The 60107-nt window shown below is 47.1% G+C and overlaps 5 protein-coding genes across 8 annotated transcripts; 1 reads left to right on the forward strand and 4 right to left on the reverse strand.

The window, feature by feature from the left end:
* Positions 1 to 1113: 1113 nt before the first annotated feature.
* fgf23 (fibroblast growth factor 23) lies at positions 1114 to 2251 on the reverse strand. The gene is made up of 3 exons (XM_049007832.1): positions 1851 to 2251; positions 1658 to 1761; positions 1114 to 1545 (listed from the first exon to the last, which is right to left on the reverse strand). The coding sequence occupies exons 1-3, from the start codon at positions 2059 to 2061 to the stop codon at positions 1114 to 1116; spliced, it is 747 nt and encodes a 248-aa protein (XP_048863789.1). The 5' UTR covers positions 2062 to 2251.
* A 3144-nt stretch (positions 2252 to 5395) lies between these two features.
* Positions 5396 to 11989, reverse strand: LOC125739386 (fibroblast growth factor 6-like). Its single transcript, XM_049009442.1, has 3 exons — positions 11320 to 11989; positions 10708 to 10811; positions 5396 to 7827 (listed from the first exon to the last, which is right to left on the reverse strand). Exons 1-3 carry the CDS (start codon positions 11657 to 11659, stop codon positions 7651 to 7653), a joined length of 621 nt encoding a protein of 206 aa, XP_048865399.1. The 5' UTR covers positions 11660 to 11989; the 3' UTR covers positions 5396 to 7650.
* A 4021-nt stretch (positions 11990 to 16010) lies between these two features.
* Positions 16011 to 35838, reverse strand: LOC125739568 (solute carrier family 45 member 3). 3 transcript variants are annotated; one of them, XM_049009812.1, is made up of 5 exons: positions 35317 to 35838; positions 22635 to 22911; positions 18934 to 19764; positions 16977 to 17242; positions 16011 to 16784 (listed from the first exon to the last, which is right to left on the reverse strand). In XM_049009812.1, exons 2-5 carry the CDS (start codon positions 22780 to 22782, stop codon positions 16362 to 16364), a joined length of 1668 nt encoding a protein of 555 aa, XP_048865769.1. In that variant the 5' UTR covers positions 22783 to 22911; positions 35317 to 35838; the 3' UTR covers positions 16011 to 16361. The 3 variants fall into 3 exon arrangements, with proteins under 3 accessions (XP_048865769.1, XP_048865770.1, XP_048865771.1); XM_049009813.1 differs by lacking the exon at positions 35317 to 35838 and adding an exon at positions 26725 to 26954; XM_049009814.1 differs by lacking the exon at positions 35317 to 35838 and adding an exon at positions 23238 to 24227.
* Positions 35839 to 38437: 2599 nt separating this feature from the next.
* c3h12orf4 (chromosome 3 C12orf4 homolog) lies at positions 38438 to 50715 on the reverse strand. Its single transcript, XM_049008946.1, has 14 exons — positions 50581 to 50715; positions 49893 to 50086; positions 49580 to 49725; positions 48543 to 48724; positions 48301 to 48400; positions 47509 to 47630; positions 47183 to 47277; positions 46889 to 47086; positions 46250 to 46378; positions 45145 to 45216; positions 44850 to 45052; positions 42251 to 42308; positions 41651 to 41718; positions 38438 to 39445 (listed from the first exon to the last, which is right to left on the reverse strand). Exons 2-14 carry the CDS (start codon positions 50068 to 50070, stop codon positions 39353 to 39355), a joined length of 1644 nt encoding a protein of 547 aa, XP_048864903.1. The 5' UTR covers positions 50071 to 50086; positions 50581 to 50715; the 3' UTR covers positions 38438 to 39352.
* A 170-nt stretch (positions 50716 to 50885) lies between these two features.
* On the forward strand, positions 50886 to 54202 carry rad51ap1 (RAD51 associated protein 1). Of its 2 annotated transcripts, none has more exons than XM_049009746.1 (9): positions 50886 to 51180; positions 51555 to 51601; positions 51744 to 51891; positions 52095 to 52186; positions 52312 to 52401; positions 52524 to 52688; positions 52945 to 53130; positions 53256 to 53375; positions 53494 to 54202. In XM_049009746.1, the coding sequence occupies exons 1-9, from the start codon at positions 51164 to 51166 to the stop codon at positions 53616 to 53618; spliced, it is 990 nt and encodes a 329-aa protein (XP_048865703.1). In that variant the 5' UTR covers positions 50886 to 51163; the 3' UTR covers positions 53619 to 54202. The 2 variants fall into 2 exon arrangements, with proteins under 2 accessions (XP_048865703.1, XP_048865704.1); XM_049009747.1 differs by having other exon boundaries at positions 52315 to 52401.
* The last annotated feature ends 5905 nt before the right edge of the window (positions 54203 to 60107 follow it).

The following is a 60107-nucleotide window of genomic DNA, read 5'->3' on the forward strand; positions in this document are numbered from 1 at the left end:
GTGAGGTTTAAAAGGCTGATAGGCGTGCTGGTTTGAAGCTCTAGAATGGTCCGTCCAGCCAACTCAGTATAGCTGGGGGGGGGGGGTGACATCCGAGCATCGCTGAACACCTCTGAGAAACACTTAACAGCTTGTTAAGTCCACGCCCTGCTAAAAGAAATCAAGGCTGGTCTGAGAGCACAAGGAAGCACGATATTATGAAAATGTTCCTAAAGTGTCTTTTTATGACATGGGAAGGCCAAACTCATCGTAAAATAATCAGCAAAGGGGTGACAGCTTCCAGCAGTAGATGCTGATGAGGCTCAGCCATTCATCGGACAAGGCTGGAGGCCCACAACTTGCTGGTAATTTCAGTTCATTTGTACCATTATAAATAATCCACTGAGCCAGAAAATTCATAACCATATAATTTATTAGTGAAAACGTTCATAATCCAAAAAAAAACAATACATATAAAATATTTTTCATTCTATCTGACAATATTAGGAATCAGCATAAATATTATAAATAACTGAATACATTTAAATAAATAAATATTTCTGATATTATCTGGGTCCTCGCTGGTGGTGTCCAGCACCTGCAACACAGCTGTTCTCGTGAATTTCTAACACTGCCTTGTTTCAAAGATTGTTTTTGCATGTCACACGTGGAACAGTTCACCTCACAGATCGCTCCTAGTCCCTGAAAAATCAGATGAAGGGGTTACTCTCTGAAGGAGATAGCACAGCATTACCAGGAAACCTGCTTATCAGCTTGAAATGTTACATATTCTGAGCATGGAAGAAGTGAACTACTGGTCTGTTTAGGCCCAAACACAGCTTATAGATCCTTATACAGCCAAGCAAAGTAATCCATCTGACAAAAAGCTGTCATCCCAGCTACAAGAACACTCACAGCCATATCAGCTGAGGCTAAGAAGACTATTCAAATGTGACTTATGATTAGCCACGGCAGAAATAAAGAAACCAAATGTAAATTAGAGGAACTGTTTTGCAGAGAATCTCCTACTATTATGGCCTTTAAAAAAACTTTAATGAGAGGGTTTTTCAGACCAGCTGGAGAAAACGCAGCCCCCCCTCCACCCCCCCCCCCCACCCCCCCACTACAACTTCCTCAGCCCATATTCCGTGGGCTGTTCAGGTGCTTGGAATGCACCTGCAGCGGGTCGTCGTAGAAACTGGAAATGACCGTCTCCCTGGAAACCGCTCGGCCCAGCTCAGGTAGCTCGACGTCCTGGTCCTGGTCCAGGTCCAGATCTGGGTACTGCATGGAGTCAGAGCCCTCCCAGGGCTGGGGGTGCATACGGAGTGGGTCAGCCAGGTCCACCTGGCGGTTCCTCCTCTCCCTGCGCAGGAGCCTCTCCAGAGGCACCGTGTTCCTCTCAGACAGGAACAGCGAGGAGGTGGGCAGGTTGTGACCTTCCACAAATGGCTGCTTGGCCCCCTCCAGGTTGAGAAGCATGCCATTCCGACAAGAGTAGTAGACGTCCCTGTGGTTCTCCAGAAGCTTGTGGTGGAACAGGCATTCGTCTCTGTTACAGACAGTCTGAAATAAGGACACATTCAGTCATTAAATCCAGCTTTCCCTACGTGTAAAATAACCTAAGTTGGTCACCAAAGCTTTAATGCTTAGAGGAAGCATTTCCATGGACACTTACAGAAGTGAAAGGATTTCCGTCTGCATCCATGCACAAGTACCGGTTGCTCTTCACGCCGAATATCGCTACGCGGTCTCTCGCTTCTGACTTCAGTAAAATGACACCTGTTAGGGAGCGCAGCAAGTACACGGATTAGAAACATCCGGAACATTTCATGCAAGTAACGCAAAAAAAAAGATATGAAATGACTTACTGTAAGAAGTCCTTCTCGTGGTTTTCCTAACTTGGCCGCTCAGACTGATCTCTAGGTAGAAGTTGTTGATGTCCGAGGATGTCTGCAGGTGTACGTATCTTTTTGGGTTTCCCCAGTTGGACCCAAGCAGCGGAGAAGGATTGGGCATGGAGAGGACCAGCGTGAAGCTTGTTAATGCAGCCAGGCACAGCGTGATCAGAGACGGATGCATGGCTATACTGGACGGACAACTGAGGCTGTCAAATCCAGACTTCTCCAAAGGCTGATCCAAGCCTGTCCACGTCGCAGCAGGAGATTATTCTGATGTCCCAAGGGCTTGCGTGCGGCTATTTAAAGCCGCCGGGTGCCACTCCTTGCTCACATCTTTGACAGCGCCCTCGCCCCCAAAACAGATGTGGAGATCCCTGAGGACGCAGAATTAAGGAAATAAGCAAGGAAGGAGTGCATCGGGGTTCCGGCGCTGCCTGTTTACGTTTGAATGTAATTTGGCACAGCGGTTTTTCAGCAAGCAATTTCCGTGCCCCCATTCTCCTCAATCCGCCCAGACAAACCGAGGATATTATGCAAACATACAGGAGCTATACTTAAGGGCGCAGCTGGACGCAGCGTGAGATTGTGTGCATTTTCTGTGCCAACTATAGTGCGGCATTTCCTATAATAAAGCATATAGTAACATGATAGAAGAATTAGCTCCATGTTTAGAAAAAGTTTGAAATGCGGAAGGAAAAGATTTTCTTCCTTTATAGATTATGCAAATAAAAGGTATATCATGTGGATACTTTTATTATATTTTTTGATATTAATATCTTTATTGTCCTTTCGCGTTGTATAAGCCTATCATATACTTAATCACTGGACTGAAAAAATAGGAAATGTGTTCAAATTTGGAAAAATTCTAAAAGCTATAAACTGCAATATACCTTATATATGTAATATATCTAATTGCGCAATACCTTGTATATAAATTACGGTGCGGGTATTTACGAGATTACCGCAAATAGGCTATACAATAGTTGGACTAAACTAATATATCATTCTTTATTTATATAAATTATTGATGTTGTTCTATAGTGACTACTACAGCAAATATTGCCATTTTTAAATATATTTCTTCCACAGCTGAATTATGTCCGTGACCAAAATTGTGGAAAAACTATTTTTAGAGATTGTGGGACTTTATTCAACTGTTGCTCCAGTAACTTATTTAGTCGTCCAGCGTTTGATATTTGTAAAACAATACATTGGACGATTAATTTGAACGAAGGCAATCTCTAATAATCGGCATTGTTTCCACAGTTTTGGCCATTAGTGTATGGGGCGAACAGTCGTTAGATCCGATCACTCGGGGTTGTAGACCAGAATACTTTAGATTTTAAGACGCGCCCGAAGTATTTTAGTCCCGATACCAATCTTCCATTAAGAAAAGAAAGTCAAGCCCCAGATAAACTCCACTTAGCCCCCGATCTTTCCAATAGCTAGAACCCCCCCGGGGCCAAATATCTCCTTAGTCTAACAGATGAGCACTGGTATGCGCGCGACGGTGAATTGGTTTACATCACTTACGCTTCACCGGTAGAGGGAGCCATAGCTTTAATTATGATGGCAGGTGACCACCAGCATATTATTAGAAGACCGGGAAGCATGCATGCCTTCTTTATTTTTGAATTATATTTTATTTTTTCTCTTTCTCAGTTTCAGAATCAGCATAGAATCGCACAGAAAACATTCTGAAGTGACTTTATTATGAGTATATTTTGAATCTTGAATTTTATGAAGTTCCATCGATCTTAATGTCTTTATGGACTTGATTGACTGGGATTTACGTGAGATCATTACTTGTTTTTATAACTTTACATTCAGATTCCTCGTTGTTTGCGTACATAATGCAGGTGATTTGGGTAGTCTGTGAAGTCACTGTATTTCTCCCCATTGGTTGTGTGACATTTCCAGGTTAGTCCAACATGGCTGATTATTTGTGTTTGAGGGAGAAGGAAATGTATTCTGGTGTGCAGATCTGCGTGTATCACTCCAAAACAAACATACACGTGTGAACAACCCATAGAAAACAAACCTTTATTGTTGTTTTACAGTAGACTGCTGTGCATAGCACATACGTACAAAAATAAAAGGAAAACCATTTTTTTCATATCAGAATTCTCGTGCTCGGAGACGTCTGCTGTTTCTTACTAATTTACAATCATCTTAACAAACCCAAACTAAGGCAGAAGGTGAGGTATATGTTGACAGAGAAGGGTGCTGGGGGGTGTTAGGGAGGTCTGCTGCGCTCAGTGCAGGAATTCAGAAGGTGAGAGGGGACACAGAGGCTGCAGGAACCCCCCTCCCGGTCACCGAGGCCCCCCAACCGGCTGCATTTGGACATCTTGCTCTGCGTGCGATGCCGTAACACTCCGTAATCCACACTGACCCCTTTTAATGAGGTCAGTGTCTCAGCTTTTTTGTACATAATTTGGGAACGGGGGTAAGATTCCTCATGAGGTGTTACAGTGACCAGGAGGGGGTACTTGGGGGGGGGGGTCACCCACAGACACACACCATTGTCACTTCACACATTGATTGATTGTTGTATATGGACCGGAAACAACATCAACAACAACGAAAACAAAAATCATAAATAAATACATAAATGATAAAGCTTTATATTAGCTTCCCTTAACATCGACTATATATCACACTTGCATTGTAATTTGTGAAAACAAGAGCATCTGAAAGGAACAATCAAAAATGTCAAGTATGGCGTTACATGGCTGTGAAAATGAGACATCCCTAATCGCTGGGGGGCCTTAGGCACCGTTATGCCTCTTGAGACAGTTGTGCAATGCAAATTAATAATGATCAGCTAACATTCCCCAGCCACCCACCCCACTAGATCAAGCAGGTAAAGAGGAACCTTACTCCATGTTTACTCAGCTGTTGAAATAAATCGACAAGCCAGACTAGACAACCCAGTTGTCACTGTTTTATTTGTCAAGCCATTGCAGTAATATTTACAGATCAGCCTTCACACATGAGTTACAGGTCCCTGGGATTCCTTTTGGTTCAACTTCCAGAGCAGTTTTTAGAATCTCACCAGCTCCTACATCTGTTTCTCCATGTTTTCTTTTAATCGTTCCTTTCACATTCTCCTGAGTCTGTCAGTCACACGGCCACGCCAGGCTCCATGTCACACAAGCCGTGGTCGACGCTGTGCCGTGGCATTCGGGTGGTGAAGCGCTGCCCTGGACCTCCTGACCTAGGGGCCCTAATGTGTGATGGGGGGGTAGGGGGGTAGTCATACTTCCATTCTTCCTGGGGGCACCCCCCACCCCCAATCCCCCGAATTGGACTTCACCTCTCAAACCCGCTTATAAAGGGATGTTGTTGAGTTTGTGGAGAGACCATAATTGCAAACATATCATACTGCAGACTTCTATCAATCTGGAGATGACAGCACAGGATGGGCAGTGACACAGCAACTCCCCGAGGCCCTCACAGGACCTACTGCAGGGTTGAAGCGTCCCCCCCCCCCCACTGCACCAAGCCTGCAGATGCCCCACCCACCCCCTCCCAAATACATTTCGGATGCAGATCAGAGCAGCATGCCAACTGGGGAGGTCCTGGCGTTCCAGCTCTCCTGACCTCTCACCTTCCGCCTAGCGCTTATTTTTAAAGTGGAACCCGGAATCTGCCAACGATTCCGAGATCACAGGGCTTTTACTGTCCATATTTTTTCTCTTTTTCTCATATTAGCTTAAATGCCATTTTCAACTAGTACTGGAGACTGATATGACTATCAGAGACGGGCCAGTTGGCCCATCGAACCAGCGGTCGCCAGACAGACGATCACGATGGGCACAGCAGATGGACCGTAATCCGTGCAACATCTCCTCCCCAAAACTATACACTACTAGTGAATGAAGATAAAAAGATGAGTATGGGTGGGATCCGCAAGCAGTATGACCTCATAAGCTGCCCCCATGGGCCGGGGTTGCCATGGAGGGGGGGCCGTGGGGGGGGGGGGGGTGCCGTGACCCTGACCATGAACTAAAAGTGGACAAACGGGCTTCGAGGCATGGGCGGGCACTGGTGGAATTTCGAGGTCGCTGCTGGTAAGTCTTTTTATTATTTTTTTTATGGCGACAGGTGGAGGGGGTTGGGGCGGGGGGAGAGGGGTTGCTCAGGTATTCGGGAAGTACTTCATCGCAGCCCCCTATACTGGATCCACATTCTTTCAGAGTTACGTAAACAACAGCATCCACAAGCAGCAGCACTCCATACGTCTTTTCCAGATTAAAACAAGCCCTCAGGTCCATAAAACATGGCTGAGGTGAGGGTGCAGTCCATCCTGGAGCCCTGGGGCTATGAGTGACCCCACACAGATGTCCTATCCATGCATGGGCACTGGCCCATTCCCTACTGTCCTACAGCCACGGCACTCTAGGTGCTGGGGTCGCGTCCTGTTTGCGCCAGTCTGCGGCCAGCTGAAGAGAACAAGGCCTCTTCTATGATCTTCAGACCAGGGGCCATCACCAGGACCAGAGCGTGCAACAGAAGAAGCCAGAACAGCAGCGTAAACCTCCGGCTTACCGCCCCAGTTTCATATTATTATTTACACCGGTCCGACTTGACATGCAGACATCTTCTTGGACTGTTTGTTGGGGTGGTTTTGCCGTCGCGTCACCCACATCCGGGGTGAGTGCCTAATTGCAGCCGCTTGAGGGATATCCTGTCCCCCTGGGAAATTCCCCCCCTGCATCCCCCCATAAATCCAAGAACCAGCAGCCATCGACCGTGTGGCACGCCTCAGACGAGCTGCCAAGGCGCGTGGCTGCTGTAGCGGCTTCGACAGCGCTGGGCAATTGGGAGTCCCGCTTGTCAAGTTTCCCTGGTTGAAGCACTTTGGGTTTCTACAGCTCTGGCCACGACCTGTGACTTCCTCTGATCACCATTCAGCTCAGGTTCGATTACTAATTGAGTCTAATTATGGAAAAAAAAATACACAGAACTCATCCCCTGGCCCTCTAGGAATTAGGCTAGAGTCACCTGCAGGAGGCCTGGAGAGTCACATGACTCACATATCGTGATTCCTATTTTGGACCGCCGGCTACATTTTGCGCGTGCAAGTAAAGGGGGCCGTAGGCAGGACGCTAAGGCACCATCTCATCACACGGTAAAGGGGCCCCAGCCCCAAGAACCTTCATTTCCCATGCTAGAAAATGACAATGATGGTGGAAAGGGTGGGGCATAAGTAAAAAGGGGCAGGGCTGAGGAAATGGGCGGGGCTTAGTAAAATGGGGCGGGGCTGGCATAAAGTATTGCATTCTCGCAGGGTCGGGGCCGCGCCAAGTGGAAATTCATGCATCTATTCAGGCGGTGATTATATGAGGTAATAAAAAGGATCTATGTCACCTCAAAAAGCTGAGGATAGTAGTCATACCAGTGACAAGGCAAGGTCTCTGCCTCTTATGGCAAGCACCTATATAAAGTTCAAAGGCCAGTTGAGCCTTTCTGCCTTGTATAATGATTATAAATATATTAAGCAGCAAAGTATGGCATATACGTCAATTCTAATATAAAGGTAACTACCCAAATATACATATATAAAGATTAAATACTACTGTATATAGTGTTGATCTGCAGACAGTGTGTTTTGGTGTGTGTACATTACATGATATACGTAGATGCGCATGTGTGTTTGTGTGAGTGATATTTTATATATGTATATATATATAGATACACACACATATATAAACAAACTGGGAAGATCCCCATGTGCAAATTAGTGAGTTATTGCGACTTTAGCTCATATTCGAGGGAGGAAGTGTGTGACCGTCATGGCCGTTGTGGCCCTGTTCCCTCTCTTGACCCGGCCATGCTTGCTGAGCGCGATGTAGAATCCTTGGTAGACCGAAGACTCGTAGGCGTTGTAGTTGTTTGGCAGCAGGGTCTCCTTGAACTTGCATTCGTCCCGGAAGGCCGTCTGGAAAGGGCCAAGGAGATGGGGTGAGAGGAAAGCCCTGTGTCGCTCCCCCCCCCCCCCACACACACACACAGACACTGCACCCCGATGTTACCCGCTCCCCACAATCAGGCATGCCAGGCAAATTTTCCTAAACCAATTACTAAGTCCAGAAAAATCACACTAGATAAGACATTCTGACATTTTTGCCAGCAAATACACAAACAGTGGAGCTGTGGATCGATACTAAGACGATTTTAGCTGTAATGAAATATCTCTGGTTACCGAATGTCAGTTTTCTTTGCTGGTGGGAAGCAGCATTAGGCAGCAAAGCAGTTAATGATCTGGCTCAGCAGACGAGCCAGCTGCTGTCTCAGGAAGGACTGCACTGCTGCACCTGATGTGTGGCTCTGATTGGCTTTGTAAAAAAAATAAATGTAACCGTTAGGAAAAGTAGGAATGAACTATCCTTTCCAGGAAAGTGAGCTGATTTGGCCAGTAGGTATGAAGCGAGTAAGCAGTGTGGGCTCAGCAGTGTATTGCAAACTGGGCAGTTTGACTGCTGATGTCCTGCGATGTCATGGCTGCCTGACATGTGTCTGTCTGCTTATTAAAAACAGGGGAACAAGGTGCTAAAACACAGCCAATGCCTGTCAGGGCACCCCCCAACCTCACTGCCACACAACAGCCCCCATGCCACTAAGGACATGCAGCAGAACAGTTTCCTTTTTGGCTTGGGGCAATGGCATATTTTCTTATTACTAACAATTTCACTAATCCTGCCTGGGTGATAATTGTCTACCAATTCATTGCTCTCTCAGCAGAGATCAGCAGTGTTTCAATGTAGCATAAACAGGGGAGTCTGTTTCATTATCAGATAAATCAAGTGATCTTTCATTGTAGCATGAATGAGGTGGTCTTGTTTTATAGTATAACTGCCAATCTTTTTCATTATAGTATGATTATTATTATTCATTACAGAATGAACTGCTCTTCATTATATAATGAATGAGGTAGTCTTTCACTGTAGCATTAATGAGGCAGCCTTTTTCATTATATAATGAATGAGGTAGTCTTTCATTGCAGCATTAATGAGGCAGCCTTTTCCATGACAGTATGAATTACTCTTCTTCTTCATATGAATGAGGTATCTTTCATTGTAGCATTAATAGGTCAGTCTTTTTCATTACAATATGAATTACTCTTCTTCGTCATATAATGAATGAGGTATCTTTCATTGTAGCATTAATAGGGCAGTCTTGTTCATTACAATATGAATTACTCTTCTTCGTCATATAATGAATGAGGTATCTTTCATTGTAGCATTAAACGAGGCAGCCTTTTTCATTATAGTATGCATTCTCCATTATAGAATGAATGAGGTGGTTTTTTGTGTAGTATATCAGAGGCAATCTTTTTCAGTCTGGCATGAATGAACCGCTTTATAAAAAAAATAAATCGAATCTATCAATTCTTCTTTCCTAGCAGCAGAATCTGCTTGGCTGCACAGACTGTGACACTTTGGTAACAGTCTCCCTCCAATGCCAGGATACCGGGATGGGCACAGCCTCACATCACACATCATCCTCTAACCCTAACCCTCTGCAGTAGCTCCTCTGCCCAGGCGTTCACTGAGCTGCCTGAAAACCCCATTTTTGGGCACAAGTCTCGCAACCAAACCTCACCCAACGAGCCCCCCACCCCCACCCCCCACACCCCACCCTCCGGCACCCCGCACCTCCCAGATGCTTCCACAATTGCAGAGCTTTCTGGAAATGATACACAGCACCATTAAGGAAATATTATACCCATGATGATAACCATAAAAAAATACACATTCTTTGGATGTGTCTTCTAATTTAGTCTTAAGCACAAGCTAACTGTTTTTATTTATATTTAGGCAAATATTATAGCCTAACAGATTCTTTGAAGTTTATGGGCCATTGTAAACGTCTACAAAAAAGGACGGATAAAACAAATTATGCTCTTTAAAGCTGTCTTTAAATTGCATAGCTATAGATCGATATCAGCTTCATCGTTAATCCCAGAGAAGGCAGTTCTTATGATTATCTGCGGTGCAAAAGCTTCCCAGAAGAACGGGGATCCGTGCATCTTACGCTGAGTGGATAGGGCTACCTTGTGCGGCACGCAGACTTACAGTAAAAGAAGAAACTATTAACATTACGTGGAATACACCTTGCTTCGCCTGCCTCCGTTCTTGCAAACCTTTATATATACAAATCGAGGTGGATTTTTTTGCGTCAAAAGCAGTGACAGTGCGACAAAACGCGAAGTGAACACTCGTTTAAGCTGTCATCTGCAAAATTATACTAGGCTGCTCGTGAAAATACTTTGTCATCCCCCCCAAAGGAGGGTGGGTGTACCTATTTTACGGAAAGCAGCCTTCTCTGAAAGGTGATTTCGCTAAAATGTCCCTTGTTAAAGTTAACACTGACGGAGGCAAAATGCTCGTTTTGATCCCACAACTGTCACAAAAGCGGGACACGAAATGATGCCTTCCACATGCCCATTTGTCATAGTTCCAGCTGATCGTCAACACTATAAGACTGACGATGAATTATTAAGGAAATAAATTATTCATAAAGGAAAGCTCGCCTTATGCATATTGAATATCTGTGACACGCTTTATTTTTTCCTAACACGTAAACAAAACAAGAAAACAATTTTATAGGCCCGATCAAAATTATTAATACGAACAATCCGCTAGATGTGCAATTCATTTGCAACCAATTCGCACACTACACGCACGGACATTTTTGTCAAACATGCCCCCTCAACAAAGATCTACCCGGCGATACACTACCCCCCAAAGCTGATCACTCACTCTCTCCAAACCGCAAGCCGGTAACAGCGAAAGGAATAACAGTTATGCACACCTACCGTGCCGTATAACCTTCCTCTGCTACTCATTGCGACATACAGGTCACTCCTGACTCCATGCAAGCTAACCACTCCTCGCTCTACCGTGGAGATCTCTATTAGACCTAGTTGGAGAAAAATATCAGGCGTTATACTTTGCAAAGGAAACCGGTCAGGTTGACACAATGTACGGTCGCCGGAGGAAACAATAGCAGACACGCACTATGATGTGGGTGTAACCTTGCAGGCTGCAGGTCTGATCGCGTCGCCTTTGTTCTGAATATATTTCAACCAGGAAGATGTGACTAAACACAAGAAAATTTCATATATCTACAGATTCGGACGAGCATGACTGCCCGTTTCTGGGCCGCAAAAAGATCCCGTGTAAAAATAAGTTGGCATCTAAATTCGTCCAAGCATTCATGTCATGTTTGAGCCTGGAAAGATATCTAGCACTGATGGGTACTAGTTTTTTTTAATAGATTTATCTTTAGCAGACATCTGATGCTGACTTAACGGCAGATTAAATATCATGCAAAATAACGAGGATACAGATGCTCTTCAAGTTGTAATTACTTGCGACCACTCATAGTATGTGTCCTCTATTGCATTACATTTCTGGATGCAACTCACTGTACTGATTCTCATTATGTACACCGTTTATCCTGCCGTCTGGAAGGATCTGAAGGTGGAACCCGATGCCCACGTTGCAGTACAGCCTCCGCACTCTCTTGATGCCCAGCAAATAGTCACTCTCCCAATTCAGGTCCGATTTCTCCCCCGAGATCCCCAGAATGGAGCGGGAGAACAGGGTCTCCCATCTTTTCTCCAGTAAAGTTGCATTAGTCCTGCTCGAAATCGGATATGCTGACACAATCCCCAGCAGGAAGCCCAGGAGAACAATCGCAGTCAACGTCCAGTGCGTGCCGGCCTCGCAGGACATACTGATGAGGAGTCTTTGCGCAATGGCCATCCGGTTTACCTACGGGGCACGTGGTCAAAATTAATGGTCCTAAAAATACCACTCTTCTTGTTTTTCTTTCTTCGGCATGGTGGCACAGGCTTATTTTTGGAAGGCAGATCAGGATTTCGGGCATGAAACGAAAGCCCGAGAGCGGAGAAGAAAAAGGAGAGAGCGCGGCAGTGCTTGAGGTGGCGGTGGTGGTGATTATCATGTTGTGCCGCTCCGCGCCTCTCTCGGTGGGCAACGCTGGCCGTGGAGACTACCACTCACCAAAAATCTAAATCACCTTGCCACGCATCCGCATCTTTATATGACATCACTCTGACTTCAAACAAAGTAGGTGGGGGTGGGGGTGGGGGGGGAGAGAAAGTTGCAAGCCCGCAAGAGCTGAAGCGCTGAACTGCAATGCCAACTCTGCTGGGACTTCAATCGAGCGCTGTCATGCCGCATGTGAGACGGGGGAGAAGGGGAGCCTCATTGGATGGCGTTGAGCGATCATGGGATTTGATGGGCACTTTGGCAGAGTCCAAATTGGGCCGGCGGTCATATGTCAGACAGCCCGCTTCCTTATTTAGAAGGAAGGTGTAAAAACGGTGCAGCAGTCACCGGAGAGCAATGGCAATCCTGTCAGCCGCTTCCTGCGCTGATTGTCCCGGAAGTCCACGTTACCGTATGTTAAAATTTCTCGCCATGCAGGATTTGTGACAAAAAAGCAAATCGTATTCCCCATGGAAGTCCCTGAGGCCCCGTTGTGCAGTTTTTTCTCTCTCTCTCTCTCTCTCCTGTGCTGTGGTACAGATTAGAGCCGGTGGGAATAACCGTAGGTCAGTGCATAGCGAGCCCTCCAGGCGCTCCTGCAGGTGCTCGGGGTGTCAGGAACGCCGTACGTACTGCGGCGGCTCCAAAGAGCCGCGTTGTTTTAAGGCAAATACGTGAGAGCTGGATATGTGATGCCTCCGAGGTGTCCGTCCGACAAGTGGCCAGAGTAACTTTGAACCAAGAAATGCAGAATAAAAATATCAAAGCATAAATACTGCACAGTCGTGAAAACTGCAGTAATAATAAGACGGTATCGAGTAGATATCATCCACAAAAAGCATTAAATAGCAGCCGACGGCACAAAATATAGTGTGTGTGCGCACGTAGAAACAAATAAGTATCATATTAATTCGTTTTCATTCTAGTTCAGCACACGATCGTTCTGACATGTTCGTAATGAGCCGTTTTCCTTTGTAAAATCTCCAAATTTATAGAGTTGAGCTGTCATTCTGAATCTGTGAGCAGGTTAGAAGGATGTAATTAGATTGAATTGGTATGACAAACCAAAATCGCATTCAGATGACAGAAAAAACGGATCTTATGTTAAATAGATCGTGGGAAAAAAAAAAGTTATAGCCTATATAAAAATTAGGAGAAGGACTTTAATTAACATAGCGGGTAAGAAGCTTCACATCCAGAATAATGCAGGTGACATTAAACGTCAGTATGGTCGTATTTCTTTGCTTTAACGCGCTACCCAGAAATAAAAACCCCAAATATATTTTAGAGAAACTGTTTGCTCAAATGAAGTTTATTCTCGACGACATATTTCCACCTCACAGCAGTTAAATCCCAAATTTATTAAATTCACATATATATTAACATTTGTCTTAATGTCACGTTTCCGAGAGGCTGTATCCTTCACTCACAGACAGCTTGCAACTTGTATGTTTTATTGGTTGTAATGAATTAAAGGCTATAAAATGGGAAAAAAACAAGTCCAGGTAAATTTCCAGACCACATTTGCTTTATGAAGAAAGTGAAATTCGTTTATGTTCTTCTAAGCCTACAAGGCAAAATGAAATATTAACACTTTTTAATACAGGCCTACTGTATTAAATTCAAAATCCATCTGTCTGCAAGACAGTTCATTTCAAAATAAGTGGCATGAAGCTGTGTGCATCAATAAGTTTATATATAATTGCATTTAAATTCACTTATAGGTGGAAACTTAAAGACCGGAATGATTCACAGAAACAAAATTTGAAAAACACCTTTATCGAGATATTTGAATGGAAAAGGCATAGTTCGAAAACAGAGTAACTTTTAAATCTGTACTTTCATACTACTGATTATCTGCCTTTGAAACACCGAATTACATGAAATGTACATTTTAGTCCAGAAAGTTCCTAAGGAGGAGAAGCCAGCGCAGCCTCGTGCATGACAGCCCATAATTAACAAAGCGGCCGGCCCTGTCACAGCTTCCCAGTCCAGCCTTTGCCTTCCCATAATGGAAAGATACGCTTGATAGATGGGGCCCATTCACAAAGACGCCTTACTCATTAACCAATCCGCTGAACCACGTGCTTGTTCTTTCCATATTTATTTCCATAAAAAATAAATAGATGTAAGCCGAGACCAGTGATGCCATTCGGCGTTATTTTAAAATAATAATCATGGGCTCAAAGAGGCAACATTTTAAAAAGCCACTATATGATATGGAAATTAATGCTTGGAACTATATAGGCTATTAACCGTGTATTACTGCAGAAACGCATAAAAGCCTTTTAAATGTCCCATCCGACCTACTGATTGTAATCAATACTGTTCTGTAGTATATAATTAAGTGATAATTATTGTAATTATGTGGGTTTTTCGGGCAGAAGCCGTTGATAACTTAAGGAAACGAAGAATTTCCAGTTCAATTATAAGTTACGTGACCTACAGACGACGGCGGTATTATTTTTCTTAAGCAGAAAGTGAGGCACACAGCTGTGTGATTGGTTTGCCTCTGGCCCAGCATTGGCTTTGGTACTTATTTGCGTCAATTCGACGTCTAAAGACTCCTCCGGGAGGGAAAGAGAGAATGCTGAATACTCAGGTAATTTATACTGCGTAAAGCAAACGGCAGGGCGTAGCGTAATAACAATGGATTTCTCTCCTAAACCCTCAAGAAAACCAATAAGGCAAAATATTTTTAGTCTCAATATGATTCTATAAGTAATAAATAAATATTTACAAAAATACATTTTTTTCAGGCACTTCCCAAAATATATTTTATAGGGTTAGAAAATAAATGATTATAAACAAAACAATGCAGTCTGACGAAATGCGCGTACAATACATATAATACAGTATTAGTACAGTATTACTTGGAATATAACATTATAAATATTTGCGCACTACAGCTGAGACGCACGACATTTAAGGATTGGACAGACATAAGGACAATTTGAACACAAGGTATCTGCGTCCACTTTAGCTACAGCTGAACAATGCATAAGAGCAAAGCCAGTCTAACATGCCTTGGGTTTTTTCTTTATGAAGATATATTTTATATACGTTTCCTCCTTGCGGTCCAAATATCAGTTTAGTTTATTGAAAGTGCATAGAATCGTTTTGATGAGTCTGATAAGAGCAGGCCAGGGCAAGACAGTAACCCAGCCACAAAGGCCATTTAACTGGCGGAAACAGTCAGGCTGGTTTCTCATCAGACCCAGAATCCCACTGGCCAGGATTCTGACTGCTGTCACATGACAGGGTAGTCACATGACCAGCCAGTCCACACTCCCATTTCTTGACCACTCCTGACCTTTGAAATAAAACATACAAGACAAAAAAAAAAAAAAAAGCTACAACTGAACTTCAGGACAAGACTCATCCCATGACTTGGCTGTTGCCCAGACAACTGCGAGCAGGACATTTCAGTGCTCCATTCTCAGCCATCTGATGGGATTTAACACAGAAGGCAAGAGGCAGCCTTATTCATTATGCTGGGCTTTCAAGCCATTTCCCTGAAACTGATTTATTATTCTGCAAACAACAGCTTTAACTAAATGCTCCACGTTAACACAACTAACAATTAACAACAAAACCAGACCACAAGCGCACAACACCTGTGTAATATTAAGTCTGGTCCTGATAGCCTTACACAGCAGATGTATGATATTGTAACAGGTTAAGTGTGAAGATTTTGATGTCTTTTGTCAGAAACACCACAGACTTACTCATAGCCTCTTCCAAAAAAGGTTGTGTAATAAATTCCCACAGGGATATAATCATTTGTACACGAAATATATACAGCATTATGGCTCTTTACGTTAAACTGTGCTGAAATGAAACGGCCACGTCTGCTTCCTAATTCACCCTAGTGTATAAATACACGTACAAGGTGGGAACCTGAAATGTCACCGGTCACTGTTCTCTGTCCCTCAGGGTGCTGCTGGTTATCAACACCGATCCCTTCGCCATGGCAACCAACCCGAGGTAAACAGCAAGCAGTCTGAGCCAGAAATGGGTTTCCCCGACTCGGCTTTTTTTTCAGGAGCGGCACCCGCAAGGGACGGGGGGGGGGGGGGTCGACTCCCACGAGTGTCAACTGTCGTTAAGCACTGAATTATAGCCTGCCACTGGCAGAATGGATGATAACCATGTTGTTTTGGGGTCTTCCTACAGTTTTTGGGTCTTTAAAGTGGACTATTTCTGGCGTGTGGGGTACACCGGGTAAAGAGGGAGGGGTGGGTTACGTTAAAAACAGCAGGGAGGAGGTGAGTGAGTGTTACAGGGTTGCAACTCAAAGAAACACCCATACAGAACTTTGAAATATAAAAAAAATAAATATCTATGGGAGGACTGAGTCTCCATGGCAACAGTGACAGCATGTGACCCTTATGTTGAAAGAGCAATGGCCAAGTAAAGAGCAGACATACTTCTATTCCCCCTTGGCCTCCTCTCAGTTCCTGAGGTCCTTCTGCTCGAACACGATGTGGCCCACCAGGTAGATGGCGATGGAGCCGAAGATGGCGGACGAGGCCATGTAGGTGGTGACGGACTCCGTCAGCTGGACGATCATGCCCATGAAGAGCGTGGGGAAGACCTGCGAAAGGAGGAAGGTGCTGTCCAGCATGGCGAAGTCCAGACCCACTCCGCGTTTCCCATGATCCTCCGCTGGGGGGGGAGCCGGGGCCGCCGCAGGGCCGTTCAGGGGCCCGGAGTGTCCAGTGGCATCCCCCACGAAGAATGCGGCCCCATTGGCGTTGCAGAGCACGCGGCTCAGCTCTCCATTGGCGCTCTCTGCAGTCAAACACCCCACCTCATGTGAGGCCAGGCTTCCATTTCTTTTACTACATTTCGGTTGTTTTTTTGGCATGAAAACCTGAAAAGGAGGGAAAAAAAACATTTGATCAGTTTTAGAAAACCATGAAATTAAGCACCGCTGACAAGCAGGATGTAATGTCTCAGGTCTGTGGGCCTAAGCTTAACTTTACAGTTACAAAAAGAGCCTGTGGGGGGGCCCTCCTCATGGATCGTGGGGAGGGCAGAGTGCAGGGGACAGATGCAGGCCCACCTCCTCTTCCTTGTGGTAGTGGCAGGTGAGTGTGTAGGGCAGCGTCTGCAGCGTGGCGTAGGCGAAGCCGGTGAGCGCAGACATGGCGGTGACCAGCGCCACGCTCTTGGACAGGCAGACGACCAGGGCGGAGGCCGTGAAGCTCGCCATGCTGCCCAGGTAGACGCGGCGCATTCCGAAGCGGCGCACCAGCCGGCTCATGGCCAGCGAGAAGACGGTGGAGGTGGCGCACTGCAGGAAGAGGCCCAGGCTGCCCATACGGATCCCTGGAGGGGACAAAAAAGGTCACAGAATTCAGAGACAGCAATAATGGCAGATCTATCAATGTCCATGTTGACTTCTGTCTGAAACTCAATAAACGGGACTGAAGTAACCGCACGGCAGGCAGGACAGCGTCTCAAAGCACATATCGGGGGTGTTTAATACATCAGAAAAACTGAACTGCCTTGGAGAGAGAATCTTCCTGGTCGCCAAACCAATATGGGGAATCTGGCTTAGAAGCCAACCCACTGCGGTTCAGTTATTTTACATTTGGCAGGAAAACAGGAAACGTGTTTTCTCAGGGATTGTTCTCTCCCTGAGCCTGAAGTGCTGTAGAGGGTATCAGCATAACACAGACCCCCCCGGGACAGGCCCCCTTCAGCGCCATCGACAGGCGAGACTGACAGGTCCAGACAGCGTCACCAATCCCTCTTCTTGATGCCTGTCTGATGTCTCCCGTGGCCACGTGCCCTATGGGGGGCGGATACCACACTGCTGACCGCGCAATGTCCTGCACTGACATGGCGGGGTTAGGGAATGCAGCACAGGACTAACACAGAAATCTACACTGACACTAAGTCCATGTGCAATTCCGTTGTGCTTGCATGCGGACAATAAAGTTCTTGAATCTTGAATGTGTATGTATGGGGAAATCTCAAATAAACCAGAATTCAAGAAGCCCAAATGAATCCCACACAAATACAGAGTGTAAAGATAATTTAAAACTGACAACGATGTTACGCCTGACAGACACACCACCTCAGTCGTTTAGTGGTGTTTGGCTCAGCAGGTTAGAAAGCCCTGCCTGCGACCGGAAGCTTGCTGGTTCGAGTCCCAGGGTCAGCAGAGTGATGACACTGTTAGCCCTGAGCAAGGCCCTTAACCCCCAATCGCTCTAGGAACTGTCTGCCCCTGTTTCGGAAATGTCACTTCGAATAAAAGCATCTGCTAAACACATGTAAATGCACAAAAACACAGATGGTGTCACTGCCCTCAGAGTGTGTTAGTTACCCGCACAAGTGTGTTAATGCGTGTGTGTGCAGATGATAAAGTGACACTTAAGAGCTTCGTGGAAGGAGCAGAAGTAGGAGCAGAGGAGCTGCCTCTGAACAGGTCTCCCTCCCCAAGCTCCGGTGGGACCTGCATTGTTCCAGAAATTTCCACTGCGACTTCCCCTGGGGGGTGGGCCGGCAGGGCTGCCACGGCATTGCCCACGTTCATACGTGTGTTTCTGGCTGCCGGTTGCACGCCCCCTGACTGTGGGGAACACGAGCATGCAGCTCCATGGGAATCAGCAGAGGGGGAGGGCATCACAGAGATAGGCTAAAATGATAAACACGCCAGCAAGGTAGGAATGTGTGAAAAAGAAATAAAATAACCAAACAAAAAGAGGAATGATTGAGAGTAGAATGACAGCTGCACCTGTCAGTGTGTAAAGATCCTGCCAGGGTTTTTACGGTGAAGAGGGCTGCTGTGCAGAATGTGGCCAGGTGGGGGAGCCACAGACAGGGGGAGGAGAGAGGGGAACGTGTGTGTGGGGGGGGGGGGGGGTCACAGAGAGTGGGTGGAAATGGGAGCACAGGAAGTACAGAAGGCAACGTTAAAAATGAGGCAATCAGGCGCTAGCTAATGGAAGGCAAAGTACGACGTGAGGCAAGTAGGCACTAGCTATGGGTGGAGTGGTGGCGGGAGCGACCTTCATCGTAGCGCTGCCTGGACGCCGTCCCAGGGGCTGCGCTGGGCACACCCTCGTAGAGCCCCTCTCCCACAAAGTCCGTGTAGAAGAGGACGAAGGACATGACGGCCATCCAACTGCAGAGCTGCGCCGCGCACAGTCGGCGCATAACCTGCGGCACGTGGCAGTAGCTGCGGTACAGAGCGGGGGTCACGGACCAGCAGGCATGGAGCAGGCACAGCAGTGGGCGAGGTCCCCGGAGGCGAGCCTGGCAGCGGGGCATCGGGCAGCAGGGGCGTGGGAGTGTAGTGTAACGGACAGCCTCCAGGGGGCGTGGCTCCATGGTCATACTGCACGGTGGCTCCTCCATGGACACCTTCATGGTGATCAGGACGCTGGCCACGAAGATGAGGATGAGCACAGCAAAGAGGCTTTCTTCCTGGCCCCCCAGGTAAGTGGATAGCAGCCCTCCACTCCAGTCCAGGACTGGCAGCAGGTATCCCACGCAGCCCCCCAGGCTGACCATGAAGGAGAACATGGCGAAGGCCTGGCCACACGCCTCCTCCTCACCGTACAGGTCCGAGAGCAGTGCCTCCAGCGGCGTGAAGCACACCTGGCCACAGAAATCCAGCAGGCCCACGCCGAGGATGAGCAGGCCCACCTGCAGGGGGCGCCCTCCACGGCCCAGGCGGGTGGCCAGCACATCGGCATGTGGGATGATAAGGAGAGACAGCAGCACGCCCAGCGAGAGCAGCCAGATGAAGGGGCGACGCCGGCCGTAGCTACTGACACAGCGGTCGCTGGCTGAGCCGATCAGCGGGATGAAGAGGAGGCCCAGCACCGGCCCGATACCTACAGCAGAGCAGGAAAGGGTCGTCAGCTAGAGCGCAGGGTACCGCCGGACTGCAACCGGAGGGGGAAAGACGTCCTGCGTGACGACAAGCTGATTGCAAAATATACCAAGACAGTTTATAATACTCCAAATTTTAAGTCATATTTTTTCCACCAAGAAGAGAATGGAGTTGGGTTTTATTTCATCGCTTGCTCTGTAAAGTGAAGCCGTATGGATTTAGGCTGGTCAGGAAGCAGAGAGGGGGGCAGTGAAGCGTTTTACAAACTAATAACATGTCAGCGTCCAGGCTAATAGGAGAGGCCCCGCGGGAGAGCTTGTCCGCTCAAATCCCTTCTGTGTGGTGCAGGACAGGAGCCCCAAGACCAACAAATGGTTCCCATGGAGCCAGAAATGCTGAGACATGTCCACATGTCATACAAGAGGGTTTGGGTGAAGGAAGGTCTGTTGACAGCAGACTGATTAATTCATTTTATGTATAACCTGCTCCTGTCCTGCCAGCTCACTCTCATTGGGGAATAGCAGTGTGGCCTGACACACACTCAGAGAAGAGATAATTCACACACACACACACACACACACACACACACACACGCATGCACACACGCACACAGCCAGCTGGTCAAACTGTCATCGCAGCCCGCAAGCAGGCCACACACGCAGACCTCAGATCAATTTCCACCACAAAGAACATCTTCAGCATGACCTTGTGACGAAGGGGTTACCATGGGAAACCCCCCCTCCCCCCGACTGCTCCAAGACAGCCTGATGAGACACGACAGAGTGCTGCCCCTCCTCACTGGAATAAACTCCACCTGGAAACATCAACCTTCTGGCTGCAGCCACCAACAGGGGGCGCCACATCTTACTGCACCACTAGAGGCATTTCACGTTTGCATTTACTGGCTGCTTTTGTTTAGTAACTGGTGAGAGGGGAAAATATGCCAGCTGAGATCTATCCAGCGGCCCGGCTGAGGACCAGATGAAGGTCAGGAGTGTTTTAATATGTAAACCCACAGAAGCTGCAGGGAGGGAGGGTTACCTCTGCCGCACACTGCGTTCTCACCCTCTGAACCTCCATCAAAAGTGCCTTGCTGTGACCGGTGTGTGTCCCTGCCCCCCCCCCCCCTCGTTTGGGACTGAAACGTTAAAACGGAATGAGGAAGAGAGCGGAATGGGCCGAGGGTACGGGGGTCTTCCAGCAGTCCCCCTTTAACCTTCAGACGGGCTTTTGGCATGGCGACCGTACCACACACACATCACCTAACTTTTAAGTGAAAAAAATGGCGATTTGTAAAGGGAGAAGCGAGGACCAGGGCCAGAACAAAGAAGATGGCGGTGCCACCGTTGCAGGGTGCTGTGGGGTCGAGCGCAGGCCCCCCAGGGGACCGACCTGGGGCCCCGTGCCAGGCACTTAGGAGGCAGCGTGTCGCTATCCCAGACAGATCCAGGCCACGCTGGAGGGGGCAGCCAGCTAGCCCAAGACGCAAACACCTCCCCTGCCCTGCTCAGCACACGCACCCACGCACATCCGCGGCTAAATGCGAACAGTTCTGAGCAGAAATCTACAGCTGCCAAAGACAATTATTTTGAAATCTTTATGTTGGTACAGAACTATGGTTTCTTCGTCTGTTGAAGTGTATCAGCTATACCACTTCGAAACCATTCTGAAATTATTTACAGTAACAATCCAAAATACCCACATATTTGATGACTCGATCACTAACGTTCCACGTTTGTATAATCAATACCTCATCACCTTATCTAACTAATTAAATTAATTAGTTAAGTGAGCTGGTGGTGGAATTCAACAAGATATCAATAATGTTTCAGAGAGCAGAAAAAATTCTTACTCATCTTTATTGTGCTATTATTTTATTTCATACATTCAAGTCTTAAATTTAGTTTAACATCATTTTTCTGAGCAAATATGCACTTACTTTGCAAATAAATAGCTTTAAACATTTAAACGCTAAAATCTTTCACTACCTAGACCTTTTGCACAGCACTGTACACCCACGGACACACACACCTAATACATGCACACATGCAGACAGACGGACACGAAAGACAAGATGCCGCACGTACACACTCACAAAAACGCATGCAGAAACATTTTCCTTGTTATAAATAATAAATGTGCCCCAACCTGAGGGCGACGGTCTGCATGTAGCCTAGCGGCGGCAGTGAGGGCACCCCGACAGATGGTGAGGGGCCGCTGCTGTATCCATGGACACCTGGCCGCCCTCACACACACCAGTTACTACGCGTAAACAGTCCCCGTTATCACCCCCAAATCTCTGAAATCTCCGAGCTGCTCCAAGGCCCTCAGGCCAAGGCTACATCTGGCCGACATCTCTGAAGCCTCCTTCCAATTAGCACCTGACCATAGCCCAGATAAAGGGACAGGTGAGCGACCTCTGACCCCCGGATCAGGCTGAGTGCCTCCTCAGGCTGCCTTCAGAACAAAGAGCTCTCTGATGCATCTGTAACCTACTTTTTACCTTTACATCTAAAAGAAACCCTTTAAGTACTTTTTAAAAAGCACTGAAAAGGACTTCCGGATTTTTTTCCCTGGTATGGAACTTCTTTAATCTATAAAACAATGTTGACAGGAAAATGACTGATTTAAAAAATTGTTAAAATTAACATAACCGAGTTAATCACAAGGAAAACAATGAAAACTCACTCAGAGTCTGTTTCCCAGCAGGCAACAACAGACATCACGTTACGGTAGAGTTGCATGCAAGTGCTGCAATTTGTTGATTTATATATCTGTCTTATTGAGTTCTTGCTGTGTTTCTAACACATCGTGTAGCTCCTTTACTGCTTACTCTTGTACCTGGACATTCGCCCCACAAACACCACTTACCGAGGACCATGGTCATGTACTGCTCCTCCACCCCCGCCTCCAGCAGGAGGGGGGGCACATACGTGATTCCGGCCGCCACGCAGATCTCCAGCCCGCAGGTGAGCGAGTTAAGTAGGACGAGGCGCCCCTGGGCCCTCCATCCAGGCATCGCTGCCAGCTACGGGCACTTCCTGGGGGGCTGTGGAACCCGGGGCGCTCGGGGCAGGGGAGGGAGAGCAACTGGTGGGTGGTGTCTCAATATCTCCAGGGGTTCCATCCTTCTTGGGGCATACTGGATCTGGATCAGAGATGGAAAGAGAGGACAGGTCACTCGGTCCTACATTAAAAGTCTCAAGAGGATTTGACAAATAACTAGCAAAATATTCAGAGCAGACACTTCAGCCCCCAAAACTAACCTACAATAGAAGGTTTACGCTGGGAAACAAGGAACTCCGGATAGATTAGAAGCTGTTCCCTGTGAAGAATGCCGGCTGACAGAAAGACCAGCCAAAGGGGCAGGAAGACCCAAACCCTAATAAGTATTAATGCTCCTCTCTGATTTTCAGCCCCTCTGAGACACATTGCCCAGGAGTGCAGAGGAGCTTCCAGTCAGAGAGCACCAACCTTATCATCACCATGGCGATTCAGTCCCACACCCTTTCAAGTGTCTTCTCAGAGTGACAGAGTTTCATTTCTGCTTCCAGCTCCTCAAACCCTGTCATTGAGTTCAGCGTACAGATTTACGTGTGTGGAAGGCAGCGGGAAGGGGACGTCATGGCTGACACAAGCCTGTGGTCTCCAGCCGTTCCTCAGGCCTTGGATGGGGAAGCCGCCGCTGATTACTGACACCACCCATCCCAGAGCTGTAACGTCTGACAGACGTTCTTGTAACCTCACACTCTGCAGCTTCCACTCCATCTGTCTATGACATTTCCCAGCCCCGAGACTTTTTCCAACATACAATAACCGTGACTCGAGAATCCGTCAAATCGGAGTAGAAACTGGGTTGGCGAGGTGAAATATTATGTACAGTTCACACCATAAGGTCTAAACCCCCAAACAAGAGACCCTGCTAAGCAATGGCCTCTCTTCACTCCCCATCCCACCTGAGGAACAGGCTCAACATGCAACCTCTATCACCCCGAGCAAATAAGTTCCTTTCACTCCTTGACCAGAGCAGACATCTCCTACGAAGGATGACTTCAGGGTTAGCCGTGCAGTAACTGCTGCACAAAACACCAAACACAGCAACATTCTCTCTCCAAAAGTGTCTGTCGGTCTGTCTATCTCTCTCTCATGCAAAGGCAGCTGCAGAAGCCACACAAACAAACACGTGTTTGAGACTGAACCTGAAACGCAGCACTGATTTTACTCTTAACTTGAGAGTGACCTCAAAACAAAGTGGAATTACGTGGGGGGATCAAAGGTAAAGGGCCTCACTCAAGGACACAACAGTCAAATCACCAAAATCACTATTGGCTACCTTCCGATCACAGACACAGACTCAAACCCACTGAGCCACAAACTGCTCTCAAAAGAAACACCTTCTTGTGTGGTGGGATTCACACCAACGTCATCGAAATGACTGGAACCTACACCCAACACCTCCCAAAAACATTCCATATCAATGGAGAAAAGAGGCAAGACTTGCAACAGCTGGCAAACTTGACACCAGCCTACATAACGTCAACAGAGGCCATAAACAGATCATTTGAAACCTTATTAAGTTTCATATCCCCAAAACAGGTATCAGATCTCACTCAAGGAGGCTTTCAGATGCATCAGCGCAGAATCAATCTGCTTTCAAAAGTCATTAAAACAGAAAAAAATATATTTTTTTATGGTTGTCAGAGTGTACAGGTCTGTCCAGGACCCACCGAAGAACCGACAAGCAGGAACCATGGGGCTGTGAAAAGGTCCCACTGTCCAATCCATCCTTTTTTTGAGCAAAGTTATTTCTTGAAGTGCAAAAATCAGCCTTTGTCCCCTGCCTCTCGCAGCCTGCCATCCTGTGTGTGTGAATACTGTCGCTGGCTGTTGACAGGAGAGCAGGGGGAGTGCCAGACTCGCCCCCACACCTGTGGGAGAGAGGTGAGGAGTAGGTGGAGAGTACTTACAGCTCTATGCCCGCCCAGATCCATCTCCTCAGCATTTAAGCCCAAACTTCAGCTAGTGCCAACGCTAATCCGCCTCTGAGGCCTCCATCATGGGTGAAAACCGTGATGATGTCATCATTGCGAGCGATGTGCGAGAAATGTGCTGGGAAAAACCCCCCAGGAACATAACAGATGCTGCAGACTGGAAGCAGCGGGATGGGGGTGTGGCATTGACTCTCAGAGGGTCTCTGAAAGGCACCCATCAGGGGATCCCCCCAAAGCCCCCGCAGCTTGTCCACTTCCACTCAGACTAACCCCCCCAACCCTTTTCAGCATCCTTGTCCAGTCGACCCCCCCTCCCAGTTTACCCACAATTGCTCTGGTTATATTTCTTTGGGCCCCACTTGGGCCGCCAAGCCCCCCCTCCCCCGTCTTTTTTATCTCTCTTAATCTCCCCCCCCCCTCCTTTCTGTATGCATCTCTTTCTTGCTGCCCCCCCACCCCCCAGGAAACCCCCAACAATTGATCTTCCTGACAAAATGAAAGAGACTTTGGGAAATTGACACCTTTGATTTATGTCACCCAAACCCCAATTTTCTGCAATTCATGGCCCAGGAAAATGTTCCTGTGTCTCTAAGTTTGCTGGGGAGGTTATTGTGAAGGATTTGCCCCGGAGACCAAACATTAAGTTATTCGTCGAATGAAGTCGGCCTAAAGATTAGCCACGGTTGACCGCCGGCACAAGTGCGGCACGGCGCGCACACCTGCGCGACAAACTCCTCGGCTCGCCTGCCTTAACCTGCTCGCTGTCACCTGCTTTCCATTCTGGTCATTCCTATGGATTTTCCAGCCACAACAGCCTCGGGACACGGGAATGGGCATCTGCGAGGGACGGAATGGGGGTGTGAGCTTTTACACCAACCCCTCTTCTCGCCATTATCCCGCCTATTCAGCAAATGCTCCACAAATCTGCCTCAGTGGGCCTGAGGGGTGTCACCACATAAAACAGGCTTTGTGTACATTGTGCCTGGGTAACCCTATACACTGGGACACAAACCTCTTTCACTTACGCCTGTATTAATGTGTGTTTAATACATGTGAGAAACACGGACGTATGCAGAGGACCACGCCGTGTCCGTGTAGGAGAGCGGGCGACATGGGAGGCTGGAATGTCCACGTCCTGGAGTCGCCAAGCAGAAGCCCCAGGATTGCTTCTGGCTCTGGATGAATGGATGCAGCTCAGAAGTTCACCTCCACGTCCTCTTAGGCAACTGTTGGCAAGCAGACGGGAATCCAGCTACGCTGCGCGCAGCGACCATCCGGCGAAGGTAATGCGGAAACCTACACAGCAAGTTTAGCGAAACACCGCGCTTCCTCCAGTGTGACCCCTGACCTGGCCTCTCCCCTCAGATCATGTGACCAACAGATCACGTGACCAGCAGCACAGCTCAGCTCAGATGGTCGGCCATGTTTCACAGGAGCCGGCTGGCTCTCCGCGTATACTGAGAAAGATGATTCAGCGGCGGGACAGGAGTCCAGCTGTCTGTCGGACCTTGCGAGCGTCATTGACACCTTCGAGGAAGCTTTGGTACCTAAGGGTTGTGTGACATCCAAGCGTGTCTGTGTACTGTTGTCAAATAACCTGCAAATTAAGTTCCTCTGAGTCCTTCACAAAACAGCCATTAAACTTACATCAGCAGGCACGACTTAGGCCAAACCAGCCTAAACAAAATGCAATGGGTCACAGACACATTAACGTCCAGAACTGGCACAAAAAACTGTCACTGGAGCAGCAGTGAATCCCTTTGGGGTGAATCTTATTTAAAACGCTGCACAGTCTGCGTTTGTTCAGTTTTATCAGGCAAGAAAACCCCACATAGATATTCGGAGCTCCTGGTGAGTGTCAGGAGAATGTCTACAGGCAGGACGGAGTCACAGCACCGGGCCAACACTGACACTCACTACGAGATTGGCCGCAGCGTGACACCGGACCAGCAGAGCGCAAGGTCACTCACGTGGCTTACCAGAGCAGCGACCTGTGGGCCGTCCTCGTCCCCTCGCTGTGCCGGACACCCCGTGTGCTGGGGACTCCACGTGTGCGAGTGCCTCTCCCAGCTAAACTCCCAGCTCCTCGTCGGCCAGGTCTCCAGCAGCCTGCTCTGGGTCTGGGGACCCACGCTTTTCCTTCTCTATTTTTACCACCCCCGTCCTCTCTCCCGCTCTCCCCTCTCAGTCTCCGCCTCCCTCTCTCCCTCCCTTTTCCCTTTCTGTCTCTCTATCCCTCCCACTCTTTCACTTCCACCCCCCCCCCCAGCTTGTGAAAGGCGCTATACACCTGGGGGTCCACTCTCAGTGAAGGCAAACACTTACTACCCAACAGGCTGCACTGAAACAAAGAGGGAATTCATATCAGCACCACTAAAGAATAGCCCCCCCACAACCCCTCCCAGCTCATCCGGTATCATGTTTAACTGCCTATCAGAAACCCCCCTTACTGCCCCCTCCAAAAATCAAGGCCTTGCCCTCCCACATCAGGTCCTCCCCCTGCCACTCTGCTTGAGAAATCCCAGCTCAGGCCCATTCACACACACACACACACACACACACACACACACACACACACACACACACACACACACACACCGGCACTCATGCACACACTTAAGGAATCCAACTTAACCACACTTGCTTCTAGAAATTAGAACTCAGCTGTCTTCAATAAACTCTATTCATAAATGCGGGCATTATTCTTAAACCCCAAACACCGGACACGCTCCCTGAGACACAGACATGGTCAACGTTGAGCGTTTCACCTGACGCTCATTCTAACATGACACCAGGCAGGATGAACAGCAATAAGAAATCAAGCATCAAACTGTGAAAAATATTCCTGTTCTCTCTTCCAAACAAGTTTATAGGAAAAGTCTGAGAAAGCAGGCGAAAATCACAAGTCAGAATTAGTGTGAAAAATAAATCAATACAGGAAACCTTTTACACTGGGCATTTAACCTGTTGTTTTATATTACATAAAGTTTGTCAGATAATATGGAGAGTCAGTAGGTGGTAAAGCTGTTTACCAGCGCGGGCTGTGCCTATGAATCCAGGCACAGGAAATGCACATGTCCCTGTCCGTGTGTGTTTTGTCCCACTTTTCAAAAACACGTGAGTCATATAAATATTTAAAGTGTCCTTACATCAGGGAAGTTTAAAAGGTTACCATTTATAGGTCTGCATACATCAGGCGTAAGCAAATACCACATCTGTGATTCCGGATCTTCCTCTACTGCCCAAGCTCGTCAAGCAGTGTGATGCACGGCACCAGCATACCCTCAAATTAAACTCGATTGAGAAAATAATGCTTTTAAAATGAAAGGGTCTTAATAAGATGATACATGAGCCTGTCAAAGATTTAGATTTAACTGTTTAGACCCTGGAAATAATCAAGAAAACCCAGCAGACGGCATTCGGCTTGTTTTTAGCAGCTCTCCCATGTTGCTCTCGAAGCACTTAATGCTCGTTTTTCATGGTTTGTTAAAGGTGATGGTGGCCCTGGGAACGAGCAGGTGGGGGTATGGATTTACTCTGTCATCAGAGGTTTCGGTTATTCCGCTAACTCAGCCCCCCCATCCCTCCCCAAACTGTCACGACGAGCGATGGGTCCGCACGATATCTGCGCCAATGTCCACCGGCAATGTTGGCGACAGGTCTTGTGCTAAATCGGTTCGGGAAAATTCTACAGTGTCTTTCTGAGCAGGGTTGGGGCTCGGGGGGGGGTCCCATCGCCATGGATGAGCACCATGAATGAGCGCGGGACTGGGGGTGGCATTAATCACACCCTCGTGCGTTCCCATAGCAAATTAACCTTTAAAAAAATATGTGATCCCAATGCTAAGATGGTCGCAGTCCTTCATTACCCCACATGCTCGTTGGCCGGGTCTTTCTCCTCGCTTCGCGTTCCTAATGGCCGCTCTGTCGCTCATTGTTTATGCTGAATAGGTGGCTCTTTAGCCGAAAGCACTGTGGGCGTCTCTCAAGGAATATTAAGGAATGCTCTCGACCTACAGGAGACAACGCTCCAGGTTCACACGGAGGGATTTTCACAGCAGGGTCCCGGTCACTGAATACGAAGGGGGTACTTTTACTAGAAGGAGCCTAAAACAGGATCCTGGGTTTACTAATTTCCTTGACGACAGAGGGGATGCTCCCTGTGCGACGGGGAATTCTGGGCCCAGACCCGGAGAGGAGATCCCCTGGTGGCCATCTCTGTAAGGCCGGCTCCAAAGCCGAGGTTGTGACTGTCCAGCAAGCCTCCAGAGAAGAAAGAAGCCGGACTCAGTGGCTGGACTCAACATGTTTGTCACCGTGGTTGGAATCCGACGGCAGCCCTGAGGGCAAGCGTCTGCAGTCTCGGATACTCCAAAGAACCATGTGGCAGGCAGGGGGGTGAGATCCCACACACACGTGCACAGAGACACACATACATACACACACACGTCCTCACACGTGTCTGCACATAGACACACACACACACACGTGTCTGCACATAGACACACACACACACGTCCTCACACGTGTCTGCACATAGACACACACACACACGTCCTCACACGTGTCTGCACATAGACACACACAAACACACGCACACACACACACACGCGCAAGGCAACCAAACATTTCACCCTTTTATATAACTGGGCATCTGACTGAACCTTTTAGATCGCATCACAAATAAGTTCACACACAGAAGACATTCAAAAAGATCAGCTTGCTGCTCAAATTAATACAGAAGTGAATCTGACTTACTCCTCCAGTTTGGCTGTTTTTTTAATAAACCTTTTTTTAAAATAAATAAATAAATAAATAAATACGCAGTGAGTACAATAAGGATGTCACAATGAAATTCATAACTTGTTTTCTCTGCCTTCCGAGGAATGATGAATCTGGCCTATATTATTCCCGGAGGCTCAACACTTTCGTCAAGTTACTTTTGTTCCCGGAAATACGAGTATAAGCGATGCTTCATTCGGCTATTTGTTACTTTCTCGGCTGATTTCTCATTTTTTTTAGTCATTATCTGACGCAAGAGAGAGTTTTTTGCTAGGAATCGTGAGCAACTAGGTCAGGGTAGGGAAGCTCTCGTACTTCCACTGAGGACCAGAAGAATCTGCAGGTATTTGGGTCACATTTCCATGGAGCGATTTACACCTGAACTTAGGTCCTGTCCTAGAAGAAACTTCAGCGAAAAAAAAAGTTTTAAATTAAAACTTCAGGACGGGGGGCGGCACGGCGGTGCAGTGGTGCAGTGGTGCAGTGGTGCAGTGGGTAGCGCCGTCGCCTTACACCTCTGGGTTCGAGTCTCTGCCATGACTCCATGTGTGTGAAGTTTGCATGATCCTCCTGGTACTCCAGTTTACCCCCCCCCACCACAGTCCAGAGAAATTCTGAGGCTGATTAGAGTCACCAAATTGCCCGTGTATGTGTGTGTGTGTGTGTGTGTGTGTGTGTGTGCGCCCAGGGAAGAGTTGGTGCTCCATCCTGGGTTGTTCCAGACATTGGTCCCCAAAACCAATCTGTAATATGTGAAACACAAAGTCTCTTTACTAGGTACTGACACGGGGGTGTTAGCTAGGACATGATTAGTAAGACCCTCCCCCACAAGGGTGTGGATTTGGACGGCAAGGACGTGTCCCTACCGATACTGTGGGAATATCATGTGTGTTTAGGATGACTCGAGGCAGACTGATCCCTACCAATGTTGAAACCAAACACACCCCCTGCTCCATCATCTTGTATACTGAATATAGCCAGTAAAGTTGGATCGGAGTGGTTGTGTGTGCGTGTATTTTCAATACTATTTCGAGGCTAAACAGATGAAATATAACCAATGTTGAGCTCCAGACTATATGCTGCTCGCAATTTCTTCTGCACAACACGACACCACGTAGGACCAATTGTGGACTTTGAAGCATAACTTCATATCTAACAAGTGAAAATACACTTTGAACAGGGCACCAAGACTGTCCCCGGCACAGTGGGAACGTATGCGGTCAGCATGAGAAACCGGAGCGATACAGAGGACTTAACACCAACACGACGGCCACGAGACGATTCCCACGTCAGCTCGGAGCGAGCATAAGAATAACTACATGAATGAAATGTCCAGACTCTGCTTCGGATGTCATGATCCTGGAATAGATTCCTAGTCATTTGCTCATTCCTCAACATACTGAGGGGTTCAAAAAGCCTCTGTGTTGGTGTTTCGAGACAAGCAGACCGTAGACATAAGATGCCTGCCCAGCCACAGAGCGGAAAATTCCATCACGCTGGAAAACAGGATGGAAACACAGGGCAGACTGCGGCATCTAAGGCCCTGCATGAGGGATGCGTTTAATCTGATGTGGTTCCTGTGTGATATACTGGGTAACATGAATCTAACCCCCCCCCCCCCACACCTAGCACGTTCAGACATTTTCCAAAAGTCTAGGTCACTTGGAGTTACTCGACCCAGGGTCTGCGTGAAACTTCAGAGCATTTCGGCTGGGTGTTCGGACTGTGTGAGTCCTCTCCTGTCACTCACACAAACACACAGACAAACACTGTCAAGCCAGCACAACTAAAAAGCTAAAAAAAATTTTTTATGGAAATCAAAGCCGGACACTGCCCGTGTAGTGTTATGCACTTGATCTTTTCAGACGGTATACACATCTCATATATCAAAAGGTCTCTTTACTTAGTGAAGAGTGAGTACTCATAATTCCAAATACATGAAAGCCTTCTGTCTCTCTCACGTAATCCCAATTTCTTTCCCCTACTAACATCGACAGCTTGAATGAACAGACAGCCACATAAATATTTATCCCTGCAGAACCTCCTGTGCATTTTAAGGGGCCGACGTGAGCAAAACGGCGGCGGTTGTGTGCCACAAATTCAAAGATACACACATCTCACAATCTCCGGAAAACTTGAGCACATTTCCCGAGCGTTATCTGCGTGTAAGTTTGCCGAAGACGGCCAGCAGCAGAACGTGCAAATCTAAATGGCACCAGGTGGCTGCAAAAGACAGAATACCTCTCATTAGGGAAGATTTAGTGGGTGTGGCTTCACCGTCGCCAGGGCAGAGAGGTACTGATTTAGCTCAGAGTGCCACCATCAGCAGGAGGACCGAGTAGAAAAGTTCATGAACAGAGTTGGAAATTGTTAAGCGATTGCTTGGTCTAATTACATAATGTAAATTGAAATTGAAAAGGCAATAAAGCACATGGATGCTTTTATGTGTCAAGAAGGAGGAGAACAGCCAAATAGACATCAAATACTCCTTTTGGCAAAACCTCCATAGCACCAACAGTGAGGAGATACCTGTGGTCCCCCGCTAGGTGCTACTGATCAGGATCTGTCACCACCTCTCTGCCTTCATGCCTACGGACTCTGCCAGGACTTACTGCTGATGAGGGAGGAGCACGGTAATGGAGACGTGGGTTCTCATGCAGAAGATGGCTTCAATATTCCAACAGCCTGAGGCAGAAGCCCTTTCAGGTCCATTGTGCTGGTTTCAGAAGTCAAGGGCATTTAAAACCACCTTCCTAAGACAAAACATGCTTAAAGGTGTTCAGGCCTGCCTGGTTATAAAGGATCACCAGAAATCTAATACTGCAAAGGAAAAAATGGAACTTCAAAAAATGGTAACGGATATTATAAAGGGATATCAGGGAAAGGCAGCGTGTTTGTAACACCCAATTCTTAAGTAGCATGCTTTCCGCAGCAATCTGGACACCCTACCTCCATGACCCCAAGGGCCGTGAAAATGGCTGGGAGCAAGAGGTCTGGACATTGTTGTAGACATAGACTAAATTAGAAATTGTGGTGTAGAATTCATGAAACAACCAAATACATGAACTGAACACAGATTACTCGTAACATGCTTGCATCTTCACAGCTCATCCTGCTCCTCATTCCTGCACCAGGCATGATTGCACAGTCACCTTGGGAAAACTTTGATTTAATTTCGCCTCAGAAAGCATTACTCAGTGGAGAAAGCATTCAGCAAGCTGGAAACAGGCTACCGCAGGGAATCCATACAGCTAATTAAAAATAAGAAGCCATCGCTATTCGAAGGGGCTTGCTGGACCATTTGTATCCCACACTCAGCAGAATTAGCGTGAAATCGCTGGCAGCATAGGTGACGGTCACTCCCTTGGGCCATCGGGCTCCAGGCTCAGTCTTGCTGCAGGTACCCACTAACCACAACCACTTACAAAGACTAATGAGACCATTTTCAGTTGGGTAACACTCATGAGCTGTCAACCCTCAGATATATTGCTACCTTTACCTCTCCCTGGTCACCTAAAAAAATTACTACATTTAAGATATACCTACTGACACAGATTTTTGGCCTACATCTCCCCGTCCCTTTTACACGATTCGCAAAGATACAAAGAGTCGATAAAAGGAAGGTATTGTTCTGTAAGTCGCGTACAACTCAGGAGCAACTCGTAAATCCAAGGAGAGGCAGAAAGTGCAAGCAGACGGAGGTGACAGCTAAAGCAAAATGTGGGAACCCGATAAGGAGAATCCTGTAGTTAGCAACCAGCTGTGTGCTAACAGAAGCGAAAGGCAGCCAGATCAGTTTGTAGGGCTTGGCTTAGTTGATGTCAAAGCCTCCTGCTCAGTACTTAACATGACTGACATCATCACAAGCTACGGCTGGAATAACAACATTGGTACTTTGACATGAAAACTAATGACGTTCATTCAAGGACCTATGGTCCTACAGAAAGAGGAGACCCAACAGCATCCCTGAGCCAATAATTACACTCCCTTTCCAAGTGATTATCATCTAGGTTCTCTTACTGCTAGATGATGAGATCTTTCTTTGCTAAAGAATACTATTATGCTACTCACAAAGCTAAGTGATTTTCTCCAGAAAACATATTCATTAGATGTTATTTAGGCCTTTTATTGGCTGAATTTGTCCATTGATCTGGCCACATAAAATCCACTCACCACTAGATATACATGGATTTCAATCCTTTCTTACTAAAACCGGCTTACTGAGCGCTTTTCCTTGGGTTTCTGCATGCAAAAGGCTTTAAGTCTTACATTGTCATCCTCCTCGTCGGAACCACCTGACAATTTTAAAATGTAAAAATTTTTTGACATCAGAGGCACAAGTGCGGATAACTGTCACAGAACCTCAAAGCAGCAGAATGTCAAACTGAACGAGAGGTTGGCAAAGACCAACCATTAAGTCGACAATCGCTTTTCCTATCTGCTCCTGCTCACAGAGGAAACACAAAGTGCCCAGTCTTCTACTGAGGAAGCATAAACCAGTGAACTGGCTCTCACTATTCAAACAGACCCTTTGTGTCACCAGTGTCATGACCACAGTGACAATAAAAGTTACTCAGTCTAGAATTGAAGGCTGTTTAACCTTCTCGTCCTCTTCTATTGAGACGTTCAAGGACTTCTTAAAAAGAACCAACGATGCTAACTTAAAGGAGCGCAATCCTACCAAACTGCCATACTGAAGTGTCATACAACTCCTGTTTACAAACTGAGTCTTTTATAGTTGTAAAACCCAGGGTGCAGCTGTCTCTCATTGACATTCTGTATGAATCCAGGACATTCCTGTTCTACCATCCATCAGTTCAGGCTGTCTGAGGGCGTTTGGTGGATTGTCACAGGGTGGAAATGTCTTTCTCTCTGCGATTCTGGCATGTAAACGGCTGTGTGAGAAGAGTTAACTACCAGATGGGTCCAGATTTAGCGAGTAAATCAAAGCTTTTCACTCGGATAAATGCAGATATATCTTAATAGAAGGCTGGTGGATAATTAAACTTTCACTCCTGTTTTTTTCTCCGTTCTATCAAGTGACTTCAGTTAAAGTGATAACTAAGAGGAGATATTCACGTGTAACTAGTATCTACACACGTTTACCAGTCTAACAAGTGGTTTCGAACTTTTATATGCGTCTTCCCGATACAGTAATTTCCAGCAACACCAGAAGAAAATGCGAATTCATTTGCTCATGCTTCCACTAGTTTCACAGTAGATAATGCTTCACGAATTTAGTAATAGATGTATACATATAGACGCGTTATTAAAATACAAAGAACACTTTGCGGGAAATAACTACTCGTAATGTGGAAACGTAATTTAAAAACATGTTATATATGTGAGATGATGCAGCTTCCAAGCCTACTCCATGTTAGGGTCGCCACATGCACTGTATTAAGAAATTAGGTAAAAAATTCAAACAAATAAAAATCTAAAATATTTCATCCCAATTAATATATATAAAATTTAAAAAATAAATGTAAAAAAAAACGCCTACGGTAGAAAGCTGTATAATCGTCAAAGTGAAAAGGGAAACACGTGTAAGCGTCACAGCTACCGAAGGATAGTAACTTTACATTATTTATAAATAAGTTTCTTTGAGAAACACACTATTCTAGACGTTTATAGCAGGAAGCGGAAGTTATTGAAATACAAAGAAAGTGTTTAATTTAATGCTGGGACGGAGCGTTATCTGCACGTTACGTGTGCTTTTTAAAGGATAAAGGGGGTGGAGTTGTAATTGGGATTAATGAGCTACATTAAGGCGTCATTACCTGGCAAACTGGCGGATCCAAGCGCAGTTATTGATTTTTCACTGAGACTCCGGCTAGCGGGAAGGAGGCGGAGAGCCGCGGCGGTCGGGCGCCCCGGCTGCGCGTCCCGGTCTCTGCATGGGGGCACCGGGGGCTCGGCGAGCTGCGCTGCCTTACGCTTCCACTAACACTCCATTCAGAGGTTATGTTTCACCGTATCGACCCTGACAGCAGTTATTTTTGTCGTGTAGTCAGGGTGGGAATTGTACTGCTTAATTTTAGCCTGCACATTTTTATTCATTCACATATTTCACATCGACTTGCGTACTAATGCCGGCCTACTGATTATTATGGGGTCCATGTCTCAGGGTAACGTAATGTATGACTAACGGTTAAATGTCGCTACGTACATTTACTGGTGCCACACTGGCTAAGATCGGCACTTCTGTGTCCTCTTGAATATTATTGCCGCCTGCAATGGCTATTTCAGGGGTGGCCAATCTTATCCAGGAAGGTCCGCTGTGTGTGCCGGTTTTCGCTGAGTCTCCATAATTAGTTTATTAATTAGAGGACTGATTGGCCTACAGTGAGTCCTCACACCTGGGTGTGAACAGCCGACCTAAAGGTTATCCCAAGAACCCACATACACACCGGCCCTTTACGGATAAGACTGGCCACACCTGGGCTATTTGTATTCGGTCTTAACCAAAGACTGCATAATAAGTAATATAGTGGTGGAAACATCAGGTCGGGAAAGTAAAAATCCAGACCAAGATTTTGCATTAACCAGCCAGTGGAGCATAAAAAGTCACCAACAGTGGTGGCCAATCTTATCCCCAAAGGTCCGGTGTGTATCTGGGTTTTTGGGATAACCTTTAGGTCAGCTGTTCACACCCAGGTGTGAGGACTCTTCAGCCAATCAGTCCTCTAATTAGTAATCTAATTAGCGAGTCTCAGCGAAAATCCGCACACACCCCCTCTCTGGGTAAGATTGGCCACCCCTGGTCACCAAGGTTGCAGCTGGTTGGTTGAAGCAAAATCTTGGTCTGGATTTTTACTATCTGGACCCGAACTTTCCACCTCTGAATTAATAGAATAGGTTACTGCGGATATTTATTGCTCAGGAGAATAATGTAACATAAGTTAATTATTCAGTCTAATAAAAATGATTAAAGATCAATCAACGCACTACTTCAGGGCCACTATAGAAGGTGACGGATTATAAACATCAGCTTAAACTGACGTCTACTTAAATACGTAGTTAGCTAACTTTGTCACGTGGATCGTTTCACAGGTAACAGATGAAGGTGTAAGGACAAAATAATCGTGGCTGTCTTGTGGGAAATTAATTTTCCCCCGAAGATCATATTAAACGCTGTAGACAGACGTCTGGTTAACACAAGTCAGAGAAAGTGAATGAATTCAGCGCCACAAATATTTCTTGTCAGAGATATGAAATGAGGTACAATGGGAGATTGTTACCTGCACAATCGTCTCCATTCCCATGCAGCAGACGTGGTTCTGGAGCTTCCCTGCATAGGGTGCCAGGGCAGTGATTCTTTGTTTTGTGGCTGAGAGGAACATATGGATGAAGCGTAGCCCAACCAGACAATGCACACTCTGTGTTGGTTGCCCTCAGTTTTTAATGCCTTCAATGTATGAAATGTTACACTGTACGGCTCGGGCCTGCACAATGTAAACAATCTGTGCTCAATTTCACAGTGTAATATGGGTGTAAGATTGTTGGACCCTTGTACTTTATTAGATGTCCAAATTAAGCACTGGGGAGTCTTTATGAAACACCAAGGCTAGTCAGCTCAAGGCTTAGCGGGGGAGGGCTGGCGAGGAATGTTGAACATTAGCCAACAATTCATGATGAAACCAGGAGCACGGCCCGCGTTCCTGCACTGGCCCTCCTAAGAATGCTGGCAGCCACACAAGCCTGTGTTCACAATCAGCAGGTCCGAGGCCAGTGCGCCACAGTACCACCATTACACAGGAGGCCCGTTTGCTCATATCAGATCTCACTGTGTTTCGGAACGGCACTGGGACTAGTGCCGATTTTGATTCTCCTTTCTTAGGTTACAGTGTAAGTCCACCAGAGATGATAGCCCCCCCCCACCCCCCCGTGTGGTGCCTCGAGGCTCCTGGGTCGGCCAGCTGGACGACATGGAGACTTCTGTGGTTCGGCAGAGCATCAAAGCCGCCTCAGCGCCTGGATTCCACGACCTTGGGAACACAACGCCACCCCAGACCCGTCCTGGGGACGTCAGGTATTCTGTGACACGTTTTTAACCCTCCGATCAACTCTCACTCTCCTGTAAGAGAACCTAAGAAGCATCAGGAATGTGGGGGGGGGGCCCGTCCGCCCAGGAGGCGACGTTGTGGGTACCTGCCCGTCTTGCCCTTGCCATCTCCCACATTGGTTGTGACTAGACACCAGTCATGCTGCCCGCATGTGGAAAATGAACCCCCCCCCCCCCCGTTAGAAATGGCCAACAGCTTCACACATACTTTGCATTTTGCTGCCCATTCATCTTTGGGATGCTTGGCCAGGCAGTTACCACACTGGGATTGGCACGTTTAGCAATTGAAAACTCACATTTCCCCACTGTGAGCACGGTAAATTGCAAGATACACTGTCTTCGATATTTTGTGCTGGAGATTAATAAGGCCCACCCTCCCCAGTTGTAAATTCAGATGTTTAGAATACATATTAGCCCAATTTGCTGCAGTAGTCTAGAAATCCCAAAATATTTCCATACGTAAAAAAAACCCAAAATAAAATTCCATACTTTGTACGAACACTGGGGCATGTTGCACGAAGCAGGGTTTCTCAATTAGCTGGATTAACTAAAGATAAAAAACATCACCGACATATTTATTAAGCAACCAGACGCAAAATCAAGTCAGGGAAGTTTCCACATTAGAGTCATTTAGTGTTTTCTTCCCTAAAAGTGTTTTGAGGTTCGCTGTTTAGGGTTGTTAAAACAACATACTGTGTGCGGCAGACTACAGAGATTACCCAATTGTTATTATAATATTATTATATTACGCCATCGATAACTGCTGACGGTGCATAGCATTGCAGATGAGTACGTAACACATCCACGGCCGCGGTATTCAAAACCAAGACGACATGGCCTGTCTTAAAGGTTTACTGTTGTATTACACACCACGTGAGAATTACAACACAGGATTCCAGGTGCATTACTCAGTGTCACTAAGTGTCCTGCAGCTACAGACACAATATGACCAGGAAACACAACATCACCACTGGGCATGAGTCACGGGGAGGAACAGGGGTACGCCTGAACAGCCAGCACCCGGGCAGCGGTACGAAAGGCTACCCCCCCCCAATCACAGGGCAATCTGCATTATAAAAACACAGCCATACTGCCCTCCTTACAGACAGGCACAAAGCCAGCTCTCGAGACACATCTCAGCTGACACGGGCTTCGGTTTTGGTCTTCCAAAGGGAGGTTGCTCAGTGTGCCCGTCTCGGTTGGGAAGAGCGCCCTCTGCTGTCCATGTGCCACCCCCATTGTGTGGCTAGCAGCCAACGCACTGCAATGCAGCACCCTGGCACCAGTACACAGCGTATATTAGCATTAGCACAAATCAGCCTCTTCCACAAAGAGCCCGAATAGGAGTGTGAAATACACATTATTAAACAAATAATTACAGGACAGTAAGTCTTCTCTGTGCATTTCAGGAATGTCTGCTTTGCAGAGACTTTCATGTGTGAAATAACAGAGAAGCAGCTCAGAATGCTTAATTCCCCTACTTTTAGCTTTAATATAAAAACCCGAGGTCATGTTTAACTTTCTTACTTCCCTTGATTTCCCTCAGGACAGCTAATTAAAACAACTGCAACACAGCAACAAAGTTGGAGGAACCAAACGTGGTCACGTGGCTTTGGCAGAAGTGCCAAGAAACTGCTGGGCAGGGTGTCCCGGGGTTCTCATTGGTCCAGCTGGTGTGGGCGTGTCCCTCTTTGAATCTGGCTAATGGTGCAGGCCCCTGTCCTGTACCTCGACAGGCAGCAGGAGCAGCATCAGCGCTTGGAGGTGAGCGTCAGCGTGGAGGAGACCCGGAAGATCTGGGGCAGCATGTTACTCAGCTGGTAGAACATCTCTTCTGAGATACTCTGTCGACACACACAGGGCGGCAGTGTGAATTTCAGCAGACATGCCTTCTGCATCAGAGCACCATGCAACGGGAGGGCAAGCTTCGTCAATAAACTTCTCCAGAAGAGACAGAAGAATCAAAGGACCCAAGTGGATGGCTGCTGGTAACTCAGCGACGGACGGCAAAGGCCAGTCACCTTTATTATATTCCTGTCAGATGTAATTCTACCAGCCCTGCGGACTCTGATCTGTGGCCAGGCTCTCTGCTGATCCTCATTAGATCAGTACATCTAGCATGTCTCACTCATGTTGTATATTTAGGGACTGTGCTGAAGGTTGCGGCACTGCTGAGTCAGACGGGTGCTTCTCGGACTCCCGTGGGCCCAGAGATGGGGAGCAAAGTGCCGTCCATGCAGAACTTGGCGGGCCGGTGTCTGTATTGGCGCTGGGACAGCTGGGTTTGTGCGGGCCGGACAAGATCTGACAACTGGATCTAGGACGGCTAGTGAAAAAAGCTCTGGTTGAGTGATTTTTACAAAGAAATTTCACTATTAAGCTACTGACAGTAGACTGGCAGTCTTGAAAAAAATGCATACGAGGACATCTGATTTAAGTTTTAAGGAGTAGGACCAACAATATCTATGTGTGTGTGGTGTTTTTGGGTCACGTGTCGGATGTCACTTGACAGCAAATCAGATGTGGGGGACAACAGCCGAGTCACCATGCGGCGGAACCCGGCAGTTGGAGGCCACGCCCCCTGCAATCTCCTTGAGGGGCGTGGTCACAAAGGGCACAAGGGCCTCACTGGCCAACCATAGGATCGGCAGTCCTGTCAAACGCTGCCATGTCGGGGATCAGCACGCTACGAGCAGGACAACACGATCCGACTTGAGTATGAATCACCAGCCTCGTGACTAGCTGTGGGATGGGGCTTATTCTCAGGATAACACTCATTAATATAAATCTTGTTAGTATACTGTTCTGTAACTTCATTCATTTAATTTAAATATATATTTAGAAAACTACCTGGGGAGAAGTGCAAAATGGTGATAGAAATAAAGACCATTACAGGGCAAAATAAGACTGAACTAGAACAGAAAACAAATTAATAAGCCTGAAAATAAGAAAGATAATGAGGCCTCTTTCCCTGGCTGGCTGCTGCCGCAGTTACAGGACTCGACTTTGAGGTCGCCCCCTGCTGGAAGGCCCTCAGCACTGTTTATTACTCTCCAGCAGAGTCGTGACACCAGACGTGAATATGTGACAGGGCCACATTCTTTGACATCAAAGTTAAAGCATGCAGTGAAACGCTTGACGGGGTTACAGTCTGTCCTGCCTTCTGTTACTTCTAAAGAGTCGAGTGTTAATTATGGTATAATGGATCTTACAGTGTATCCCAGGGTTCCCCAATTTTCCCCCCAGAGGGAAAAATTCTATCAGCAATTCAAAGCCATAGGCCACTGCCCCCAATGAAATTTGTGGAGTGGGGGGTGCTGGCCACATTAGGGAGGGTGCTGACAGGGCTGGATTGACCTTTTCAAGGGCCTTAGGCAGGGATGTTACCAGAAATAAATTCAGAGGGGGAAGGGAGTCCCCCTCAGTAGATATCGCCAACCAAGGGGGGGCCCTCGGCAGATAACTCCGACTGGGGACTTCGTCTGGACCCCCTTGTGCTGATCGGGCCCTAGGCAGTTACCTAGTTTGCCTATGCCTAGATTCCGCCCTGGGGAAGAACATTTGCCTTGATTTTGTCTGTGAATAGCGCTTGCTTACCAAAGACACTAACACATGTCACATGCTTTTTCTTCTGCAGAACCTCTATGGCTCTCAAAAGGTTCCTTTAAATTTCCTCATTAGAAGAGCTATGTATCCCACTAGGTTCTTGAAAAGTTCCTTGGTAACACCTCTACTGTTCTCACTAGGTTTCTGTGTGGTTCCTCTGTAGAACCTCAATGGATCTCACTAGGTTCCTGAAAGGTTCCTCTGTAGGGCCTCCATTGCTCTCACTAGGTTCCTGTTAGGCAACCCTGGTATCAATTTTCTGCTGAGAATTTTATAAACACAACCTGGGCCATTTCAAAATTCAAGGGCTAAGAGTCGCAATGCCTTCATGTAGCTGCACAAAGTGCCGTAGGAACCCAGGAACGTATTCATTGTTATGGAAAAAAACATTGAGGATTAAATGGTACAGAGATTAATTAAAGACTCTAAAAGTGACTCCTTACCTGTGGCACCAGGAACTGCACCGTGCGGGAAATCCCTCCATCCCAGGAGACCATTTCCATCATGAATCCTGCAGTGGAGAAAGATCAGCGTCTTCATGCCCCATGGACAATTCAATACTTGTGGGTGTGCTTTCATGTTTATTTGTTTAGCAGAAGCTCTTGCCCAAAGTGACATAGTCAAAGTCAGGAATACATGGGGTCAGCCAACATCCAGAGCCCCCTGGAGCAGCTGGGATTAAAGCCTGTCCTCAAGGGACCAATAGGGATGTGTTTACTCTGGCATGAGAACATGGGATTCGAACCCACAACCTTCCAGGCAACGATCCCTAACCCCCTGAGGTACCCAAAGAACTAAGTTTTTGTTTACCAACCATTTGCTCTCTAAACCACATCCCTGTGACAGAAATAACCCCCATGCCCAGATGGTTGGCAGGACGTTGGTGTTCCCCGCGTTGTTTTCAAACAGAGCTCTAATTTGTGTCGTGAGCTGACGCTCCATCTGCCGAGATACGCAACGGTGGCGGCGGGAGAGTGGGGGAACGACGGCAAGCCTTGGCAAGTCCTTTGCTCCACAGCACCCCCTTCTGGTCACCCACTCACCTTTCACACATTTGAACACCAGCTCGGCCCGCTTCAAACACCAGGGGATGGTCATCTCCTGTGAAGGGGAGCCAGAACATCAGACAGACCGCCGAAAGGGAACCGGATCGCGGTCCCAAAACTCTGCCTTTCCGTGCATCTTCCCACACTGTCTGGTTCTCCGTCGCTTCCACTGGCAATTAGCGTCTCCAGGCACGCGCACACAAATAACCGGAAAGGCACATAACCGAAAAAGGACTCCCGGAAGCTCTTTCCGGAATGCATCCGTCAAGTGCTCCCTGGCGGCTCCGCCCACTCATGGTTCAGCGAGGGCCGCGGAAATGTCAGCTTTGGCCGCCCTGTGGTTACGTCTGGTCTGGAGCTGAACGGAACCCGAAATGGGGCCATTTCTCAGTTAACGACAAGACTGCAATGCAACCCCAGATGTGTGGACAAATAATCAGCCGATTTTAACTCTGCATTCCAGACACAGGACAGACCCAGGATAGACCCAGGATATATAAAGCTCTCAGGCAATCAGTGCAGCCTAATAATCACTTTTTATGAACACCAGGAACTTATCAACTTATCAAAAGACATCTTTTCCAGGGACGCCCATGCATATTTCAATAAGACAACGCAAAATCACATTCTGTACACATTACAAAGTCCTGGCTGCGGAGGAAGAGGGTATGGGTACTTGACTGGCCTGCCTGTAGTCCCGATCTGTCTCCAATAGACAATATGTGGCGCATTTTGAAGCGCAAAATGCGACAACGAAGACCCCCGTACTGTTGCCCACCTTAAGACTTGTTTGCAGAAAGAATGGGACAAAATTACACCTGAAACACTTCATCACTTGGTGTCTTCAGTCCCTAAACGTCTTAAGTGTTGTGAAAAGGAATGGCAACATTACAAAGTGGTAAATGCTTTACTGTCCCAACTTTTTTTGAAATGTGTTGCAAGAAACAAAATTGGAATACGGTGCTTATTTTGAGAAAAACAATAAAATCCATGAGGAACACATTAAATAATGTGCTGTTGTATTGTTGTCAATGTAATACAGGTCAAAGATAATTTAACAAAGTACTGTTTTCAGCTTGATTTTCATTTTACACACCGTGCCAACGTTTTCTGATTTGGGGTTGTATATTACAGAATAAAATATTCTTTGATTCCAGATTTACTGTAAATTTTCTCGCAGCTGTCATATCTCATTAAAATGGATATAGATTATGTAGACAATTGATACTATTTAGAGTAAATTTTGGTTCAGTACTACAGATCCATTTCTCTTTTACAGAACAGAAAATGTAACATCAGATCCTTTTAAAGTGCCATATTAATAGTGCATATTTTTCTTTATAAAGTCAAGGGCATAATTTTATATCCAGAAACCTTCTAAATGTCCTTGATGCAATGCTGGTACATCGGAATCTGCCCACTCTGGTCAGTGAACGGCTACTTCATCATGCTTGTGTATGTATTTTATTAAGTTCTGATCACGACCCTCACCAGGAAAAGTGGACTGAAGGTGGGTTACGTTGCAGAAGACCACTCAGCAGTATACCTCCAAGCTAGACTCAATGTTCCTGCTCTTCAACATAAATGCAGGGAAGATCCTGTAAGCTCAGCTCCTGACAGCGTAACGTCAGCTCCCGGTTTGCTTGTATTTTCCGCTGACTGCCATGCATCTACAAAGAATGTCACAGAACGTTCTTTTCTGGAGCTAAGTAACGGATACTATTGCAGTACGACAGGACATGGCCGAATCAAAGGAGCAGGACGGGAGGGGAAGGGATCGAGGGCAGGCTGTCGGATGTGTGGAGAGCGTGCTCAGAACCAGGCCCGGAGCTGGCGGACAGGGGGGGACAATATTCCCGCCCCCCAAGCTACCATTTAACCGCTGCAGAGGCGGTGTGGAGTCAAAGTTCAAACTGGTGAGCGGTTCCCCTGTTTGTGTGTCCTCCTGCTCCAGTCCTGTTTACATACGTTCTTCCTTCCTCTCCAATTATCTGACCGCAAGAGTAGGAGCCATGCACGTCACCGTCACTTTCACAAGGCACCGTCGTGTAGTGAACCGTGCACCGTGCATTTAAATATAGAGCCAGGCTTTTGCACAACATAGACCACTTTGTGGGGTACCACTTAACCGATTCAGAGGAAACGAAAGCAAACGTCAGCAGCGATGAACACTGGAAGTGCGCTCCACCTGAGCCCAGAATCCTACACTGCTTTCAGGTTCGTGCTGCTGCGCAGACCGCTTAGAGATTCCAGTGACCACACACTATGGACCATCAAACAGACAGACGATCAGTGACAGACTTAAGTGTATGAAAGCACATCTCTGATCAAGGCCCTTGTTTTTTTTTTCCTTTTGTAGAACCTCTATGGCTTTCAAAAGGTTCCTTTAAATTTCCTCAGTAGAAGATCTATGGAAGCCACTAGGTTCCTGAAAAGTTCCTCTGTAGCACTTCTATTGCTCTTGTTAGGTTTCTGGTTCCTCTGCAAAACCTCTACTGCTCTCACTGTCTTTCTGGCGGTTCCTCTGTAGAACCTCCATGCATCTCACTAGGTTTCTGTAGCACCTCTATGGGTCCTGCAGCTTGCTACCACTCACCTCTGACATGTCATGAACCAGAAGCAGGGGCACGGTGATGGTGGTGATGTCATGTGTGCAGCACACCTTCAGGATGTTGCGTAGGCCCATGATGGCCGGGTCGCGGGCTGTGATGTTGCCTGAGCGCACGTTGTCATCCACGCACAGGTGGAAGACAATGTGCACCTCTGACAGGTTGGAGTGCCGGGTGATGTAGAATTCACCTGGCAGACAGAGGTGGGGCAAAACTTATAAGAGATGCTTCAGAGTAACAGCAGGACAGCGATCACAGCAAATTACAAGAGAATGGACCCACCTGGTAAAATATTTGAGGTATTCCTTTCAAGGTTTTTTGCGTTATCCTCACCGCCTCCATTTTTAGGACCCTCTAAGGGAAGAAAATAGGTTCAATCAGTGGATCTCGACTTTCCCCTGAAATGAAGACAGACAGACAGACAGGAAGACCCATATTTGGGCAGCGAAGCCCATAGGAATGGAAAAGCTCCGTTCCCAGAGGGTCCATTTCGCGGCTCACTGAGTGTGCAGTGCGATAAGCTCCACACCGGTGATGTTACAGTACACCCAAAGCAGAGATGCCCCCATAGCCCCCACGCCCCCCGAACCACGGTCCTGGAATCCCACGGGCTGCATTTCCTCAATGGCCGATAAACAAACACGCCTTCGCTCTGCGGCTTGGTCCCTTTGGGCAATCAAGGCTGCCAGGAGTCTCCGTCTCTTACCTTGAGTTAGACGGCAAGCCGATGCTAAATAACATAATTCTATAATTTCAGGGAAAATCATAGCCATTGTAGCCAGCCGTAGATTCAAACAAAAGAAAAGGGATTAGACTTGACTCTATGAGGCGTTTGAACTGGGAGTGGTTATCTTTTTTATTAACTGTAAAAACTTATTAAGTGTCAAATTCCACTGACTAAAGTCTGTATTCAGACCTGCAAATCACTGTTGACCTGTCAAATATCAAGTCAACACCGTTTTTGCAATTGACTTATCTTTTTCTATGTGGCCTTAAACCCCTACTGAATCGTAATTCTCCTTTTTAAAATAATATTTAATTATTGTCAATAAATGAATGTTTGACGTAGCAAGGCTTGCTGTTGTGCTGGTTCACAACAACAGGAAACACCGTGGGAACACAGGAATGTCCGATGGCGACCTCTACGACTCCCTGCCCACGCGCGTTCCTCTCCACCCGCCGGATCGAAGGCGGCCATATTGGCCACCACTTCCTGCTCTGGACCCGTGACTCTGGCAGAGCCAATGCAACAGCCGCCCCCGCACGTGACGGCCAAAATGACAGCCCTGCGCCGGATGGCACCTTGGGTAATGAGCAGAGGTGAAAATGACGGGCCTGCCGTGCTGGCAGGGGCCTCGTGTGGGCGGTCCGACGGCTGTTCGCTCACCAGGCTGCTCCCGCTGCTTGCTGTTCCTCTGTGCCCGGGCATACAGCACCACCTGCTGGACCACCTCCAGCTGCTCCTCCAGCCAGGGGAAGTGGAAGTCTGTGCACTCTTTGGACACAGTGGCAAAATCTGGTTGCAAAACCAACCAGAAGAGTCAATGTTGGCTGGTCCGTGTTCCGAATGCAGGAACGGGCCTAATCAGCAACCCACGAGCTTCAGGAAAATTCTGTTGCAACTGCAGCTTCGTTGGCAACATGACACTACACTCGGAAACTAAACTCCTGGAGGAATTCGCAGCACAACAGCGCTGCAGGTAGGATAAATCATCCCACATCCCAGCGCAATACAAACGTCAGATGCAGGTTCTTATGCAATACCTGCACTAAAACTCGCAATATCTGTAAATTTTCGGTACTTGCGCTTTTTCGTGCATTATGTCAAATCCTGTTTAGTGGAAGCGTGTAACTCTGGATCTGCACCCACGTGTTTCTCACTGATGAAGAACTAATTGCCGTTTCCTGTCAAACAAGGAGCTCCAGGGTTTAGCCAAACATCACGTCAATGCTGAATGCTAATATGTCACACAGGTCATGAACCCCACGGGTGCCACTTCAGGCTCGGCCGCAGGCCCCCACTCACCCCTCTTGATGCCGCTGTAGGAGTTGACCCGGTTATCCACCAGCAGCACCAGGCCACACAGTGACGTGGAGTAGAGCGACAGTGCTGTCTGCAGCCTCCGCAACTTGGCGCCGCCGCTGCCATGGCGACGGTGCTTACAAAAGTCCAGCACGTCGGCCCGCAGCAGCCGCAGGTTGTGCATGGTCTTCAGCTGTGCACCTGCAGGACGTGTATGGGGGGGGGGGGGGGGGGGGGGCTTCAAATGAGTACAAGCAGGGGTCTGTGCTGACCATGTTCCCCGGTGGGGTTGCTTACCTAAATGGATGGTGAAGCTTTCCTCCAGCTGCTGCTCCTCAAACATCTGGGCGGAGGCCTCACTCAACTGGCTGGGCTTCACCTTGATCTCCTCGCTGGGACCCACATGGATGGAGAACATCAGCCGCCACAGTCCATGTAGCAGCCCCCATCTGCGGATTCCGTTTCCCCCGCAGTCTCACACCCCGTCTAAGCGATTCCGGACCCGACCCACGAATTCATTATCTCCACTCGACCGATTTACACCCCCCCCGCCCCCGAGGCTGGAAAAGCTGCTGAGTCACCGACACCCGGACGAGAGTGGATACAGTTACACCTAGACCTACTTGATGGTGCTGTTGTTTGGATTCTGCAGGTCCTGGTGCAGCTTGAGGACCCACTCCTGGTACTCCTGCTTCTGGATCGTGGTCACCTGCTTCAGCTCATTGGCCCACTTATTTTCCAACACCTTTGCACACACCAGAAAAGGCACAAGCAGTAGCTTCAGGACGATACCTCCCAGCAATTATCTCATGCTGGATAGATTAACAAATCCATCCATCCATCCATCTTTGCTAACCTCTAAGCCAGGGTTTTTCAGTTTGCGAGGTTTTTGGCTTCTTACTTGATCCAGCTCCCCCGTTTTTATACCGTTTCTTAAGTTTAGTACAAATAAACCGGAGGCTTAACTAGGCGACTCGGTAGCTTGCTATAGTTTTGCAGCAGCTGGTGCGGTTGAACGCGTCATCCATCCTCTGTTTTTTTTTTTATGCCACACGATCTACCCAGACTATCTTGGCGATCGACCAGTAGATCGCGATCGACGTATTGGGCACCCCTGCTCTGATACAATTAGGGTCACAGTGATTTGCAGGAGGCACAAACTGAAGGATGCTGTGTGCCACCAGACAGTAACACACACACACGCACTTGCTATGAGTCAGCTGACCTTAGCACAGATCTCTGTCTTAGGCAGAGATACAGCAGAAGCCTCAAGAGATACCCCCCACTCAGACACAGCATTAGTGCCCCCCGGTCCTTTCCGTAACTCAGCCTTGCATTTGGGGTCTTCCCCAGCACCCCAATCTACAACCCCATTGTAAAAGAAGCCATCCGGAATCCATATCCCCGCAGCCGACCTGCTGGGCATCAAAGTGCTGCGAGGCCACCGCGTTGACATCCTGATCGCTCAAGGTCTTCCCCAGCTCCTGCATGACACTGTCCATCTCCACTGCTTGCCTACACCGTGTATGAAGGGAGGAAGAGTTTTGGAAAGATATTTGTGTCTCAATTTTGGAGAGATGATAACAGGAACGGAAAGGTGATGAAAAGCAGGGACCTTCCACATCACTCGAGCAAACACAAACACACACACACACACCTCTCCTGTAGTTTCTTCAGTTCCATGTCCCTCTCGCTGATGAGCTCCGAGATGCTGAGGAAATAGTTGTGCTCGAGGTTGAGCAGCGTGTCTGAGGCAGGGGAGTGGATCAGCTCGTGGTACACGTCAGCGAAATCTTCCTCTCGGCTTGGCTCCTCAGGCCGCGCGTGCTCCAGCGTGCTCTGTTTGGGGGTCAAAGGTCAGGGGGGACAGGCGAAGAGGCGAAGCCATACTGAGACACAAGACGGAATAACAGGGGCCGGTGGATGAAATAAAAAGTAAAAACAGAGTCTGAACACGATGTTGGGATATACGAGACACACGGACCTCAAATAGAGACCATAAAACAGCCAGGCTAAGAAAAAACACTACCATAAAAGCAGTGGCCACAGAAAAAAACAGATCATTACCGAGAGAAGAAAAATATCCCCACAAACACCACTAAAATCTGTCACGTACAGAACAATACAAAATAGACAGTGCCAGCAGTCCGCATGAGAAATTATAAGCCGGGAATGCTGATGCAGTGATCACAATGGATGCAGAACGCTTTCCTGAGTGCCTTTAAATAATCCCACTGACCTCCGCACGTAAAACAGGCCGCTGCAGTAAAACATTAATGATTATTCTGTGTGCTCCGTGGCAGCAGGCCAAACGGGCTCCAGTGCTAGAGAGGGGGCTCGCCCGGCCTTTTATAAGCATCTCAGGCAGAATATAACCAGCAGGGCCGTGCGGCAAGAATGCGGACAGTGCGGCTGACCTTAAAATGGGAAACGGGGAGGTTATGCTTTTTCAGAGGGATACGAATCATACTCAAGTCTCTGAATTAGTTCAGTAAGGGACGCACTTCACACCACACCCAGAAATGAAAGAAAAAGAATTATGATAGAATTGTGTTTTATATCCCAATGCAGATCAAAGACGACAAATAAGGCAGCCCTGAACATAGATTAGAGAACATAGATTAGAGAACATAGATTAGTTTGGTAGAAGCAAACTAATAATCCTGTCATGTTAATTTGGGTCATAGCGTTTACCTCACTGTAGACCTTAGCCCAAGAATCTGTGAGCCTGTCCATGTCCAGATCCTTCGTCGTCAGCTTCTGCAGGATGGTCTCTGCTTCCCTGTCATAGTCCAGGATGGTTTCTCTCTCTATAAAGCTACAAAGGACGGTCTTCAAATCTATTCCAGAGATAAGTTAAATAAAGCAGTTTTAGTTTGCCTGTTATGTACTGTCAAGATTGACTCTTGACTAATTGTTGTTGCAGTATTCATTGACGAATATAGACATTTTAATAGATATCGTCATTCATTTCAGATAAGATTCATCATCTTGACCTGTAACCAACCGTTTTCTACGAAGCAGGGCAGTTTGTGCAGTAGCTTCAGCCGCCCGAGGAGGTCGCTGGTGTTCTCCTGCACCGGGAACTGCAGGGGCACCGTCAGGACATAGTGCTGCTTCCCTGCCCTGAACTCAAACGTAAATTCCTTTTCCGTTGTGCTTATTTTCCCCTTATTTTTCTTCATATTTGTTTATTTGATGCTGAAAGGCAGACCCAAACGTAACAATTACGGGTGTGAAGTATTTTTATATACCCATTTAATTAACCAGGAAATCATCTGAAAATCGTTTTTGGGAAAAAAAATCTTTGGCAAACACATCAAAATGTTTTTGCAGTTGTAGCTTGCAAGGTATTTGTGCTTCACTCCAATGAATATACACAATTTTGAGCCTCCAGTCACCACTGGACTTCCTGCATTTGCACAGCGTCAACATTACTAGCAAAAAGCTACGCTTCACACGAGAAACGATGATTACTTATTTTGTGTTAAAGAACGGTAAAATAAAATTTTGAAAATATATATATATACAGTATTCGTCAAAATGACCATAGCTGGTCAAATCTGAGATTAACAGTATAATCTACATACAGATGTATGAGCTGGTGAGTTGATTAAGATTTGCTATATTAGCGCAGCAGCTAATCACTGAATGCAGTAGAACTAGGTACCAGATTATCGATTAAACAGTCTTACCAGAAATCGGACATACAAGTGTAATATTGTGTTGTTTGGCTAACGGTGTCGTAAACACCCATTCATCGTTAGCTCTCCAGCTGTGCTGTCAGATGACTGCGTCCGGCAGTCAAGGCTGCGTTTCCGGAATCGCAGATTCCATACAACATCCCAGCCTTTACATTCATAATGTGCAAATACATGGGCGCCGAAAATTCGCCATAACCAATAAATTATAATATGATGTTTATTAATGTACAGCGAGTCGCAGTGTGTTGTGCATTACTGCACATAATGTATCCCCTCATCGCAACCGAATCAGCCAACGTTAAAATGAATTTACTCCATTCGCTTTCAGGCGGGATGTTTTGCGGGGCGATCAAAACATTGCTGGATTCCTTAAGCCTTGTCTTCTAAGAAGGGAAAAACGAGGTTTTTGTTTTTCTCCAAATATAGTTACGTCATCTTAGTCGTGTTACTATTTTATTTGCCTATACATAAACTTTTTTTGTGAAAGCGATTATGGCTGGTGACTGAACACAATAATTATAGGCTGCTAGGGTGTTTTACCTGTTCTGTTAATAATCTCACGATTCTTATAAGCATGGAGAGACCCTCCAGGTGCGTAAGTAGCACAACAACCCTCAGTTATCCACTTTCAGCTGTTAATATCTTGTTACAGATGTATTTGTTTTGATGATGCCGGATACAAGTTCAACTGGTGATCATTACGGCTGTAACTTAATTTGATATTCATTTGGATATTCGTGTATTTATATTTGGTTCATTACAAAACTTATTAATGGCAGGCGAGACCTATGTCTATGGCGTCTGTCTCAACGTAGCATTTTTACTGACTTTTCCTTAGTAAAGCAGTGACATGTTGTGCCCGTTATTACCGTTATGATCGGAAATTTGTAACATCTAATCAATAAAATCAACAGCTGCCATCTGCTATAAATGAAAGTTGTCTGACTTATCTTACTTTTTTTCAGGAATAAGAAAACTGTTAATTATTCTGAATTTCAACAAGATGCTGACGGTACTGTATGTTTTCATGTTGTAAAGTCTATAAAGTTAGAGTAACAAATAAATAGAACTTAAAGTAATAAAGTAATTTTCTATCAGGCAGAATGCGTACAATATTTTCTGCAGTGCTTTCTGAGATGCTTTCCTCAAATCAGATGACGACTTCACCTCTGTGAAAGTGCCACCCACCAAAAAGCCCCGAAAGTCCGTAGGAGAGCCGGAGCGAGAGAAGAAAGCTGAAAGTAAAACGATTACAACCACAAGCCAGGGGGCCAACTCGCAGCAAACGGCCCCTAAGTCGAGGTAACCAAAAGGGGCCTTATCATAGGGTTCAGAAAACACTCGTGAGATAAAGCAGAAGGGCGTTACATGGATTTATACACGCAGCTGTCATTTTTCAGAATGTAAATTCGCTTTTTGATTTTTCATGGCAAGACGTTGACGTTTGTTCAATTTGGTGGTCCGTTTCTTAACATTAGTTATCCAAAATGCTGTGTCTGTTTCAGGCTATCTGTGGATGAGAAAATGTACGAACGCAACTTGGAAGCAGCTCTTCAGCTGTCCATGATCGCTTCGGCTGCGGCGGCAGAAATCCCTGGTGAGAAGAGGGAACTCTTTCACATCATGGAGATTCCTCAAGGTTTCAGTTTCAGTTACACTCCAACATCATGATGCAAAGACTCCGATTTTCATTGACGTTTTTATGTCCCCCCCTTCTGCGAGGAGTCAATGAGAATCAGCCTCCCCCTGAACTGGATGCGAAGGCTCTGTCTCCGCTGCTGTCTAACTGCAGTGTGGACCCCAGCTTTTTGGGTGCGTTTCATCTGGTTTTCATTTAATTTATTTAGGCAGATTTTTTGAATAGCAGTCTCACGGCTCATTTGGAGTGGACCTGTCCAAAGACGCCATCGTGAAAAAACAAACACTTCTCTTAGGTCTGGATAAGATTACAGATGAGGTGGGGTCCCACAGCACCCCCTCCAGGCAGAGAAAAGCAGCATCCAAGGCTGCTGAGCAGCAGAAGCGAATACTGAGTGCCGGGAGGGACAGCGGTGCTGAGAATGAAGGGGATGAGGATTATCAGCCCACTTGCACACCAGGTACCGGCCGCCAATAGCATGTTCTGTCTCATTTCGGTTTTATTTTTCTTCTGCTTTCTAAAAAGTTAAAGTTGAGTTAAAAAAAAATCATAGACTGACATGCAATAAAATCCATTCTGAGAGGCTCCTCAGTTTATTTTGTGTTTTTTTTAGCTATTGTTGCTGTAGCCTTGGGTATATTTCTATGATTATATATTTAAACCCCCAAAAAAGTGCTGGGCGCTGCTGGCGTTACCGGCTACGCTCATCTCTACAGATGCCGATTCCGATAGCGACGAAGACTTCGCCGAGGACGGCGAGAGCGAAGAGGAGGAGTTCACGATTACGAAAAGCAGAAGTGTGAAGAAGGGAGGGAGTAAGAAGCAGACAGCCAGCCGCGCGGGGGGCTCGGGGAGTGAGGGGAAGCCCCGCAAGGCCGCCAAAGCGAAAGCACAGCCAGCAAGTGCGTTTCCCATTTCACAGCAACACAGCTGAAGCTTATTTCAGGTGTCAGAGGAAAATTTTGCCTCTTTGTGGCTCTTGCTCATCTGGCTTTATTTGTTCGTTTGCTCGTTTGTTTATTATCAGAGACTCCCACGGTGTGTCGCGCTGCAGCTCCTTCAAGACCAGCTTCTGTGCCCAACATATCGAAACATGCAGTACCCATCAGTCCAGCAGGGGGCAGACTGGCCAAATGGAATCCACCTGGTAAGAGTGCCGGGGCGAAACAAAGTGGTGTCATTGCAGCCAAAATGCTGAAAGACATTAGTTGTCCAGTAAATGTCAATTATTTGTGGTTAAGTACTGTTGTGTTTTCTATTGCTAGGTCAAATTGGGCGTAGTCCTACCATCACATCGAAACCTCAGGGGAAGTCTCCTGTTCAGGGTCTGAGACTCGGGCTGTCCCGTCTGGCCCGGGTGAAACCCCTGCACCCCAGTCTGGCTCCCTGACATTCTCTTGTGTGTTAGATACTGTGTTTGTGTGTCTGGGGGGGTGTTTTGTGCTTTTAGAGTTATTTTTAATTGACATTAGGTTATATATATTGTAATATTCCACTCTACTTTTAAATTAAATTTCAAAAGCTGTATCTCATCTGTATCCCAGAGCAGCTGACTCACTAAAGGTTCCTTTAAGGGATGACATAAAACAAGCCTTTTCAGCTGTTTTGCTTGCCTCAAATTCTGCGCTTTGTGCTGTGGAATGGTGGACTCTTTAATCCGAGTTTCAGTATAAAATGAACAATACCTGGACATTTTATAAATAGCTTTAGTTGCGTTGCCTGGGTACAGAATTTAGCTGTGTCTGCATGGTGCACCAGCTCCCCCTGCTGGGCTAACATGGAATTTTAAACTCTTTTTTACATCTGAAGTAAATGGCGCATTTATAAATGTACGTCCTCATTCTGTCAAATTCGCCGTGTGAGAGCTACAGCTAGTTACTGTTTTTGTTTTCTCTTGACTACCGCTTTCTCTGTGTATGTTTGTCAAACTTTTTTATTTTTTAAAAGAATTTAATAAAGATTTATTATTTGGAAGAGGTCTTTGGGTTAACTCGCAGTTGACGTAAGATTGTTTTGAGTGCGTTTGAATCCGCTATTTGCAGCTTTTCAGGAAAATTATGTAAGTCAGTAGTTAAAATTGCCAGTAGTTGATATTCCAGTAGTGAAATGTCGAGCATGTCCGAGAATGTATAATGGGTATCTTTCAGCTATGAGTTATGAGCACCCAGGCCTATAAGTTAGTTTGATAAAACAGGCCTGTGGTTAAGCCTATATGATATTTACATTTTATTTATCTAGCGGAGGCATTTATCCTTGCAAATAGAGTTAGATAAGTAAGGTACCGCGCTGACCTCATCATTTCTGCATTTGATGTCCAGGGGTTGTGTGATGCTGTTTAGGAGATAATGCCGCCATCGGTGCAATAAATAGACTGCAGCATTTGATTTCACAATCTTAATGGAAGACCCCTATTAAATATGCATGTTGTATCGGTTGCAGGTATTTAAATCGTGCACTAACACAACACAGCTCGGTTTCCCGCTCGACAGGTGTTTGGTGCGAATCACTGAAACCTATCTGATGCTTGATATTGTAGTATCGTTAATGTGGCGAGCAGACGTCTTACAGTAGTTATCTAGTAAGGCACTACGATACGCTTGATGTGAGGAATTTAATTATCTGTTACTAAACGTGGAGAGGGGTTTGGGGGACTTATAGCTCGCTTTTTAGTTTTTACCCGGTGAAATTAGTGCATAAAAGCTTCTCAGAGAGGGGCTCCGTGCCTGAGAAACCGGTTTATGTTGGTGGATGCTATATGAAACTCGGCAGTCGGCACTGATGTAAGCTGTTCATCTTCGCGAGTGGATGAAACCTTAAACCACAAACGTGACACTTTGCGCGGCCAGAGAAAACTAGACCGGCGGCACCTCGCCGACAGTGTCCGGTGCTGCCCGAGCAGCCCCCCGACTCCCATCCGGTTGTCATGGTTACGGGGGGATGTCATACGCGAGCCCCCCCGTCACTCCGCACGTGGACGTTCCGTTCTGGGACCTTCAGCCAGAAGCAACAGCAAGCATGATCGCCGCCGACCGATGCACCAAGAAAACGTAAGCAGTACAACTCTATCCTTCGCGTTTACAAGCGCTGAACTGCTATAACAGACGTTCCTCGCAAAGTTTTGACGTAATTTGTAATAATCTAGGGCAGAAGTTTTGTCAATGTACACGTTTAGTTTTCTGCTACAAAGTATACACTGGTGGGCAAAATTATGGGAACGTTTTTGCCATTACGCTTTAAAAATTGCTACAGGAATAGCAGTAATGTTTATAAACAATCAAAGCATGCTACAAATATACGTAAGACATGATTCCATAAGACTGGAATCAAGTTCTGCAATCTCTAAAAACATGGAAGTGTTTCCACAATTTTGGCCACTAGTGTATACTGTCAAACGTACGTAAAATTCATGGGGTAGTTCTCATCTGATGGTCATTTAGGCTTCTCTTTTGAACGCTTGACTTATTTCTGTATTATTCTATGAGGATATATAATAGCCGCGTCCATTAGTGATTGAATCAATTATAATTACCCGAAGTGGGGGAATCTGTTAGGAAAGTGTTCAGTCTGAGAATTTATCCAAACGGGATTTAATTATCACGCAACTTTTCAGCAGGAAAATATTGAAGAGCCAGTTAGAAAAGCCGACGAAAGACAACAGCCAGACTCTCCCAATCCTGAAGAAGGTGAGACGCGTGAATTAAGGAAACGAAGCAGTGATTTTGTATTGGATGATTTTTCAGAGCTGACTTTAGTAAAATTGTTATTTTGAGGCTCTCACTGCTGCCAGGTTTGTACAGTAGATGATATCGCAGATATATTATGCAGCTGGTATTAACTATGTCCACGGAATGGGTGCAGAATATTATCAAAAAGAAGCATGGGGGTGTTTTTCCGAGGCGCCGGGTCCCCCTCTTGGCTGAATGCCTCGAAGGTTTGTCAGAAGCGGTCAGTGCGATGCGCGCTGATTCCTTTGTCCCTAAACAAACCCGCAGGACCTTTTAAATGTGCGGCAGGTTGATTTATTCAGATGGCATCCGTAGTCCGCTGGATGGGAGGGCGGCCGTTGCTATGCCGCCTGCTGGTTTGCTCTGTATGGTTAACAGGGCTGTCAATCAGCCCGCCTGACCGGCCCGGTTTATCTGTTTGCGCACGTGTTTCATAGTAAATACGCTAATCGCACCGTCACCATTAAATTTCACAATTTATTTTCTTGTTCTTTCTGTCTTCACAATTATTGTATCACTGCCATAACATTTAGTGTCATGCACATAAACCTAGCCAGTGTTATACCAGAAAGCACACTCCTTTGGGTAAATCAGAGCAGGCCCGGTTGCTTTTTATATGAACTGTTCATTGTGCTTCTCTTGTCCTGCTGATTGAGACATACAATGTGCCGTAAGTGAATGTTCACGGTTACTGGCTGGAGGAGTCGATGGGTTCTTACCGGAAAATGGTGTCGAGCTGTCGCTCACTGCTCGGGGTATTGTACCACGTATGTCACCTCCAGCACTGGGCCGGGTTGGGTTTCCCATGCGCAGCTGATTAAGCTTTAATACTTCACGCTACAATCTGAAATGACTGCTGCGGGCTGACGGCGTAATCCCTAAGAAACATGGAGGAACACAGGCTATCTGGGCTGTAAGTAAAGAAATTGGGAATAGGCAGGAATGTAGACTGCGCTGTATGCAGTTGTACTACTGGTTTTTGTTGGACGAATTTTTCCGTCGGAGCCCAGTGCACTGGGTTTTCCTGCCTGAACTCCCACATTCCCACCGATTGTAGAAGTGATGTTAGTAACTGAAATGGTGTCAGTGAGCATCAACATAAGCTGATCATTTAGACACTGATATTAAATATGTCAAATATATGACTTGGTCCCAACGGCCTCCCGTAATTTGGGATATTTCAGTTGTGTTCTCGAGGTCCTGGTGCCGCGACTCTGTGGGTGGGGCTCCGTACGGTGCCAAGCGTCTTGTCCTCCCTCTCCGCGGCACCCGTAAGTGTTGCCGCAGGACCTGAGCTGAAGTACTCGCTGCCGTAAAACCCGTTAATGTCTGTCAGTGTCGTAACCATGGGAACACTCCAGGCCTCTCTGCGGGGGTGGGGCCATACCCTTTGTGGCCCTGGAGAGCGAAGGAGGTGTCCCTGTTTCTAGGGGGCCAGGTGGGACCTGGCTCAGACGGCGTCTCAGCTGTCTGACTTCACAAGCGCTGTGCTCAGGGACGGCGGGGTGACGATTATGTTGGGGACCCCACGTTTGGCTGACACTCCTGGGAAATTGTTCCTTAAATCTACGCTGACTGCAAACATGTCTTAAGTTTCTATGATTCACTGTTTTGCGATTCTCATACTCCTGATTACTGCTCTTGCCTTTAATTTCCTCCTCTCCCTATGGGACTGAAATGTGCTCTTTTCTGGGGAGAGACACTGAGGGGTTAATCTCCTTGTTGAAGGCCCCCAGCCACCATGTGAGGATTTAAACCGGGGACCTTCTGATGTTAACCCACAGAGCTACACTCTGCACCCCCCCCAGTCCTAGGCTGGGGTGACTGGCCCTCCTTGCCCTGATGGAGACCCCGCCCGCCGGACTTCCCTGCGGAGCACTCTGTCGTGCTCTGACACCAGACACCGCCTGGTAGTGGACCATTTAACTGAGGCCAGCCGCTTTGAGGTGTCACTGTATCGTTGTCTCTTCACTACCGCTCGTGGTGACAAAGGAGGCCGGGCTCCCGGCAGGGGCCCAGTCACACACCCCCAGGGAGTACGGTTACGTGGCTGCCCTCTGAGTTAACCCTGCCCCTCACTGCACTGTTATTCAGCTCCTCCTGTTGCCATGGTTACCATGGCTTGCGGGGAGTTCCCTGGTAATGCCAGGGCTTCAGGTCAGACCCAGCCCCAAATGCAACAAGTCCTAATTGGGCTGGGGCGGGCGGATGGGGAGAGCAGACATTCTGGGCAAACCGTATCCCTTAGGAGGGGGGGCAGCGGCGTTAATGAGCAGAGGTTTCAAAATATCAAATCATCCCCTCTGGCTTAGTGACGCTGAGTCAGAGGAACAAACAACACATCACATGTAAACAGATCCCAGTCTCCCCACTGAGAGCGCGTGGGGGACGTGCTGGGACCAGCAGCCAGGCCAGAATCGTGCGCCAGGCCTGATCTTACCTGCTGACATCAGAAGAGCTTTACTTTTCTTAATTTATTTTCACGCATTATGGAGATGCAACGAGTCTTTGTTCGTCTGGAAAGCTTCTAAGCTGCACATGCCCTTGGCAGGATGCCAGCGATCTGGGCGCACCCTCTCTGCCCCCCCCCCCCCCCCCCCCGCTCAGTTTTATCAATCTATAATTGTCATTATTTATTTCCGAAACTGTACTGAAGGTATCCATTTAAATATCAGATAAATATTCAATTTCAATTTTGCCCTCAATTTTTACCGAGAAGCTTACAAAAAAAAAATCCATTAAACCAAGGACCGAAATAAATTCATTGCAAAATCCCATATCTGCCATGGAAGGAAAAGTGAGGTCCACACCATCAGGTCAGGGGGACCCCAATAGCTTAATCACAACAACCATTAAAGATGGTGATTTGACTTGAATATCGAAATCATTCTGACTTATTAAATCTAACCTGGATCAATTTTTACCTGTCGGGACCTAGTCTGTGTTGGCCTGCCTCAGAGTCTGAGCGCCCTGGCAGCTGTCCAGGGCGGGGGCCGCACTCGTTACGTGACCCTCTTTTGTTTACACAGTAGCGTGGAGCCTGTGACTCCTCTCCTCTTACATGCGTGTCGTGTGGTTCTCTCCTGCCTCTGTCCGGGACAGAGACGGCGTTTGGGAGTCTGTGAAGACCAGCGAGATGATGAGGACGCCGAGGAAGCCTTGCTCATAACGATCAATGAGCTTACACCTTCAACCTACATTTATTCACGTTCTGCTCTTTAATATCTGTGTTAAATTTGAGAATCATCTCATTATATGTTGTACGTCTTCATCCATCCATTTTCCAAACCGCTTATCCTACTGGGTTGCGGGGGGGTCCGGAGCCTATCCCGGAAGCAACGGGCACGAGGCAGGGACAACCCAGGATGGGGGGCCAGCCCATCGCAGGGCACACTCACACACCATTCAGTCTCACATGCACACCTACGGGCAATTTAGCAACTCCAATTAGCCTCAGCATGTTTTCTGACTGTGGGGGGAAACCGGAGTGCCCGGAGGAAACCCCACGACGACATGGGGAGAACATGCAAACTCCACACACATGTGACTCAGGCAGAGACTCAAACCCGGGTCCCAGAGGTGTGAGGTAACAGTGCTAACCACTGCACCACCATGCCGCCCCTGTTCTTCTTGTCCATGTGAATGTGGACATTTGTATAAAACTTAGAAAACCAAAGCTATTCATAGTAGAGGAAAGGATTCAAATTTATGTGTGATCCCTGGGATTCAGACCCACAACCTTCGTGTTGTGAACCCAATGCTCCATTTATGCAGCTGCTGGAGCTACTGAAGCTATACTTACCTATGTGTCTCATACTTGGGGACGGTCCAGGCAGACTGAGATATTTGTTTGTCAAACAGGTAACATGCCGAGTCTCATGACACAAGGGCGGGAGGCGGGAAGAGGGTACAGGGTTATGCGTGTGGTTGCTAAGGAGACAGAAGCGGAATCTTTCGTGACGACTGGGAGTGGAGAGCAGGTAGACGAGGTGAGGTCCCAGCTGCAGATACTTCCAGGGCGTCCTGCCTGCTGGTGCCTCACATCCGGGGAAATGTTAACATGACTATTTAAAGCTCTCCTGCTATATGATGTACAGTGTTTAGCGTCGCATAGAAATATCTTTGCTGTAATGTTTTTGTTCCATCCGAGGATC

Source organism: Brienomyrus brachyistius, chromosome 3, assembly GCF_023856365.1.
Source record: "Brienomyrus brachyistius isolate T26 chromosome 3, BBRACH_0.4, whole genome shotgun sequence".
NCBI classification, from domain to species: domain Eukaryota; kingdom Metazoa; phylum Chordata; class Actinopteri; order Osteoglossiformes; family Mormyridae; genus Brienomyrus; species Brienomyrus brachyistius.

Coding starts and splice junctions, on each gene's coding strand:
- rad51ap1 (XM_049009746.1), top strand. Junction 51,602..51,743: donor ATTTCAACAAGATGCTGACG/GTACTGTATGTT, acceptor TCCTCAAATCAG/ATGACGACTTCACCTCTGTG. Junction 51,892..52,094: donor CAAACGGCCCCTAAGTCGAG/GTAACCAAAAGG, acceptor TGTCTGTTTCAG/GCTATCTGTGGATGAGAAAA.
- c3h12orf4 (XM_049008946.1), bottom strand. CDS start 50,070: ATGAAGAAAAATAAGGGGAAAATAAGCACAACGGAAAAGGAATTTACG. Junction 48,725..49,579: donor GGGCTAAGGTCTACAGTGAG/GTAAACGCTATG, acceptor ACCCCCAAACAG/AGCACGCTGGAGCACGCGCG. Junction 45,217..46,249: donor CAAGCAGCGGGAGCAGCCTG/GTGAGCGAACAG, acceptor TTCTTCCCTTAG/AGGGTCCTAAAAATGGAGGC.
- LOC125739568 (XM_049009812.1), bottom strand. CDS start 22,782: ATGCCTGGATGGAGGGCCCAGGGGCGCCTCGTCCTACTTAACTCGCTC. Junction 19,765..22,634: donor GTACATGACCATGGTCCTCG/GTAAGTGGTGTT, acceptor GCTCTGCTGTAG/GTATCGGGCCGGTGCTGGGC. Junction 16,785..16,976: donor ACTACCACAAGGAAGAGGAG/GTGGGCCTGCAT, acceptor CCTCCTTTTCAG/GTTTTCATGCCAAAAAAACA.
- fgf23 (XM_049007832.1), bottom strand. CDS start 2,061: ATGCATCCGTCTCTGATCACGCTGTGCCTGGCTGCATTAACAAGCTTC. Junction 1,762..1,850: donor CACGAGAAGGACTTCTTACA/GTAAGTCATTTC, acceptor GCTCCCTAACAG/GTGTCATTTTACTGAAGTCA. Junction 1,546..1,657: donor ACGGAAATCCTTTCACTTCT/GTAAGTGTCCAT, acceptor TCCTTATTTCAG/ACTGTCTGTAACAGAGACGA.
- LOC125739386 (XM_049009442.1), bottom strand. CDS start 11,659: ATGGCCATTGCGCAAAGACTCCTCATCAGTATGTCCTGCGAGGCCGGC. Junction 10,812..11,319: donor ACATAATGAGAATCAGTACA/GTGAGTTGCATC, acceptor TTCTCCAACTAG/GTCTAATAGAGATCTCCACG. Junction 7,828..10,707: donor GAGGAAGGTTATACGGCACG/GTAGGTGTGCAT, acceptor GGCCCTTTCCAG/ACGGCCTTCCGGGACGAATG.